General features: G+C 41.9%; 1 protein-coding gene and 1 long non-coding RNA gene across 5 annotated transcripts; one reads left to right on the top strand and one right to left on the bottom strand.

Moving 5' to 3' along the window:
- Positions 1–21,816: 21,816 nt before the first annotated feature.
- Positions 21,817–68,492, bottom strand: LGI1 (leucine rich glioma inactivated 1). 4 transcript variants are annotated; one of them, XM_063102328.1, is made up of 8 exons: positions 68,033–68,492; positions 67,559–67,630; positions 51,723–51,794; positions 51,555–51,626; positions 40,218–40,289; positions 37,568–37,737; positions 37,131–37,295; positions 21,817–22,013 (listed from the first exon to the last, which is right to left on the bottom strand). In XM_063102328.1, the coding sequence occupies exons 1-8, from the start codon at positions 68,245–68,247 to the stop codon at positions 21,889–21,891; spliced, it is 963 nt and encodes a 320-aa protein (XP_062958398.1). In that variant the 5' UTR covers positions 68,248–68,492; the 3' UTR covers positions 21,817–21,888. The 4 variants fall into 4 exon arrangements, with proteins under 4 accessions (XP_062958398.1, XP_062958400.1, XP_062958396.1 ...); XM_063102330.1 differs by lacking the exon at positions 21,817–22,013 and adding an exon at positions 30,916–31,270; XM_063102326.1 differs by lacking the exon at positions 21,817–22,013 and adding an exon at positions 32,999–34,197.
- Positions 63,878–68,519, top strand: LOC134382110 (uncharacterized). Its single transcript, XR_010024048.1, has 3 exons — positions 63,878–63,916; positions 64,690–64,779; positions 68,379–68,519. It is a non-coding gene; the product is annotated as an uncharacterized LOC134382110 (long non-coding RNA).
- The last annotated feature ends 3,570 nt before the right edge of the window (positions 68,520–72,089 follow it).

The raw sequence follows: 72,089 nt of genomic DNA, 5'->3' as shown, positions 1-72,089 counted from the left end.
GATAGAGAGTGACAGGATGTAGAGGGAGTGATTTTGGGTTGGGTGCTTAGGGATGGCCTCTCTGAGTGATGTGGGCTGAGACATGAATGACAACAATAAAAGTAGTCTAGGAAGATGGGCTAGAAGATGAACTGTAGCTCAGCATTTCCTGCCGGGCAAATTGCTATCAATTATACTCCCAGTGGCCAGGCAAGTCCTTCCATGGACAGGGAATCCCTCTTCCTTGAATGTGGTGAATCTCTGTGTCCACAGTAAGAGTCTGAGATCTACAATGAAGCCAGTGTGGGTTCCAGCCATTAAGAATAATGTGATCTTATTTTGTACTTGAGAAATTGCAATACCTGGATATGATGGCTACATTGGTTTGGCAGGAAGCCTCTGGCCCATAGTCGTATATTAACACTGGCTTTTTTTTTTTTTTATCTCCTTCACAGTGTGATATTTTTGTAGATACCAACTTTCAAGCCCCCACAGCCCAGAAAGTAAAATCCTGAGAAATGAATACTTCTCAATGTTTACGGAGCAGAGCTGATGTAAAGTTGGGATCACTGACTAATCATGGCATGATGAATGCCTTTGATTCCTATTGTAGAGCGTGAAATGGACTGTTTAACACTGTCTCAAGGTTACCCAGTCTCCCATTCTCCATCATTCATTCAGCCAACAAATACTAATTGAGCTTGGCCATAGAAATAAAGGCTCTTATTCCCCACATGGCAGAATTTTTGAGAGTGTTCTATCATTAGCACAATTTGAGTAAAGATGGAAACGCTGTTTTCTTGTTACCTAATATGTTTAAGTTTTTCACTTTTTCATATCTTCCAATGCCTCATTTGGTTTTCTTTGAGACAGGCACCCCAGCCTATCTTTCCTCTACATCAATAATTTATTAAAAACACTGTTCCCATAGCAACTTCAAAGGTTAACAGATCATCTAGGACAGAGGGATTTTCAGAAACTATTTGATAGCATCACCATGTCTTCCAGGAAAAAAAAAAAAAAACCTGGCTACATAAAACATTTAAAGACTAAACACTGTGAGAGAATAAACACGTACACATACCTGCACCCACGCACACATAGAATCGGCCAATGGTGTAATGTGGGATTTTGTGCACTGTAGCATCTTATTACAATGTAGGAGTGGGGGAGAATTCCCTGAGAAATGTAGGCACACCACCATACTAGGGGGTGAGGGGCCAGAGGAAAGGAGTGGCTCTGGCAATAGTGAGAACAATACTTTTCTGCTATAAAATTTCAGGGGGGTGTCTTGAATCATGGGGCTGGAGTTCTTCATCTTTGTCAGGTGTTGGAAGAATGTTTAAGATTTTGTCACCATGTTTCTATTTCATAAAAGAAGAATACAGGCTTAGGGAAAAATGATATTTGGAAGAGCGAAGGCCATGGAACAGAAAGCAGAGAGAGGGTGGGGTGGCCATGAAAATGTACCTCTCAGGTTTCCTCCCGTGAAGAACAAAATTGCCTGACTGGCCCCAGCTTCTGTCCCTCTGGATCTAGTGTCACCATTGTGTTGAACCGCGTCCTCTGGTCTGTTCCCTCTGATGACTGACTGTGGCAGAGGGCTAAGGTATGCCCATCCCATCAAGAGGAGTGTGCCTTTGGCATGAGTCCCCACATCACCCTGCCTGCGCTGCAGTCGGGGACTCTTCCACCCCAGCCCTCCTTCCTCTCCAATTTCCTTGTACGGGTGTCAGGCCTGCATCTCAGTTTGTAACTCTTTCAGCCTCCTACTGCCTCCGCTAGTAATTTCTCTTGTGCGTCTTCATTCCTTTTTGGCACCTGCTTCTAGCAGACCCAAACTAAAACAGACAAAAGTCAAGATACATTTTGAACATGTTGGCCAAAGTTATCTTGGTCTTTAAAGGAGTGAAGACTGAAGTAAGTCTAATTAATTAATGCTCAGAACCTTGAGTGGGCAACTCTGTGAGTGCATGTGCTCATGATCAGACATTAACAACCGCTCCATAAATTCAGCAGCTCTTTTGGTCAATCTTCTGATGCGCATATGTTACAGACCCTTTTAGTAATGGAGAAGAGGAAAGACAACATGCCAAACTTGTTGAAAAAGTAGCTCGAGTCTATGATTCTTTCTACTGGTCTCTGTATACTATTATAGATTGTATAATATATAACTATATTATGAAGCTGGATTTTCTTCCCATAAATATCCCAATATGCTTTTATTCCACCTCTCCTCTTTCGTCCCCATTGTCACTTATCTCCCTCATCTTTTCTCACCAGGGTTACTTCAACAGTCTCCCGCTGGTCTTCCTGCCTCCTTTCTCCAACCTCTTGGGAATGAAGTGTTGATTTTTCTAAAACACAGATTTGATCATGTCAATCCTATGCTTAAAACCCTCCAGAGGCTACTCATTTCTTTCAAGATAAAACTGAACTCTTTAGTTTGGCTTATGAGGCAGGCGAGACCCACTGGAGAGTCTCTCCCTCTGCTTCCCAGCTGGAGAACAGGGTTTTTTGGAATCTTAAAAGCATTTTCCTAGTGTAGCCTGACGTACCCTGATTAAGCCTACAGAGAGAAAGACGTTCCTCGGGATTGTGGGTATTACTTTTGGCACATAAAGTAGTGATGGAGTTTGGATGTATTGCCCTCTCCAAAACTCATGTGGAAATTTGATCCCCAATGTGGCAGTGTTGGAAACTGAGTCATGGGGGCGGATCCCTTGTGAATGGATTAATGCTCTCCCTGGGGGAGGGGGGATTGTGAGTGAGTTCTTGCTTATTAGTTCCAGCGAGAGCTCGAGAGAGCTCGTTGCTTAAAAAGACCCTGGCACCTCTTCTCTCTCTCTTGCTTCCTCTCGCCATGTGATCTGCTTGTATCCACCCGCTGCCTGCTGCTTTCCACCATGAGTAGAAGCAGCCTGAGGCCTGTGCCAGATGCAGCTGTCCCAGAATCGTGAGCAAAATAAACTTCTCTTCTTTATAAATTACCCAGTCTCAGGTAATTCTGTTATAGCAACACAAAATGGACTAAAACAAGTAGATTAGAACCAGAGCTACAGAAATCTGACCGTATTTTTGAGTGAGCTGTACCGATTTTACCAGGCGCATCATGGGCTCTTTCAGTTGGTAGATTCAGATCTTTTTTATTACTAGAAATTTTTCTTAGATTATACTTTTTAAAATCAACTTTTTGAAGCTTAATTTACACACACAAAAGTGCACTCATTTTAAATATACAGTTCAATAAACATTGACAAATGCATTCACTCATCATCACCACAATCAAGATATAGATTTAATCTAAAAAATTCCCTCATGCCCCTTTGCAGTCATTCCCTACCTAAGTAATCACCGATAAGCTTCCTGCCACTATAGATTTATCCTTTGTAGAATTTCATACAAATGGAATTATACACTATGTACTCTTTTGTGTCTGGGGTCTCTGACTCAGAGTAACATTTTGAGATCCATCCTTGCTGTTGCATGAGTCAGTTGTTCAGTATTTCTTATTGCTGAGTGAATGCCACAATTTGTTCATTCTTTGACTTTTGATGGCCATTGGGTTGTTTCCAGTTTCTTCCTATCATGAATAAAACTGCTATAAGCATTTGTGTACAAGTCTTTGTGTGGACATATATTTTCATTTTTATTGGGTAAAATGTAAGAGTGTAATTTTAGGATAAGCATGTGATCAACTTTATAAGAAACTGGAAAACTGTGTTCCAAAGTGCTTGTACCATTTCACATTCTCAGCAATGTATGAGAGTTCTGGTTGCTTCACAGCCTTGCCAACACTTTGTATCATCAATTAAAATTTTTTTTTTTGCCACTCTTGTGGATGTGTAGTGTTATTTCATCATGGTTTTACTTTGCATCTCCCTGATGGCTAATACTGTTGGGCACCTTCTCATGTGCATATTGGACATTTGTTATCTTCTGTTGCAAAATGTTCAAACATATTGCCAGTTTTAAAAATTGTGTAGTCTGTCTTCTTATTACTGAGTTATAAGTGTTCTTTGCATATTCTAGATACAAGTTGTCAGTCCTACTGTGAATATTTTGTCCTATTCTGTGGCTTGACTATTCCTTTTTTAAGTGATGTACTCGGAAGAGCAAAAATTTATAATTTTGAAGAAGTCCAATTTATCAATATTATTTTACATTTTGTGCTTTTTGTGCCCAATCTAAGAAATCTTTGTTCTAGGATCATAAATATTTTATGCTATAGTTTCTTCTACAAGTTTTATATCTTTAAATATTATGTTTAGATTTGGGATACATTTTAAATAAATTTTTGTATATGATATAAAATAAGAGTTGAATTCATTTTTTTTATATGAATATTTAGTTGTTCCAGCACCATTTGTTGAAAAGACTATTTTTTCCTCTATTGAATTGCCTTGATACCTTTATAAAAAATTAATTGACCATACATGTTTGGGTCTGTTATAAGACCTTGTACTCTGTCCCCTTAATCTACATATGAATTCTTATGCCAACACCACTCTTTCTTGATTACTGTTCATTTTATAGTAAGTCTTGAAATCAAATAATTTAAGTCCTCCAATTTTGTTCTTTTTTTCAAAATTGTTTTGGCTCTTCTAGGTTCTTTGCATTTTCATATAAATTTTAGAAACAGCTTATCGATTTCCACAGTAAAGTTTGTTGGGATTTTGATTGTGAATGAGTGAAATCTATAGTTCAATTCAAGAACTGACATCTTAACAATATTGAATCTTCTAGTACATGAACATGGTATATCTCTCCCTTTTGGATTACAGGTTTAAATATAAGTTTTGTTTCATTGTTTTATATATCTTCTTCGGGGATTCTACCCATCTGTGTCTTTAATTTTCTTTATCTTTCATTTCACCACTTTCTGAATCTTTTTAGTTCTTTCTTTAGTTCATTTTTATTTTCTTGTTTATGTTCCTGCCTCTCTCTAATGTTCTTTCTTAAAATTTCATTTGAGTCTAATCTCCACTGGATACTTGTGATTTACCATTCATTCCTAAGATGACTTTGTCTTTTTCTTTCCTGAGTTCAACCATCAGTCAATTTGTTTATTTATCTGTTGCCTTGCCCGTTCTTAGTTTTTGAATTTCTCATTCAAGATGGTTTTCATACTTCCAAATGTTTGTTTGAAGATATTAATTCCGTTTGAAATTTTGTGTTTTGTGGTGCTTTGTGGTTGTTTAGGGGAAGAATTCCATCAGTTAAAATGCTTTGATTCTCATTCCCCACCCCCACCCCCTTAGTAGTGTTGTATGGATTTAGGATGCTTCACTTTATTTCATTTCCATGTGATAGATTTAGAATAATTTACCATTCCTAGGTTAATATCACCCTCTTGTGTCAGTGTAGTGAAGTACAGTTTCTTTAAGGGATGACCTTTTTAAAAAAATTTTTTTAAAGCTGCAGAGTAGATAATTTTTTGATGCTCTTTTTATTATTTAGCCTTTGCAGTTTCATAATCTCCTATTATAATTTTGTTCATGTTGTCTTCTATTATTTCCTTACGTATTTTTTTCTGAGTAATAGACTATTTTTGTAGCAGATTTAGGTTTACAGAGAAATTGAACCAAATGTACAGATAGTTCCCATACCCCCTCCCCCCAGTTTCTCCTATTAATAACATGTTACATTAGTGTGGTTTTCATTTGTTACAGTTGTGAACCAATATTGATTTATTATTATTATAACTCAATTTTACACTAGGGTTTTCTCTATTTGTTGTACAGTTCTATGGGTTTTGCCAAATGCATAATGTCATATATTTACCATTACAGTATCATACAGAACAGGTCCACTACCTTAAAAAGCCTCTGTGTTCCATCTATTTATTCCTCCTTCCCTCCCTCCGCCACTAAAACCCTTAGCAACCACTGATTTTTTTCCCATTACCTCAAATATTTATCATTTCTTTGTGTTGGAAACATTCAAAATCCCCTCTTCTAGCTAATTGAAAGTATATAACAAATTGTTAATTATAGTCACCCTACAGTGCTATAGATCACTAGACGTTATTCCTCCTGTCTAGCTGTTATTTCATATCTTTTAATCAACCTCTTACTAGTCTTCTTCTCTACCCATTCCAGACTCTGGTAACTGCCTTTCTACTCTGCTTCTATGTGACCAGCTTCATTAGCTTCCACGTATGAGAACTCTTTCTGTTTCTGGCTTACTTTGCTTCACATAATGTCCATCAAGTTCATCCATGTTGCCACGAATGGCAGAATTTCATTCTTTTTTATGGCTGAATAGTATTCTATTTTGTATACGTATATGACATATTCTTTATCCATTCATCTGCTGATAGGCACTGGGATTGATTCCATATCTTGAGTATTATGAATAGTGCTATAATAAACATGGGGGTGCAGCTATCTCTTTGACATACCTATTTTCTTTCCTTTGGATGAAAACCCAGTAATGGAATTGCTGGAAGACATGGTAGTTCTATTTTTAATTTTGTTTTTTTTTTTTTTTTGTCTTTTTCGTGACCGACACTCAGCCAGTGAGTGCACCGGCCATTCCTATATAGGATCTGAACCCGCGGCACTCTCCCAGCACCGCACTCTCCCGAGTGCGCCATGGGCTCGGCCCCTATTTTTAATTTTTTGATGAACCTCCGTATTGTTTTCCATAATAGTTGTATTAATTTACATGCCCACCAACAGTGTATAAGAATTCCATTCCCCTTTCTCTGCATCCTCACCAGCATTTGTGATTTTCTGTCTTTTGGATAGTAGCCCATCTAACTAGGGTGAGATGATATCTTATTGGGGTTTTGATTTGCATTTCCCTGATGACTAGTGATGTTGAACATTTTTTCATGTACCTGTAGGCCATTTGAATGTCTCCTTATTTCGTTGAAGATTTTAAACAGATTCATTTCAAAGTTCTTTTCAGATTCTTCTGTTACCTCAGGATACAAATCTCTCATTTGTGACTTTTAACTTTTGCTGGAAAGCTCGTGTTGGACGGGAATTTCCTCCCACACTTCCCTAGCCTGTGAGGCAGCGTCTTGGCTGCCCTAGCCTTGGTCTCATGGGTTGATTAGACTCGACCTATGCCACATGTTTGCAGCTCAACTCAGAGCTCCTCCTTTCTGGGGTGACAATTCTTCACAATCCACATGGTGCGGATCTGTGTAGGGACCCACTTGGAACCCCAGAGTTGATATAAAGATTACTTTAAGCTGAAGACACCGAGTTCCAACAGATGCAAAAAGAAGGCTTCTTGGAGCTACCCTTATCTGACTAAAAGCAGTAACTTTTGGCAAGGAGGGTCCTGTACATACCCTCTCCTGGGGAGAGTGATAGCCATGAGGAGTGAGAAAGACCATAGCACCTGCATAAACAAACATGGTCACGAACTTTCTTATCTCCCATTTATTCTCCTAAACACCCGTTAGTCTTTCCTAAAGAAAACTATTTGTTCTTCTCCTAGGAGTCTTTTCTGCCTCTTCCTTTCCCTCACAATGTTAGGTATGTAGCCCCAGGTTCTAACCAGCCCTTTGTGGCAGCACTGAACACTCCTGTGTGTATGCATGTTGCATGCTTAAATAAACTCTTTTCTCTTGCTAATCCATCTCTTGTCAGTTTAAATTTGCAGGCCCCCAGTCACTGAATCTGAGGGTAAAGGAAAAGCTTTCCCTCCCAACATTAGGAATAGGACTCTACTTTGGACTGGCCCTGAACAAGTGGTGTATTTCTCCCACAATTCTAAATGCACAATGGAGTTCTACCATTCACTGTTCTTGGGTAGGAAGCCTTTCTCAGGTTCCTGTTAACTAGGAGGTGCTTTCGGTCCTTCTCCAGGAGGTATTTAACTCCAGCTTTGTTTGCCAGGGTCTAGTCTCGCCATTTGTCTCTATAGTTTTATACTTGCTTATTGTTACATTTTACTCTGTTTTGAGCCACTGAAATTTTCCTCTTGTATTTTGAGATAAAGATATAAATACAGTATATATTTATTATCTAATCTTTCATTCCTATGAATTTGGAGAACAGGAAAGAGGATTATGAATGCATTTACTCTAAGACTTTTTATCCAGAGGTTTTCAGGCCTTTAAAAAAGTAAGAATGACAATATTTATCTGAACTTAAAAATATGCCTTTTGATCCAGTAATTCTGCTTCTGGAAATCCTACTTGAGGAAGTAATCCAAAAAGTGGCGGAAAAAGCTTCATGCACAGCGACGTTCATGGCAATATTGTTTTTTATTATAAAGATCTGGATATATTATAAATATTTCCCATAATAGGGAAATATTTACTGAATATATCTACTCAATGTAATATTATACTGCTACCAAAAATAATAATCTATAAAGAATGTATAATATAAAAAAATGCTTGTTGTAATGCAAGAGAGAAAATTGTTCTTAGCCATTTTTTTCTTGTTTTACATAGCTGTGCTTTAAAAAAAAAAAAAGCATAGAAAGAAAAATGGAAAGACACCACACCAAAATGCTAAAAATGGTTGTCTCTTGGTGATTTTTTTTTCTTTTCAAAATTTTATGTTATTCATATGAGTCATTTTTATAATAAGAAGAGACCTAAATAAAGATATTGACCCAAAGCTGAATGATAGAAGAATGAAATTTTAAGATAGGCAGGCTCTCAGTGATTACAGAGAATGGATTGGCATGCCACAAAATGATTGCGATAGGCCACAGACACCACAGGAAGCTTTTGTGTTATGAGATTATTCATTGTGACTAGATGGATTTTCAGCGTCAGGGCACAAGTAGCACCAGTTTGGAGATACAGAGCAAGGAGGCGGAGCTAGAAGGGACTGGCAGAGGGCAAGAACCTACAGTGTGCTGGCGAATGGCCAGGAGCCAGGATCCGGTGAGGGAAAGGACAGGCTAGGAGACTGCAACGGCAACAGGGGGACAGTTGGCAGGGGGTGTAGGGGAGCTGACACTGAGGAGCTACTGAGTTTGTGCCAGGCACTGTCTTGGACCCTGAAAATACAGGTACAGAAGACTGACACCGTTCTTGCCTTCATGAAGCCTATAGTCCAGGGAAGGGGCTGTGAGCTTCCTTTTTTAAAAAAATTTTTCATTTTTAAAATTTTTACCAGTTTATACAAAAGGATGCAACTTAGGAACAGCCAAAATGGAAGGGATGCAGGGCTGGCCAATTAGCTCAGTTGGTTAGAGCATGGTGCTGATAACACCAAGGCCCAGGTTCAATTCCTGTACCAGCCAGCTGCCAAAAAACAAACAGAGGATGGGTATACAGGGCAAGGTGTGGTGGAGGAGAGGCATGGGGCTCCCACTCCCTCTTGGACGCCCCGCCCTGCCAGCGCCTCCATGTGTTCTCCAACCCTGAAGCTCATGGACTCTCATTGTTCGGAGTTTTCATACAGCTTAACTTCCATCGCTCCTCTCTTCTTGGAGGTCCGTGGGTGGGGCTGAAGGTTTCAACCCTCTAATCATGTGGTCTTTCTTTCTTTCTTTTTTTTAAATTGAATCATAATTGGTTAACATATTTTTGTGGTTCAATATTGATGTCTGTTGATCATCTCATTATTAGCACATATATTATTACAGATCATACTTATTCTTTATGCCCATTATCCAATCTCTCCCTATCCGCCTCTCGCTCCCCTCTCTCCCCTCTGATAACCCTAGGTTTCTTCCCTCCTTCTGAAAGAGTAATGGTTACTCTGTTGATTTGTTGCCTAGATGATCTGTCCAATGCTGAGAGGTGTGTTCAGGGCCCCCACTATTGTCATAGAGCAGATGCTTCTTCTATCACTCTGGAATAGGATCTGTGGAGAAAGAGATCCGTTTTGCTTTGGTTTCTGCTGGTGACTCCTTGTGACAATGCACTCGAGTGGCTGGTGGGCCATCTGCACAGTGGTTGTGGGTCTTGCCGCTTTTGTGTCAGCTGTGGTGATTGTGGTGACGGTGGTGGGCCACCCACATGGAAGTGGTGTTTTTGGCATGTTCCTTGCCTGGTTGCAGGAGAAGGGCCAGACAGTAAACACATTAGGTTTTGTGGGGCTATTTGATATCTGTCACAACTACTCAATTCTGCTGTTGTAGTGCAGCAAAAGCAGCCATCGACAATAGCAAATAAATGGGCGTGGCTGAGTTCTAATGAAACTTTATTTACAAAAACAGATGATGGCTGGATTTGGCCGGTGGGTATAGATTTCCTGCTCCTGATTCAGGTGGAAGACGGTCAGTAAAGTAGTAAACAAGTCAATACAATCATTACAGATTGTGATCATTGTCAGGAAGGAAATAAAAAAGGGGATGATCATTGTCAGGAAGGAAATAAAAAAGGGATATAGTAGTGAATTACTTTATATTTTACTTTTCACTGAAGTGTGACATCCACACGGTATGGTGCACAAATGTCAAGGTATAGAATGTTCTTAGCACCCCAGAACCAAGTCCTGAAGGATTGGAATGATCTGTCCCTCCAAAGAGCTGAGCAGGGGGAAGCATTCAAAGTAAAAGGGAAGATAAACGCAAGGGCCTGGCATTTTCCAGGAACAGAAAGGGGTCCCAAGTGGCTGGAGAGCAGTGAGCAAGGAATAGGGTGGGATATGAGGGTGGAGGAAAATCCTACAGATCTTTGAGACCATCATGAACATTTTGTATCACATTCTAGATGTAATGGGAGAGCAATGGAGGGTTTAAACAGAATGACATAATCTGATTGAAGTTTTAAGATGATCATTGAACCGACATCTTATCTTGTTTCTGGACTTTTCTATGATGATGTGTAGTGAGAGCTGGGGACAGGGGCTTGGGGCTGGGAGCATCCCACCTCGCCTGGAGCTGAGGTGTGATGTATGAGGAAAATCTACCACAGAACACCATTACCGTATACCACGTGCTGACCACAGACATTGATTTATATTTTAAAACAGTTCTTTGAAATATGACTGTAACAGGATTTATCGACACCTATTTCAGAGCACTTAATTAGTGAATGCTTTAAGAGTTGTACATTAATCATAGACACGGACCTAAAAAAAAGTGCAAGCAGGGATTTGAGAGTTGAGGTCAACTGGCAAGTATGCATCTAGTAGCAGCAAGTGAGATAGTGAGGTTGGTGGGGAGGTCCCAGGGTCAGGCTGGAGGAGATGTCAGAGCACACCATTAGCACCCGGGGAAAGACCGCCGCGGTTGTAGGAACCACAGAGGTTTGGTCTGATTGTGTGTGGCTTTGTTCCGATTCAATTTTTTGAAGACATATTGTAGAGAATAGTTAGAGAGTGTCGCTATGATAGTGAAGAGAGAGAGAGGAGCAAGAGGATCTGACTGCAGGTGGATAATTAGAGAAAATAACCACTTGGGGTTCAGGCCCTTCCTTCTTTCCTTCCTTCCTTAAATATACAGGTGGTGAGAGAGCAAGAACAAATTTAATCAGCGTGTGCCACCTTATTAGGGTTGCCATGGAACAAACACATTAAAATATCATTCACTGTTTATCTGACATTCAAATTTCACAGGGGATCCTGTGTCTTTATTTGCTACATCTGGCCGTCCTACGCCTATGGCTTTCGTTGTGCCACTTTAGCATCGAGTGAGATCTCCTAGTTCGTCCCTGCTGATTGGAGACGGCCGCCACCAGGAGGCAGCCGGGTGGCGTGTTCACCCTGGACCACGGTGGGCTCTGGGATTCTAGGTGGCTCTGAGGCTACCTCCCTCTTCCCACCCTCCACTCTAACCACGTCTTTCCACTGCTTACTCCTGATCTTGCTTTATGAAGGCAGATAAACTCTAAAGAAACATTTTAACTCCCTTTCAAATGTAAGGGGAATCCATACTATCATATATGTCCTGCCTGCCTAATTAATTTTAAGTTGATTCTTCTTCCTTTAAAAACCTGAATTTATCCTCAACTACTCACAGCTCCTATCGCCCACCCCTTGACCGGGGTGTTCGCTTCCGTCCCTGCTGCTACCCGGCCTCCATCTGCGCTGGTCTTTGATCCTGCTCTGTCCACCCGCCCCCTTCCTTCCTCAGCTCGTCACTATGGTTACATGGGGACCTGTTTCTGTGGTGGCCTCTTCCACAGCCAGCTTCTGAGGTCATTTCCCCAGCGAATTCCAACTCCTCTCAGTTATCTCTGATATAAAAATTCCTTTTATCTGTTACCAGGAGACCTTTTCCACTTAATTTTCCCTCTTCTTTTTGTTTTCCTTCTTTATGAGGAAAAGCTACTCCTGACCCCATGACTGTGACATTCTTGTTAACCTAAATCCACTTGTAACGCTTCATTAACCAAACCCCTCTTGGCCTTGTGGCTATAACAACACTGAACAACTGTTTTCTTCTTTAAATACCTCCAATTCTGGAAGTTCACCGGGTCCCTGTAGGACAGAAAAATGAACTGAACAAAGAACACCAGTTCTGTCACAGGGGGGAGACGTTAACATAGAAAATGTCAACTGAGTCAGTCCAGGCCGCAGGGAGACGTTTTAGAGGTCAGCCTGGAGCCCTGTAATGGGATGTGAAAGGCAGAGGCTCCTAGAATGAGACACTTTCCCAGAGGGATGGACAGGAGCTGTCTCCAACCGTGTTCAAGCCGCAGAGGTGATCCCAGAGAGTGTTCGGTGCCATACCACAGAAGCGAAGGTGAGAAACAGCAATCTTTTGATTAGTATTTGGATTTTGGTTTGTTTGGTTTCCGGTAACTTGAGATTCTGTGAGTTAGGCAATTTTCCATGCTTCTCATGAGATACAGAGTAGCCTATTCGTATTATGCAAAAGCTCATTCAAAGGAAGAGGCAGACATATTGGTCTCTCCTGTAATTCTATTGAAACTATGATTCATAGGGTCCGTTCTCAAAGAAGACTTGCATCAAATAAACACTGTGCAGAAACATTTTTTTAAAAAGGTCATAGAAGGGCTGTATCCCACAGAAACACTTCTTTAAATCTGTTATCTTCCTCTGTCCACTCCCCTTACACAGCTTCTGGATCTCTCTCTTTCAAAACATATTCCGACACCCTCCTCCAGCCTAACCTGTGAGTTACTTTGTGTCATTCCCTCCCCTTCTTCCAATTCTGCTTCATGGGAGTCCCCCAAACAGGACTCTGCTGGGAGGGCTATGGGAGAGGAAGAAATTGTATAGAAAAAGCCAGAACCTTCTTTAACTCATAGGGCCACTGGGAGGGCAAGGAACACATGACAGCAACGACATTGCCTGGTTAGACCTACATTTTTGGTAACAAAGTGTAAGTTTCCTTTATGCATCTGAGTATCTGCCCAGACCCATTGGGACAATCATCTCAACTAGTGACAACCTGGAGTGGTGCTTGGTACTCGCTTAAGACGCCACGCAAGAGGTCGAATGAGTTGTGGACAGTAAAAGTCAACTGCACTCAGTCTCCTTGCCCTGAACCAAAGAAGAAAGGGAGGCAGTTTATGTTGGTATGAAGCCAGCTCTCTCCTTGCACGTACACCCTTGCCTGGCTCACCAGCACCTGAGTCAGAACCCTCACCTTCCTGATAGCAGATGGAGGACAGAAGGTGTATGGGGAAGATGAGAGCAAAGTGCCTGTATTATCTACTCTTTGTGGAGGAGGCGGTGAACATTAGTGATATAGGCGGTGCAATGGTAAATCTGATGTGGCTCGCAGGAAAGGATGGGTAGTTGTTTCACACTGAATTGAATGAGTTGTCCATATATTGGCTGAGTCATTAGGAATCTATATTCCCGTCTTAAGCTTTGCCCCATCCAAAGCTGAGTTGCATGATCGCCATTCTAACTGTTCCTCTTGGGATAACCAGGATTTGGAGGACAAATCCAACCTTTCAAGAGACTGGCCGGTGGATCCCTTTCAGGGAAGAACATAAGATTTGAGAAACGGAATATGGTTGCTGTCTTCCTGTTGAGGAGGGTTTATAGAGAACACCAAAGCAAAATGCTATTTAAATATTTTCCTCAGTTTCATACTCTTCCTCTGGCTCCGACTGTTTTCCTTATCATCTGATTGAGGCAGGACCTTGGCAAAACTTATTTAGCAAAACTGTCATTCTAGTTCTTGAACTTTGGTAGCCCCTGGACTCTGTTCTCGGAATCTCCAGAAAAGTCTCTCTGACCACTCTCTGAGAAGGAAAGTTCTTTCCTCAGACCTCTTTGCTCACCTTAGCCACATCTTTTCCAGGGACCACCCTTTGTGGTCCCAGTATCCTGGAGCATGAATGTCCACAGCAGCCACCACATGGTCATTGTAGCCACTTGCATGGGCAGGCTGGTTCTGCTGCCCTCTGCTGGCCACAGTGGACGTGTTCAGCTTGTTAACCATTTGGTCATGTCCCCGTCCTTCAAAAGGCTGCAGTTCTTGACCTCCAACCCTCCTTCCTCAGCATTTCTTAACAGGTAACAAACCTTCCTATTAAGAAGTGTGGCATGAAGCCATGTTGCAGCTTCCAGGTAGAGTTTATCTAACATGCCTGGATGAATGATTCTGGCATCTATCATAATGGATAATGGGTTGTTTCTGGGAAGGGCTCTGAGATATGATCAGAAAATGTCTGAGCTCATCAACTATGCCCTGACTTTCATTCGATTTCTTGTCAGACAGTGATATCTCTTGACCTGGCCACCAGGTATTGTGGCAGTTCCTATTTTGGGGCCTCTAAACACAAAGCCCTTGCTATAACGTAATGATTATTAAGATGTTGATTCACCGGCTATAGTATCCTTGAAGTGGTAGCTGAGAATTGCAGAAACCTCAAATGTCAGCATTAGGTTGACCCTTTACACTGAAGGTAAAGGGGAGAAGATTTGGAAAGATGCTGATGGGGTATCCTGGAGATAAGAGACTGAGTTTAGATACCCCAAAGTGCTGGGATTTAGGGGATCAGTAATACGTGCCAAATTTTATTTTATAGTGAATATCTCCTTGGAGTCTTGGACCAGCCTTCTGGCCATTCCCAGCACTCTGACACAGCTTGGTTGGTGTGGTGTCTGGGAAGAGCCACTCACCACTCAGCCTTTCTTCTTCACCGTGGAAGAGCCTCTTAGCAGATGGGTGTGTTGTAAGTGGTCTACACTTTGCCCCCACGTGAGTGTAAATATTATAAACGTAAACATCTGGCTCATATCACGGATAAATGCAGGACATATTGGCTTCAGCTTAGGAGGTGAGACAGTGAAATCCTTATGAAACCAACAGTGATATCTCTAAGATATGTCTTTTAATCTCTATTGTGGGGAAAACTTCCCTTTAAAAAGTTATGCAAGTATTATATGAAAACCATTTTTAAAAACCAAATAAAGGAATTCCAATAAAAATTGTAGTCCTCTGCTCTGCCCCTCCGCAGTCTCATTCCCCATGGGCAACTATTTTCAGCTGTTTTAGCTGTTTCTAATATATGATCTGTATTCTAAACTGAGCAGTATGCATAGGCGAAAATGTCTTGCTTGATCTCTTCTGGATATGCATCTGTCGATTTATTATTAGGGTAGATGAGGATTTAACTTTTTTCTATACAGCCTCTTAAATACACTCCCCCCTCCACCTTCTAATTTCTCCTCTCTTCCCACATGACTAGAGGATGAGGTCATATAATACTGTGAACAGCAGGGGCTCTGGATCCAGACTGCTTAGATTTGAATTTCAGCTGTGGGACCTTGGGCAAAGTGCTTAAGTTCTCTGTGCTTCCATTGCTTTATCTGTAAAGTAGGATGTTGACAATAATAGCACATAGGCTGATGAGATGATCGAATGAAACAAGTTACAGGAGGCAGTTACACTGGCGCATAGCAAGTGTTCCTTAAGTGTTAGCTATTAGTTTAAAACTTTTGGTTAAATCAATGTTCCATGTTTTTATTACCATAAATATATAAATATTGATCCCTGTTGATAATTGCTTACTATTTTCTACTTGTACAAGTACTTTTATTGTCCTGGAGTTAATAATTTCATTGCTTTTCCACTTGCTTAATTTTCTGTGTACCTATTTACTAATTTTCAAATCCTCCAAAATCTCAGTACAAAAACATGTCAAATAATCTGTCAGCTCCATTTTTTTCCCCAGGGAGCTCCCTCTGAGAGCCCTCCATTTGCTGTGCCTTCTCATCCTCTTACTGTCTTTGCCAGCTATGTGTCAATCATCATGGAACTACTATTTCTTTCTTGGTTTACTCCCTCATTTTGGTGGAGTACATCCTGCAGTAACTCCCAGTGAAAGACTCATGCAAGGTAAAATAAAAGACTTTGTGAACCTTAAAATATCTTTCTTCCTACCCAGAAGCAGGGTCAGGGAAAAGGAGTGGGGGTTCCACTAGCTGGCATGAAGACTTTTAGATAACCCACTTGTTTCAAGACCTGTGCTTTATGCTGGTCTCTGCTGCTGTGCACTCATGTCCTCAGGCCTGGATCTCTTTCAGTCAGTTTCTCCAGGGACCAAAGCACTAGTTTCTTGACTAAGATAGTGGTAGAGGGGATTTTACCTGGTTGTGTGAAGTGACTGAGGGGATTAGGGGTCTAACTGCTCATACAGAATTGTTTGACCAATACCTCCATTCTTCTGTAGAACTTGAATCAAAATTCAGAGCCTTTCTGGGGTTCTGCATCAAGGCGTGGTTTACTTTTTATTTTATTTTATCTTGGCAAGAACATTTAGCATGAGATCTATTCTCTTAACAAAATTTTAAATGTGCAATATAGTATTGTAAATTACAGAGACAATGTTGTATAGCAGATCGCTGGAACTTATTCATCTTGCATAATTGAGACTTTATGCCCATTGATTAGCAACTCCCCATTTCTCTCTCCCCCCAGCTCCTGGCAACCAACCACAGTTCTACTCTCTGATTCTATGAGTTTGGCTATTTTAGAAACTTCATGTAAGTGGAATCCTGCAGTATTTGTCTGTGACTGGCTTGTTTCACTTAGCATAATGGCCCCAATTTTCATCCCTGTTGTCACATATGACAGGATTTTCCTTCTTTTAAAAGCTGAATAATATTCCGTTGTATATATGTCCTACGTTTCCTTTATCCATTCTTCTGTTGATGGACATTTGGGTTGTTTCCATATCTTGGTCATTGTGAATAGTGCTGCAATGAACATGAGATTGCAGATATCTCTTTGAGATCCTGATTTTGATTCTTTTGGATAAATACACAGACGTGGGATTGCTGGATCATATGGTAGTTCTATTTTTAATTTTTTGAGGAAGCTCCATACTGTTTTTCACAGCTGTGGCACTATTTTGCATTCCCACCAACAGTGTGCAAGGGTTCCAATTTCTCCACATCCTCGCTGACACTTGCCGTCTTTTATTTATTTATTTTTTTGTAATAACCATCCTAACTGGTGTGAGGTGCTTTCTCATTGTGATTTTGATTTGCACTTCCCTGGTGATTAGTGACATTGAGCTCCTTTTCATATACCTGTTGGTATGTCTTCTTTGGAGAAATGTCTATTCAACTCCTTAGCCCGTTTTAAAATCGGGTTATATATATTTTTTGCTATTGAATTATAGGAGTTCCTTATGTATTTTGGATATTAACTCCTTATCTGATATATGGCTTGCAAATATTTTCTCCCATTCTGTAGGTAGTCTCTTCATGTGTTGGTGTTTCTTTTGCTGTGCATAAGATTTTAGTTTGATGTCGTCCGACATGTCTATTTTTGCTTTTGTTCCCTTTGCTTTTGGCATCATAGCCATGAAATCATTGCCCAGACCAACATCATGAAGTTTTTCCCATGTTTTTTTTTTTCTAAGAGTTTTACAGTTTCAAGGGTGATTTACTTTTAACACGCCTCCTCTGACAGTCCATAGGTGGCGCTGTTCTTCACTCTGTTACATCAGTTACCACTCTTCTTCTATCTCTCCCCTGGGCCCCTTTTTTGGTTTGGATAATTGATAATTTCTTAATCTTAAATAAAGTATTATGCAAATGCAACTTTGACCTTCACCTTCCAATGTGTACATTACACTCCTGAGTCCCTCATATATAAAGTCCCAAAACATCTATAAAACATCACCATTATGATTGAGGTTACTCTTAGGGCTGCAGTTGAAAGCACATCTAGGCAAAGGCCTCTTCTGGTCATATGTCAGAGAGTATTACCATGTTTTGTAATCATTTTAAATGTATTTTTCTTTCACTTATTCATATACTCATATGCAGCGTATGCACTGAGCTCTTACTATATACACCAGTCACTTTGCGAAAAGTGAGAGGTACAGATATGAAGAAAATTCAGTCCCTGCCTGTAACCTGCATATTACATTGTATCACTGTGGTTTTTATTAGGGCTGTTGACAAATGTTTGTTTCTTTCTATCTCCTTCCAGACACATAGTAAGATTACATTTCTCTGTTGCATTGGTTTTAGGCATGGCCATATGACTTGCTTCAGTCAGTAAAATGTGAACAGAGATGACGTGTGTCAAGTTCCAAGCAAATGCTTTCAGAGCTGGTGCATGCTTTGTCATGTATCTTTCCTCCTCTGCTCTAGTTACTTAATAACATTCCATATACTGGCTATTCTATCAATCCATATGCCAATATATGATAATTATGATGATTTGGAACAGTTCTCAGCAGCATAAATAAGTCTTTATTATTTTAAGCCACTAAGGCTTGAGAGCTACCAAAGAGTTTTCAAATAGCCCAGCCTACTCTTACTGATTTAATCAATGTAAATATAGTGGTCAATCCCTAGGCCACAGGCAGATATGGGTTTAAATCCTGGTTCTGCTATCTACTAAATCTACTAGCTATATGACTTTGGATAGACTTCTGAATCTCTCTGAATTCCAGTTCTTTCTTTAGAAAATAAGGATAATATGCATTGTTGTAAGGATTAAATGACTAAATGCATCTAAAATATTAGCACACATCGTGCATATAGTAAATGCTCAATAAATAGTAACTATTATTATTACTTTCAATCATTAAAAACATTCTTACGCAATTAAACATAGGTACTCAGCACATCTAAAGAATGTGTGTAAGCCAGCAGAGATATTGCTCTAGATAGAATACTGTCTTTTAGGAGAAAAGAGTAAGTTCTTCAAGCTTTGTGGTGAAAATAAGCACACAGATGACTATTTTGTGATAGTGGAGGGAAAGGGGTCGTTATATTTGGTTTTTGAAAATAGTATCTCTGCTTGTTCACACTCCATTTGAGTACTAGTCCCTCTTTACTAAACCTTGGTAAATTCTGTGCTAAAAATACTTCATTCCCATTTGGTGCAGTGAAATGTCATATCCATTAAAAACCAACATACCAAATGCTGCTTGCAGATACTCAACCCAGCAAATCCAATTCAACTGGATATTGTGATCTTCCCCAGCTTGTTCATACTGCACATCTCAGCAGATTATTCCGAAGGATTGTCTGAGTCTTAGTTGTTATTTTACAGCTATCTCAGAATTAAGAATATAAAGGAATCATCTACTACAGCAATCTCCAAATTTCTAAGCTGGTAATCCCCCCACCCCCACTACAGCAGAGAGTTACAGAATTTTCAGAGCTGGTAGAGACCTTTAGGATGACTTAGTCTACTTCTAATATATTAAAAAAAATTAAAGCCCAAAGAAACTTAAATGTTTTCCCCAGGGTATTACTTATGACTAGTATGTTTCAGAGCTTTTGGCCACCTTTTTCTAACCATAGGCTTGGTGCTCTTGACATGCTACCAGCCAGTCCAATGTGGTTATTTTTACCAAAGGCTCCAAAATCCCAGCTAGTGGGCTGGAGATGGACTATCAACACCAGAATCACCCAAGTGCTGTTTAAAAATAAAAATTCCTGGGCCGCATTCTTTTTTTTTTTTTTTTTGTCTTTTTTTTCGTGACCGGCACTCAGCCAGTGAGTGCACCGGCCATTCCTATATAGGATCTGAACCCACGGCGGGAGCGTCACTGCGCTCCCAGCGCCGCACTCTCCCGAGTGCGCCACGGGCTCGGCCCATGGGCCGCATTCTTTGAAGATTCAGTTTTGGTGGATCTGAGGTGGGACCTCAGGAATCTGTATATTTAGTTAAGTTTCTAGGTCATTCTGGGGGGGCATCCAGATTGGGGAACCATTATTAACAGAAGGCAGTGTTTATGTTTTACTCTTCTTGCTGAGATTGGCCTACAATAATTTCTGAATAATGACAAGATGCCTGTAGGAAAGCTAAGTCAGGAAAAATCCTGGAAGGCTCTAAAGTCCACTAAGGAGCCTCTAAGATTTTAATTTGCAAAGCCAACCTCAAGGTGATTAGAGCAAGGAGAGAAAGCAGCTGATGCTGCCCTTGCCAGATGGAAATTAACTTGAAATGGAAGCACATCCAGGAAGGGAATGGAAAGCTATCTAGGAACGCCTGGTCTCTCATCTCCTGGGGATGGGTGGCCACTAAATCAGAATTGGCAGCTTGACCTCATTTGGGAAAACATCATTTTGAAACAAAGGATATGAGTTTAAATATTTTAAAACAGAATTATTTGAGAGAACGCAATTTTAAAAAGTACATAGAAAATGTAATAGTGAATCATCATGAATAATAGACAAAGATGGGAGATTATATTTTGTCAAGTTTTGCAAAATAAGAGCTGAAAAGGATCTTTAAAACCTTTTAGTGAACAGATTCTAGACACATCAGAGGGTGTGGCCCTCCCTTGAGACTCTGGCTTTCAAAGTAAAGATTTTCAATAGACACTACATCTCCCACTGATAGCATTTGTTATTTGGCCTGTCCAGCACCTTTTCTTCCTTTTTAACAGCACTTCAGTTTTACTTTAGGGAATCACTCTTACCTCACGCTCAGTCCATGTGGTTCTCACCCATGGGTTCCAGGGGTGGGCACATGACCTAAGCTTGGCCAGTCATCATTCTATCCTTAGCCACAACAATTGCATCAGAGATGGGCACTGGGCCAATGAGCATCAGACCTGAGCTTTTGCTGGAACTACTGGAGGGGTTCCCAGTCTTTCTCCTGGGCATGGCTATGCAAGCAGGACTAATGTTGGAGCTGCTGGTGGGTATCTCTCCACCATGAAAGGAAAAACTGACTTAGGAAAAAGTCAGCATAGAGGAAAATAGAGCCAAGAGTCAGAGAATGACAGATTTACGAAAATATCATCTGAGTACCTCTGGTCCAGGTATCTGAAACTAGATGCACTTTTATGTTTCAATTAGTTTAGTTAGATTTCAGTAACTTGCAACCAAAAGATTGTGATCACTGTAACTCCTCAGGATTAGAATCTTGGGGGGAGAAATGGTCATGTGTATTTGGGAAAATCCTTAGAATTCTGATATACCCACTGAGAGTGAATGGGGTTGGGGTATAGGTCATGGGAGTGATGCTTTTCCTTACCAGAGCACTTCTAGTTGAGAATAACTTAAGCTAGTAAAGGAAACTTGGTCAAAATCAAATGGCTTGAATACAATAAACTTTTCTGAGCTTAATTCTATCTTCTTTTAGGAAAAAAACACAACATACTTTTTTAAAAAGAATGTTTTTTAAACATACTTTCAAGAAAAGGATGTTTTTTAAACATACTTGAAAAATACACATCACTTAATATACTTTTGCTGACAGAGACAATGTAGAACATTGCTTCATTTTGTCATTCAGGGATATCTGACTTTTATTGACACAAAAGCCAGACAGAAATTCGAAGGGCTATTTTTCATGCATTATTCTTTTCACTGATGCAAACATTGACCACATTTCATCAAAAGCAAGTTTTATTAAAACACAGATAATTTCCTGGAGGCCAAAGACCCTCAGTGTTCCTCGATAAGAATGCATGCGTATCACAGACCGTGTGACTTGCCATCTTCCATGCTGGAGCCTGGGAATGCTGCTGGGCTGGGCTGCCCACTTCACTCTGGCCATCTACCTGCCCCTCTCTTGGTGGGGTCACCTGCTTCTGATGACAGAATCACCTAGGCTTTTGTTCCGCCTCTTCTAGAAGTCCACAGCCATCCTCAGCTCCCACAGAGAAGGGTGTGATGGTACATAGGAGTCTTCTAAACCCGATGGATGATGACAGCTCCTGCACCACAGCACTCCGCTTTGCCATTCATACCAACCTACAGAGCAGAAGGGAGGGGTCAGAGGCAGGCTCCTGGGTCAGACTTGCCAGCTGTGTGTACAAGTGACTTACCTCATGAGTAAAATGGTAGTATTAAGAGTAACCACCTTCTGGGATACTTGTGAGGCTTATCTTTCATTATTCACATTTTACAGATGAGATTGATTGACTTGCCTAAGGTCATAGAGCTAGTAAGTAGCCACACTGAGACACAAACCCAGGTGTGCCTGACACATGCTGTTACCACTATGTCCACTGCCCCAGAGAGAGAAATATTGTGGGCACCAACAGGATAGGCCTACAGGCAAAAAGTGGGAAAACATGGTCATGTGTCACTTCTCCTTCAGACCCCTATAGAACTTACTTTTACCTCTTTTAAGTCTTTTTTTTTTTTTTTTTTTTTGCATGCTGGACTTCAGAAATAAGCTTTACTGATTTGTAAATCCTTTAAGAGTGGGAACATTTTTTGCTCTCTTTGCTTTCTTTGTATTATCTACCATAATGCTTTGTACATAGTAGGTGTTCAATTAACATCTTCAATGAAATCAAACTTATTGTGTTCATGTGTCAATGTCTGCCAATAGCCCTGTACTACTGGGGACACTTCAGGGGTGTTTGTCTATGTGGCAGTTTACAGAGTTCTGAATATTTAGTATTTTGTCCTTAGGCACTTCATGGCACAGTGCCACTGATGAATTTGATCCAAATGAATTTTTATTTGCTTCTTAACTGTCTATATGACTGTGGACAAGTTACTTAGCTTATCTAAGATTGCTTTCTCATCCATAAAATCACACTATTTTCATAGAATTACAGAGAATGGAATGATAACGCAGATAAAGCACTTAGTATTGTGGCTGGCTCATAGTAAGTACTCAGTAAATGTCAACTATTATACTTAAATTAAAACATTAAAAGATATGTCCTATATTAAAGATATTTTATTTAGAATTGTTAAGTATGTGTGGGTAGGCAGGATCAAAGGAACAAAGGACAAAGGACAGTTGTCCTGGCACTGCTAAGAGGACTGATTTCTGGGACACAGTTTGTGAGGAGCTGCCCGAAATCGCCATTACAAGATGGCGCTGATTTCCGGTGGAGGGCAGGGCTGCTCGGTAACACGCCTGGGCCGATTAGGCAGCCACCAATAAGGTAGGAGCACGTCCTAGGCGAGGAGCAGTCTCTATATAAAGGGCGCGGGTTCCCTCGCTCGGGGTCTCCATTTTTGGCAAGCTTATGCTCTCCCTCTCAAGATGCATTAAAGCTGATCTGCAGAAGGATCCTTTGTGTGCCGCGTCGTTCTTGCTGGCGAGACGGTAGCGCGGGACATTTGGTGCCGAAACCCGGGAACTTGTGTCATCGTCAGCACCTTCGGAGACCCCCTGGAGACAGGGAGGATTCAGAACTGCAGGAGGGTAAGTTCAGAGAGGTATGCCTGTTCTTGGTCTGGGGTTAATCCGGTTGGTTTAAAAGGTTTTGAAATCGCCCGTTGGTGTGGTCAGACTGACGTAGATAAGCAGCTGCACCAGAGACCTGTGTGAGCCTCTAGTACGTAAGGGAACGGCGCGTCTCACAGCGCCTCCCACGGAGTGGGGCGCGTTATGGGTTCCACTCAGTCCATGGTTACCGCGTTAGAGGCCGTGCTGAGACAACGTGATATAAAGGTAGGGGGCCGTGTGCTCAAAAATTTTGTAAAAGAGGTAGATCGTGTAGCGCCGTGGTTTGCTTGTTCCGGCTCCTTGACTTTGAGCTCTTGGAACAAACTAGGCAGAGACCTTGACCGCAAGTACGCGGAGGGAGACCTCCGTCAGGGCACCAAGACCATTTGGAAGTTTATTAAAAATTGCTTAGAAGATGAGGGCTGTAAACTGGTAGTGATAGTAGGGCAAAATACATTAGAGGAGGTCCAAGACAGCATGTCAGAAACTGAACGGAGTGAGAGGATGGGTACCCGCAGGAGGAGAGACGTCTCCCATAAGAAAAAGGGCCCTCCCGGTAAGTCTACGGACGAGGGAGAGATTCTAAAACAACAAAGTGACACTCCCGGCACATCTGCCGGTAAAGGAGGGATTTCAAAACCCAGACAAAAGTTGGAAGGGAAAGAAGGAGGCCTCTACCCTATGCAAGAGCTGGGGGCCTTAAAACAAGAATTAGAAGATTTAAATCTGGATGAGTCCGACTCCGATCCCCTCAGCCCTAGTGAGGAATCCGATTTGGAGGAGGAAGCTGCCAGGTACGAGGAGGAGAGATATCATCCCGACAGGCGGCGGAGACCACTCGGGGAGTGGAAATGCCGGCCGCCCCCAGTGGCCCCCACACGGCCTGCGCCTTCGGCGCCTCCTCCTTACGTGCAGTCTTCTAATCCCTTCTCATTCCTCTCTGATAAAGTGAGGAAAAAGGTTCAAGCTGCCTTCCCAGTTTTTGAGGTTGAGGGCGGAGGGAGAGTTCATGCCCCCGTCGAGTACACCCAAATTAAGGATCTAGCAGAGGCGGTTAGAAAATATGGTGTAAATGCCAATTTTACTCTAGTAATGCTAGAAAGGTTTGCTGGTGTGGCTATGACACCCACTGACTGGCAAATGTTGGCTAAGGCAGCGCTCCCTACCATGGGTCAATACATGGAATGGAAGGCGCTATGGCATGAGGCTGCACAAGCTCAAGCCAGGGCAAACGCTGCTGCACTGACCCCCGAGCAGCGAGATTGGACCTTTGATATGTTAACAGGCCAGGGCCCATTTGCCGCTGATCAGACGGCTTTCCCATGGGGTGCTTATGTTCAAGTTTCTAACACTGCCATTAAGGCTTGGAAGACACTCCCTAAGAAAGGGGAAACCCCGCCCTGGACGGGCTGCCAGTCCAAGAAGACGGGGTGGGCAGTGAAAAATCAATTTACCTTTTCGCCTTATATAGGAACCCAGTATAATGTTTCTTTTGCAGGATACAATTGGACATATCAAAACCCCACGATGGCGACCAGTTCAAACCCTTTTGATGTTTGGCTGTTGTGTGGGGTAAATGGCAGCTGCACGGACCTTTCACCGTTCGCCTTTTCAAAAGGCGGTGGTTGGGGAAATGCCTCTTTTGAGTGGAATGTGACTGAGTCCTTTGAATCCACTGTGTCCATAAAACAGCTTGGAACAAATTACTCTGTCCCGCCAACACCAGTTTGCCTTTATCCTCCTTTCATGTTTATTTTAACTAATATTAGTGATGAGAGGAGTCAGATTGCTTGTGATAACTATACTTGCTTTTATGCACAGTGCCGGAATGCTACGCTGTTCAATTTGGCCATAGTTGCTCGAATGCCTAGATGGATTCCTGTCCCAGTAGAAGCTCCCAATACTATGGTCTTGTTCAGGCAGAGGAGGGATTTTGGTCTCACTGCGGCAATGGTCGCCGCCGTATCCCTGGCGGCGGGTGCAGCCACAGCTGCTGCCGTCTCCTTGACTACCACGGTACAGACTGCCACCACGTTGAATAATTTGTCCTCCGCGGTAACACAGGCCCTAGAAACACAGACTGCGCTAAACGCTCAGCTGAAGGGAGGATTAATGGTGGTTAACCAGCGGGTGGATCTTGTGCAGGAACAAATAGACGTTTTATGGCAAATTGCTCAATTGGGGTGTCAATGGAAATATTCAGGGTTATGTGTCACCAGTATCCAATATAAAAAGTGTACCAAAGCTGCAAATTTGTCTAAACAATTATCCCAGCATCTTTCAACAGGTTGGACGAGAGAATTTGACAACCTGATAAACCAGCTGCGCATGGCCATTGTGTCCGTGAATTCAACAAGAGTGGATGTCTCCTTCGCAGCCGGACTGTCCTCATGGATTAAAACGGCCGTGTCCCACTTCAAGGAGTGGGCAGGAGTGATTGGGGTTGGCATGTTCTTATGTGGGGGAACTGTGCTCCTACTATGGTTGGTCTGCAGATTAAAAGCCCAGACCCAGAGAGACAGGGTAGTCATCGCCCAGGCATTTCTAGCCCTGGAACAGGGGGCCAACCCTGACGTTTGGCTGTCCATGCTTAAGGATTAGCCTGCTCTGACTCCCCTTCCCCCTTCCTGTTGGCTGGCCTCCCTGAAGCTTGTTCAGAGGAGTTCGCCCTTGCTCAAACAGGTCTATGTGTAACAACAGGCTCCAGTGTGTCCAGAGATGGGCAACTTCCCCCAGACTTGAACCAACCTAAGACATGGTGCCCGGTGGCGATAGGGTCAACCTATGACGGGTAAGGTCAAAGTCTGTGGAGGGACGACCTAGGACAGGAATGCTGGCTAATTTGTCTGCGACCGCCGAGCTTGTACCAGCCGCTTTAAATGATAAAAAAGGGGGAGATGTGAGGAGCTGCCCGAAATCGCCATTACAAGATGGCGCTGATTTCCGGTGGAGGGCAGGGCTGCTCGGTAACACGCCTGGGCCGATTAGGCAGCCACCAATAAGGTAGGAGCACGTCCTAGGCGAGGAGCAGTCTCTATATAAAGGGCGCGGGTTCCCTCGCTCGGGGTCTCCATTTTTGGCAAGCTTATGCTCTCCCTCTCAAGATGCATTAAAGCTGATCTGCAGAAGGATCCTTTGTGTGCCGCGTCGTTCTTGCTGGCGAGACGGTAGCGCGGGACAACAGTTTCTCTGGGAATTATTGTTAAAAGCTCCAGCTAGGGAGGGTGCTCCCCCTGGGGAATGTCTGAGTAGTGCTGACCTTGGATGTGGAGCCCTCTCTGGGGATAAAAATGTCAAAGGTCAGAGACTTTCTGAAAGTGTTGGTATCAAGCTTCTTGCCCTTTTGCTTTCCATGGATTAATTAAATCAGTTCCCATCCTGCAGTTTTGTGGACCAGGTTTTAGGTAGATCTGCAGTCTGTGTTTTTAATAAGGACTTATTTAGGAAATAAATTGTGTCTCTTTCACCTTTCAGTCCACCCCAGTTCCCCCTGGGGAGCCAGCAACCTGTTTGGGCCTATTCTTTTGAGGTAATCCATGGCCAGGATTCTTTATGGGGCTGGGAACTCCCTGCAGGGAATGTGGCTGCCTTTCAGATATGCAAACAGGAACACGCTGAAGCTGCTGGGCTTAAGCTATTTGATTTCCACTGACTTTATGGATCCTCTAAAAAGTAGGGCTGTTCTAGGAGCTTAAGGGTGGGGTGGGATGGAAGAGTCGCAGGTGCCTAAGACATAGTCCTGACCCTCAGGGGTGTGTAACCTGGTGGGAGAGATGGATATATGAATAACTAACCATAAAGCAAGGCAGAATGAAACATGAGCCTTGCTCATGTTAAAAGCAATAGGCTGAGAAAGCCATCCAACTGGTAGGATGAGAAGGACTAAGATTTCAAAAGGTAGAGAAGTGCAGAAAGGGCATTGCAGGTGGTTGTGCTTAGATGAAGAAGGATTGGCAAATTGTGTGGGTAACTGGAACATGGGCTAAGTGAAGGATGCTGGAGTGAGAGAAGTCAGGTCAGATCTGGAACTCCACCGTCAGGACTTTATAAGGCCATTTTAGATCTTCCTAAAATGTGGTGTCCTTTGAGGTCCTTATGCCCTTGGGAGAAATCATATGAAAATGCCTTTACACCCCAGATTATGATTGACATATAAGAGTTGGGTTGAGTAAGCTGAGCTGTAATTAACTAGTTAAGTGTACATATAGGTGTGGTCCTAGGAACAATGCCAGTCCAGGAAGAGTTTGGAATCAGTTTGAGATGGCATAGTACAGAACTTGAGGCATTGCCATTATAACCAAACGTGATCATTTTTTCTACTAGTTCATTTTTATTTTAATTTCCAAAAAATATTGGTTTACAATACAATTGGAAATATATTGGTCCAAAATATTTTGGAAATCTTTTAATTTCTATGGTCCAAAACTTTTGAATACATTGGAGACCTTTTTTTAAAGTTGAGAAGCACTGGTCAGAATGAAATAATATTACTTTTTGAAGAAATTTGAGGTTGGAGATGACAGAGGAAAGAGTCAGTGAACTTGAAGATAGATCAATAGAAATTATACAGCCTGAACTGCAGTTGGAAAAAAGACTGAAATGTTTAGTGCTTGCCATGATAGCTATATTATAATAATTGTGCCTAAGCATTCTGACTTATTTGGAAATAATTTTGTCATGAGTACAGAAATCCACTCAAACTAACCTAAAACAAAATAAAATGTGTGTGTGTGTATTGGGGTTGTTATCAGAAGGTCACAGAAGTACCTCAAAGAATTCAAGGGCAGGGAGCACCACTGGATCTAACGAGGGATGGAGTGGGAAATGGACAACCACTAGGAACGAAGGCAACTTCTCCCCCTTTCTCTCTCTCTTTCTCTCTGTCTGCCTCTCTTTCTCCCGCTCCCTCTCCTCCTCTGTGGCAGATGTGTTGCACGGTCCCCAGCAGGAATTAAATGTGTATTTTCCCAGCTGCTGGGAGTGCTGCTGGAGAATGGCCTCAGCTGTCTGTCCTCTTTGGGGTTGCTTTGGCTAAAAAAAATAGTCTCACCTAAGGCCGCACTTCCTTCCAGGGACAGCCACATTCAATGGCTAGCTAACATAGAGGTTGGGTATGTATAAAGGCCTGGTCCCCTTGCAGCAACTTGGGACAACTGAGAAGAAAGATCTCAGCTCTGGAGCTCCCTACAGGGTTGCCTAAGGCTTTTATTGAAATTGAGTCCTGGCTCAGCTTCTCCCTCTGTCCAGTCCTGCTTCCTTCTCCTCCTTTCCAGGTCCTGACCTCAAGAATACTCCCTCATAAATGTGTGTCCTCTAACTTCTCAAGCTGGCTCTTAGATAACTCAGCCTGGAGCAGCACACCTCCCTGGAGCCCCACACCTCCCTGGAGCCCCACACCTCCCTGGAGCAGCACACCTCCCTGGAGCAGCACACCTCCCTGAAGCCCCACACCTTCCTGGAGCCCCACACCTCCCTGGAGCCCCACACCTCCCTGGAGCAGCACACCTCCCTGGAGCAGCACACCTCCCTGGAGCCCCACACCTCCCTGGAGCCCTACACCTCCCTGGAGCCCCACACCTCCCTGGAGCCCCACACCTTCCTGGAGCCCCACACCTCCCTGGAGCCCCACACCTCCCTGGAGCCCTACACCTCCCGATCTTCCTTCCACTCTCCTGCCCTCCCTGCCTCTCTGTCCTCTTTGCTCTCTTTCCCCCTCCATCCGCCCTTTCTCACTCCCTTGTCTCCTCTCCTCTCTCTGTTCTCTCCCTCCCTGTGTCTTTCTGAGTGTCTATGTCATCCTCTTCTCACTCTTCTGACAGTCTTCTTCTGCTTTTCTGGCACATGGGCCGTCATGGCTGCTCCATAAGGGTGGCCCCTCCTCAGTCACCAGGCCTGTGGCTCATGCAGTTGGTGTCCCAGCCAGATGCCCTTCACTAGGCTGATGCACTCATCCTGCTGTTGCCGTAGGTGTCGGTTAACAGCTCCCATGAGTACCCTTCTCTGGAGGACTGTCCTTAGCCAACTGGAACCTTCCTTCCTGGAGGGGCCTGAGAGGTTATATCTCACTCTGTGGCCAGTTACTGTCAATGAGGGGGTAGAAAAGTCCACCCTCCTTGCCTCAAGGTGGTACAATGAATGCCCTTGAGTTCCCTGTGGGGTCAGGCTGCAGCTAGACTTCTCTGTCTTTGCACAGCGCCTTCCTCCGCCTGCACTGTTCCTCTTACTCCCTTACAGGTGCGCCCTGAGAGCACTCCTTCAATACATCCTTCTGTGTCCAGGGGACCTGATTTAATATCATCACCTCACACATCCGGTGCCCATGGCTAATTTGCCCAGCCTGTGCTGTCCTCATACCGAATACCCAGGAGAGAGAACTAGCTTGGCTCAGGCTGAGCCCAGCCCAGCTTCTGGGCTGAACACTTGGATTGGGAGTTCACTCCAGGTCCAATCATCTGTGGCCGGAGGGGGATGGAGTTATATAGTACAGGGCAGATGACAGGCTGTCAAGCTAGGGCTGGGTCTGGAGCTCACAGACCCCTCAAGCCTGTTGTCCAGACTGGGTCACAAACCCTTCACATGCCAGACTGGGTCACCAGACCCCTCACACGCAGGTCTATGAGCTAGGTAACCAGCAAATAGGTCCTTGGAAGCCATAGGTTGGAGAGCTTGGCCACATGGTGGATGCCCGAGGCAGATGCCTGCCAAGTCGCAACACCCACCAGGTGCACTAACTCCACCACCCCCACACACAATTTGCTTACAAAGCATGTGCTGTACCACCCCCAACCAGACCCAAGGCAAGGGGGCCTGATTAAATTATTCTATTTTCCCAACACAGGTACACAGAGGGGGCAAGTCTCAGGAAGGCTGATCCTTCTCCTCAGTCTTTCTTGAATTTATTTTCTCAGTCTGCCTTCCCACACGTCACCTCTCTCCCCATCTACCATGCCAGGTTTGGACTGGAAAGTGAGTTTCTGAGAGGTAGCACCACGCGATGGAGAGAGGACTGGGCTGAGTATCAGGAAGCCTGGGTGATTGCCCTAACTCGGCCAGCTCACTGAGCGCCTCTGGGTCTCAGGCCTTAAGGTAAGTCAGAGAGTCGGTTTGCTAACTTCAGTGGTCAATGCTCTCTGGAAACAAACAGGGCAGAATCTAGGTCTTTAATCTCTGCATCCCTGAACTCAACACAGTGCCTGGCACAGAGTCAGATTGCCAATAACATATTTTTTTTAAAAAAGAAGCAGCTACTCTTTAAAAGTGAAATAACAGTGAATTCCATTAAGACAAGAAGGTATAGCATGACCCTAAAGTATGTCATATTCTGTGTGCGGAGACTGTCAGCAATAATTATTGCTTGGTGGGTGCTCTTGTGTGCCAGATAGTGTTAAGCACTTTACTGCTGTTGTGTAACAAACCACCCCAAAACTTAGCTGCTTAAAACAACTATTTTATTATGCTCGTAGAGTCTGTGGGTCAGAGATTTGGACAAGACACTGTGGGGATGGCTTGTCTCTGCTCCATGACGTCCGGGTCCTCAGTGGGGAAGATCTGATGTCTGGCAGTGGCTGGACAGCTGGGGGCTGGAATCACCCGGAGATACCTTCCCTCAAAGGCCTGGTGGTTGATGATGCCTGTTGTCTGGGACCTCAGTTGGGGCTGTTGACCAAAGCACCTTCATGTGGTTTCTCTGTGGGGCTGGACTTCATCACAAAATGGTGGCCTCGGGCTAGCAGGACTTCTTAGGTGGCTGCTCAGGGCTCCAAAAGCAAGTGTCCCGGTTTACAAGGCAGAAGCCCCATCGTTTTTATAACCTAGCCTTAGAAATCAAATGGTATTATTTTCACCACATTCTATTACAAGCAAGTCACAAACCCATTCATATTTAAGAACAGGTGAATTAGGTGCCACTTCTTGATGGGGTGGGGACATGGTTCTCACAGAGCATGTGGGATGGGAGATATGGTTTGAAAAATACAACCTGTACTACCTCATTTAATTTTTCTATTGTCCCTGGAAGTAGGTACTATTGTCCCTCTTTACAGATAAAGAAACTGAGGCTCAGAGGTGTTAAGTAAGTTGCCTGTGGATAAAGCCAGTACATGGCAGAGCTGGACTTAAGCCCAGTCTATACAAAAATAGGTGCTCTCCGACAGCATATGATGCTGCTTATAGGAAAAGGAAACTGAAAAAAGTAGAAGACATTCAAAGTCCAGTTCTCCCTGTGTGCAGGATGGGAGTGTGTAAATATTCTTCTCCCCATACCCTGATGTCAGAGTTCATATCTTTCCTATGTGGGAAAAGGAATCTGGTTCCTGTGCATAACTGCCCAGGGATGATGTAACTATTGTGTGTATCTTTGATGCCTCCAGTCTGCCATATGTGTGCTGGGCAGAGGGACTGCTGTCTGCCCGCCCCCGCCCAGTCGCAGGGCAAAAGAGTCTGGGGACAAATGAGCAGGACAAGGCAGCAGATGGAAGCAGTTCATGCCAGGAATATCTTCTCTGCCACAATCCCCTTTTGAAATCACATCTTCAACAGGGACTGTGTCTTCCCAGAAGTCATCCTTGATACTCCGTAATATTTATGATCTGGAATGTTCAGAAGATACTTGGCACCCCCTGCTTGCCCTGTAGGTTTTTGTGTTCTAACCCCTCGATTAGTCTTCTAAGGTCCCAGAGGGCAAGGACCGTGCCCTACTTTTCCCCACTGTCCCTCTCTCCCGGGAACAATACCCCATTCTTAACAGGTACTCGATAAATACCTACTGAATAGGTTTATTATTATAAAGGTTATTATTATTTATTACTAATAAATAATATAAAGTTTATTATCATATTATAACTGGAAGACACATGTGCTTCTTCAAAAGCATTTTTTATAGAGAGCCTACTACATCACAGGCATTGTGCTAGGTGCTAACAACCCGTGTGATCCAGGAGCAGGAATTTAGAAAATCAAATATGAGCCTTCTGGGCACTCTGCAGCATGTCGATAATACCAGAATTGGTTTCTGGAATCGAAGCATCCGTGATCAGATTAAGAGGCCTTCATGGCAGTTACATTAGAGGTAAGTGCTATAAGGCTGCAATCTCTACCAGCTGTCGGATGATTCTAGAGTCAGATATTTAGAAAGTCCTGGAATAGCGGTTTTTAAACTCTATATCTTGATTTTAATTTCTCCAATAAGTTGTCTGAGTGATGCTTTTAGCTGGGGCTATCAGACAGGAAAAGATGGGTCTTCCTGTTCTTTACTTCAAATTAGTCTTCTTGTAATAGGCAAATTTCTCTACTCTTCTTTTAATTTGTCACCATTAAACTTTAAAGTGTCCCTAAAACCCATGACCTTTGGAAACACCTTTGAATGTTCAAAATCAGCTGATACAGTCACTGATAAACCTGTTAATAGATTATGGGTAATAATATCAGGGTTCTATTTTCATTCATTATTCACACCATAAGTCCTCAATCCAAATATAACCCTATTGCATAAAACCATTTCCTTGACATACCATCAAGAATAAAGTAACTCCCATAAATAATTACCTTTGGGTTATGAAAGAAAATGTAAACATTTTATTTGGCAGTTGTTTCTGAACACATGAATAAATAAATGGAAAAGTACATATTAATATTTCTTTTTGGAGTAACAGATACCATTGAACGCTTATTTACACATCTTCACTGCAAAGAACAGTTACGGAATTAAATTTTGTCTTATAAAAGGTAACTTTCCACACCACTGGACTGGACAGTTAAGGATGGAGATACTGGTAGTGCCTGGTTCTAGCAGTCTCGATGTTTGAAAGGCATTCATCTGCAAGTGTGATAAGAAGAGTCATCATGCATTGAGTTCATCCGGGTCATGTACTGTAGAAAGTTTCTGATGGCAGCCACAGAATTTGGTGTCTCATGCGCTTAAGTCAACTATAACGTGTTTGTAAATCTGTGTGTTTCCCTTGAAACTGGAAGCAAAAAGGAAATTACGCTTGTTAATAGACACATGTGTGAATGATCTTGGCGCCTGAACGTTTAATTCCTGAAATTTCACAAATTTGGCTTTCTCTGCATCCCAGTTATACACTTGAGTAAAGGAGTAATCACTTCCAAGAATTGCATATTGGTAATTATTTATCTGAAGAGGCTGGAACACCATAGATCCTCGAGATGGCATCCTCTGGATATCCTGGAATGAGGCGCCTCCCCATTTCATGACTTTGGAATCACCAATGAATCTTGTCAAGCAAATGTACACGTCCCCTTTCACTGAGAAGTGCTTTACTGCATACACATCCTCCATGTTAGGAATGTCAGTTTGGTTAGTGAATAATTGCGTTGCTTTGTTCCACTGATAAATTACAGGACGCTGGGAACTACTGGACAGGATTAAATGAGGCGTTCTGAGAGTCAGAGGTGTTCTGGCTATTTCTAGATATTCTACATCAGTGTCCCTATACCATGCATGTAAGGATTGATGGGAGTAGAATCCATTTCCGTTCCATTTGTAAATGGTAGTAAACCCGGCCTTTGAACTGTCAGCAACAACAAAGTACCAGTTGTTTTCAATCTTGAATGTTTCAATGTCATTGGGTTTTCGGATTTTGAGAATTTCAATATCCTGGATTTTTATGAATTTATTTGTGAAACTGTCCCGCTTATAGATGTGAGAGCCACCAAACAGCTGGGCCACGATAACATAGAGCTGAGTGTCAATGACTATAGGCTTGCACACTACAGTGGACGTGCCTGGGAAAAGACAAATGAGACATTAGTTGTATGGCCATCCTCTTCTGGAGCTTGTAAACATGCAGGCTGGGGCCACACAACTTCCACCAAAATCTGCCTGAAACAAGAGATCTCCTTGTTTTGATTAGGCAAGGCCAAGCTCCAAGGCCCAGTGGCAGTAGTGTCATGAAGTTCTGGTTTTTGTGCCTGATGGGGCCTCCTTACTTACAAGTGAGTCATTTTGTCACCTCTGAATTGCTGTAGATGTTCAGGACACACAGCTACAGCCTGAGTTCTCTCCTCTCACTTCTTGCAGAAAGAAAGGACTACTTTCCTTGACACACTGTGAGTTAATCATAGTAATTCTAGCAACAACTACCATTTATTAAGCACCTACTATGTGCTCTGTCAAATCACCTCATTAAATTTTCCCAACAATCTAAAGAGGCAAATATGATTATCCTCCCTTTTCCAGATGAGCCAACTGAAGCTCAGGGAGGCTAAGTCCTGCTAGCAGAAGGCAGAGTTGGGATTCAAAGCCAGGCCTACCAGTGTCTCAAGCAGAGGGGAGGTTAGCTGTTCCGGGGCTTCCACCTTGGGTGAAGATCCCACAAGGTTCTAGAACCACCCTACGAAGGCTAGAGCTGTGGTCTGGGCAGCCCACCGCTCTACCTGTAATTGGTTTGCTCTAAATGTGAACTGCTTCCTGCTCTAGAATAACTTCAGCTTCCTCCGATGAAGGGAAGAGATGCCACTTAACACTTTTCTGAAGTTTTAGGTCACTGGTGGCAGGAGAGAAGAGACGCAAGAGGAATCTTTGAGAAAACTGGAGGAGGGGTACAGCCATGGCAATGATCCTAAAAGTTATATTGGGAAGTCTTGGAAAATAATATGGGATCTGTCAGTGGCCTAGCTTGTATCCTTGTGGAAAAAATATGACATTTATCAATAGATTCTGATCTCCTACAGGAAGCTTGGCTGTAGGAAATCCAAAGACAGGCAAGGTAAATCTGGGCCCCAGGCCTCTTCTGACTGCAGCTCTAGGGGTTGTGGGGCAAAAAGTTCCACATTAACACTTTCTCCTATTTGGCTTCATCCATAGGCAAAATTATTTTATTTGTGACTCTTTCCAGGACTAAACCGATTGTGTGAACTTAGAAAAATCACTTAACTTCTCTGGGGTTCAGTTTTTCTCTTCTGCATAATGAGGGTTTAGACTAGATCAGGATGACCACTAGATCAAGATATATACCGATACTGATCGATTGATTGATCGGGTCTGCTTCAAGAACTGTGCTGAGAAGGATTCTGTGGCCATGTCTGCACTCTGCAAGGAAAAGCACCACAACAGATCAGCAGTGTCTGTCTGGGATGAGGCAGGGGAGAGTGACCACATATGACATATATTTGTCATCAGCTATGGTTTAAAAGTTTGTCTCTCTCTAAAGCTGACGTTGTAACTTAATCCCCAGTGCAATAGTATTAACAGGTAGGGCCTTTAGGTGGTGATTAGTGCCCTTACAAAAGGGTTTGAGGGAGTCTTTTTGGTCCTTTTTTGCCTTTCTGTCATGTAAAGAAAAGAAGGTGCCATGTTTGAAGCAGAGCATGAGCCCTCACCAAATACTAAATCTGCAGGTGCCTGGATCTTGTACTTCCCAGTCTCCAGAACTGTGAAAAATTAATTTCTGCTGTTTATAGATTACCGAATCTAAGGTATTTTTCTTACAGCAGCAGGAAGGGACTAAGACATCATCTTAGGTAAAATGAGCTCTGGGGTGTCCTCTGAAGGTCTGCAAGTGTGTGATTCATATCTCTTTTAAGTGCTCATCTAAAGATCCATCCAAAGCAATTGTCAGACTGTATACAGGTAAGAAGAACCTGGTTTAGACTGCACGAAACCCTGCTGCAGTCCACTGGAAAACTTAGCGGAGGTGGGTGGGGTGGGGGTGGGGGTGCTTAGGGAGGAAGGGAAGCACAGACTTCTTCCTTGAGGAAGAAAGACGGTCTCGGTTTGGAGGGGATCCCTGTATCTGAGCAACCGCAGTCTCAAGCATGCTCCAGATCTGTCTTGCTCCTTTGAGCAGTGGAGCTGATGGCCACCAGCAAAATCTAATTATAATCCTCCAAGCCTTATCTAATGTGCGACCTTTTATGGGGAGGTTTGAGCGCTCGTAGGAACAGATTTAAAGGTGTGAGAGAAGCTAAACCTGGTGTAAACACATCAGAGAGAGTACCCCATTCTAATTTATGACTCATAATTTTAAAAATTGTTGAAGTGGGGAACAAACTTAAGCAATCACCTGAGTAGAAGTTTTCATGGAAAAAAAAAATTGGATTCCATGGCCAAATTAAGTGTGAAAAATTCCTTACTGCGGGACTTCTCAGAGCCTCTAATGTATATATTATTAATCTCCATGAGGGAGATATTGTCACAGATTTACTGGACCACAAAACCCTTTATGTTTCAAGGTATACATTAACATTTTGTAGAAGAAATGTTTGTATAACAAAGTTTGAGACTTGTTGATCTAAAATAATCCCCCTATTTTATATTTGAGAAAAAAGAGGGTCCGGTGAGGGTGAGTGGCTTGGCCAGCTGGATTGTGGCAGAACCTGGATTAGAACTCATGATGCCTGGTCTAATACTTTTTCTTTGAAGAAAAATAATCCAGCTTTTATTGTGTATTTACTATGCTAGGTCCTATGCTAAGTTTCTTGAACACATGATTACATTATCTTATTAACAACCCTGTAGGCTAGGTATTATTCTCATTTTACACGTGAGAAAATTAAGACTTAGAGAACAATACCAGGTTATTTAGGAAATAGTAGAGTTGGGAATTGAATGGCTCTAAGTCTGCTCAAAGCATTTCCGCATACAACTCATCTCTTCCTATTAACCTTGGCTGAAGGAGTTTAGCTTCCTGCTCAAAATGTCACTAGGCTTTTCATACCTGTAATGTTGTCGTAATTCCGGAAGGTCTTTTCGACATGGTCCCATTCAAGGAAAATGCATTTTCCAGTAAAAGGCTGAGCGATGACCACATACTCATCATTCATATAAGAAAAAGTGTCTATGGACAGTGATTGATAAGGCAGGTCTTGAGACTTTGCAAATTCTGCAAAAATAGAAAATGATGAGTAATTGTGAGCTGATACCTCTTCCCTTGGCTAGATCTCAAATATTCATAAGAAATGTGTTTATGTTAGAAAAATAGTAAAATGGCAACTTTTCTTAATTTAAACACATGAGGTTTTAATGGTTCATAATTTTTAAAAAACTAAATTGTTCAGTTGGTTTCTAAGATATAAAAAATATCAGTTCCTGTACATGCAAAAAATTTAGCCATTATTTTAATTTTATGAGGTGGAATAATTTTGAGTACATTACCTGTAATGATGCAATCAAAATCCTTGGAGGACAGACTATTGATTTTGCGCTTCTTGTATTCTGGGGGGCCTTCGCAGTAGATGTCTTCGACAGTCGCATTGGTGTGGCCGAGCCATTCCACCAGCCACTTCAGTTTACAGTCACAATTAAATGAATTCCCCCTCAGGTCCCTGAAAAACAAACTTAGCTGCTTTTTTTTGGACAAGGGCCCTACCTACACAAGCATGGCTTCTATTTTGGCAATTAATCCCTGGTTTCGCATCATGCCCCACAATCTGCTTTGAACCTGACTGACTGTTCAGTTTGGGCTTGGAGAGTTACCACAGTGCACCCTTGAAGGCCACCCCGGTCGATGGAACCTCATAACTTAAGGTGGCTCAGTCTAGAGCTGTGCTGTCAATAGAAATAACATGTGAGCCACATAAGTAATTTAAAATTTTCTATAGCCACATTAAAAAAAGTAAAAAGAAAGAGACATAATTAATTTTAATAGTGTATTTTATTCACACCAATACATTCTCAAAATATTATTTTGATGTGTAGTTAATATAAATATTATGAGGTATTTTACATTCTTTTTTATACTGTCTTTGAGGCCCAGTTTATTATATTTACAGTATGTCTCAATTCAGATACTAAATTTTCATCAGAAATATATGATCTCTATTTAGATTTCATAAACTTTTAGTTGAAAAATAGATCCATACACCCAAGTTGTTACAAACCTAATTAAAAGTTTTTCAATAATTGAGCTGAGAATCAGTTTTTAAATTTAAATTTAATTTTTTAAAAATTAAAATTTAAAATTCAGTTCCTCAGTTGCACTAGGAACTCATTTCAAGTGCTCAGTGACCACAGTGTCTAATAGCTACCACACTGGACAGCACAGGTCTAGAGGATAGAGTGCAGTGATTATTGTATTGTATTTAATTAAATTGAGTGAGCTATTTGCTTTTTTTCTTCCTCACAGACATAATTAATCCTGATCCTCTTCTGTGGTCTACAAATTCAGGTTTAATAGGAAACGACTTCGACATAGCAGAGTTAATGCAGACATACACTAGCTCATGCCTGTAATAAACTATACAGGACAGATAGTTCAAATTTCCACAGATGACCCCAACTCACCAAGTTCTTGTTTATTTGCATTGCTTCTGTTCAGGAATCCCATCTCCTTTTCTGCTGACACAGACTTCCTAAGATAGGTGCTGCCTTCTCTTCTCATAGCACATAAATAATTTTTAAATGCTTAAGCACTTAAAAATGTTTTTCAGGGGACACCATCAAGAAAACCAAGAAATCCACTAAAAGCCATGTTGGCATAGATCCTTCTAAGAAAATTCTTGATTTCGGCATATCAGAGTAGGCCCTAGAGGACAAATCCGTATGGGATTCCGTAGAGACACCGAGCTGATTTCAACAGTTCTGTTTGTTTGTTTGGTTTTGTTTTTACTAGTGTTGGGGTACAGACTGACACAAGGATGGGCTAAAGGGCCCCCAGTGTGCTCCATGCCACGTCTGCCATGGAGCATCACCTGACTTCCAAGGCGTTCCCAGAACTGACCTCATCTCCCCAGAGCACTCTGATCCAGAACAATGAGTGCCAACCTGGCAGGGCCACTGTAAACCAGAGCGGATAACCGCGGTCTGTCCAGGACGCTCTCGGAAGTGTCCTGATTCAGGAATTGGGCTAACAAGCATGGAGGAAGGGCGGGGGGAATACTGTAAGGAACAAAGAAAGTTTACCATTTGCTTACTGATTTGAAGTTAAATACTGGGCTTATATTTGACAGATTTTGTTTGTGTGTTATTGGAAAAAAGTTGTTTTGAATGTATATTTTATAGCAAAATACCTGACTAACAAAAAATCTTTTGTTTTCTTATGTCCTTTCATTTGTTCCTGTATTCTACCTTACCATATTTAAATATATTTCTAATGTCCTAATGTTCTGGAAGACGATTAAGCTGAACTGCTTTCAAGAGGGTTAGACATATATTACTTGCTTTGCTTACAGCAAAATACACAAATTCCTTGCAAAGATCTTTCACTCTGAGGCTTAAAAGTCAAAGTTTGAAAGCTCTTTTGTTTGAAAAAGGGTCAAAAGTAATTAAGTTCATTCCCTTCCTGGGGCTTAAGCCAAATTCCTGGGGATTAAACCTAGAGTTGTTGTTCAGTCTAATGAGAGAAAAGGCAAACTTTTGTCCCTTCCCCTACTTTCTGCTCCATTTCTCTGTTGACTGACCAGCCCATGGGTGTAACCTTTCATCTTTACTCTGTCAGATTCCCAGACTCCTTTATGTTTTTCCATTGTGGCCCCATTTCCTGGACTTCATGAGAAAAAAGGGATCGTGAAATTTCTATCTGGGCATCCTCTTCCTACCCGCTCCAAATCCCTTATCATCAGTCCCTCCCATACAGGCACACACTTTGTCAAAGGAATGCCTGGGTACTATGTATTCAGAATTTCAATGGTAAATACCATAGAAGACTCAAACGTTAGTTCATGTAAGTTTAAAATCTAGGCCAATTAAAAATTTAAAGTAAAAAATGCAAATTTAATTTTAAAGCCAATCAAAAATTATAATCATCAATACCAGGCTTCCTTGTTAATTAATTAATAATAATCAGTGATTTCTTAGGTCCTCTTACACATTTGTTAAAGAATCCAGGCCTTTGAAAATATCTTTTGGGAGTGTCTGGAGATTGTTGTTTGCGAGGCTCCTGGAAGAAAATTTTAAAAAATAAATAACAAAAAAGTGATGTAGACTGTAATGATCAATTAAATAAATGCATTTAATGAGAAAGCTTAGCGATGAGACCCTTTTGACATTTCCAGTCTACTGAATTACTTGCAGCACTCTTTTTCTCCCAAGATACTACTCAGATTCCTGCTCTTGTATTTTTAATTCCTGACTTCTGTGCTTCAACACCCACTCAGTATTTATGCAACACTTTATGTTAGTAAACAATAACAACAAACCAGCAATAAAACAGTGTCTGGGCATTGATCTTTCTACTTAGAACAGAATATGAGATACTCACTCACAGTCCTTCAGTCTAGGGGATGTCTCTCAAATTGGTGATAGTGTCCCTCCCCGAATGTCCCCTCCCCTCACACGTGGGCTGCCCCTTCTGCTCCCTTCCTCCTCCTCACGTGCTCCAGAGAACAGCTAAAACTCCAACCCATAGTACCAACAGCGCCATCCCTTCACCAGCAGCACATCCTTTCTTCTTTCCAAAGTCTACGGCCTTTTTCTGTTTTTTTCTCTTTTAGCTCCATTCACTCCACCTCAGAAAAAAGCTTTCACACAAACACTCATCCATCCATCCTCTTTCATCATCTCCTTCTCTCATCTTCTTCCGGTTTTTGCCCTTTTATCACAGGAATTATTTTCTCTTTCTCTTTCTATTTGTTCTTCCATGAATCATTAGAATGATTCTAATCCAGGTTAATGAGTAGGAAATGGTCTCGACCGTGTCAAGGAAAGGGAAATGTGTCTATATTACAGAAATGTAAGCATAATAAAGAATGGATGCTGTATAATCAGGGCAGAGCACCAGGTACTGTAATTTTCTATTTGTAACTAGCACCATACATATACATGCTATATACTTTTCTTACGTTTTTCTTTTTTTTCACAATAGACATAAGAAACAAAAACTAAAACAAAGGAGCCTATGCTGTTGGCCTCCAAAGTCTTTGAAAATTCTTTCTGCTTCCCTTTAAAACATTCTCAAAATTTTTCTATGTCATCCACGTTCTCTAATTAAATATGAGATTTCACAAGTGCAAACATTCAAGATTTTTAGAACCTATTTTAAAGTTAGTTATGTTGTTTTTCTGGGTTTTCGAAGTTACTACTAGATTGGAAAACTTTTTTCAATGAGCCTCAGAACATAAGAGTGGGAAGTGAATCAGAAAGTTTCAGCCTCAGTGACTGTCAATTTTGTAATGAATGGCCACAACTTTGGAGTCATTCTGAGCTAGATTGAATCCTGACCCCACCACTCACTGGCTGTGTGACTTTAGTTATGTATCTTTTCCAGAGCTCAGTTTTTTCATTTTAAGTTGAGATAATAATATCTTATCTCATAAGATTGTTGGAAATAGAAAATAAAATAACCAAAGATGGTGTTTGTCATCCTCAATAAAGAGTAGCTGGGAGGTGGGGAGGAGAGGAAGTGCTTCTGCGTGTATATTGTTCAAGAAACACTTAGAAACTGACCATATGAATGTACTGTCATGACTGTTCACATATAGCAACATTAATATAATGCTGCTCACGAAGACTATTCAAGAGAATGTCTCCATAATTCATCTTACTGACTAGTGTTTGAGTGAAGAGATTTCCTGATGTCATGGATCAGTTCACAGTCACTCCCAAATTTTGCATCTCAATTTATTTTCCTGCACAGCGTGTCTTAAACTTATCATGCTAACTTCTCCTAAGTGGATGTCTCTCCCTGAGAAACCAGCATAAACTCCAACTAACTGCAGGGCACAAGTTTAGAGGTTACTGGGTCACAAGACAGTGGGCATGAAATAACTAAACAGTCAAATCCTGAATTACTGTTACCAATGTGGTTACACAGGAAGAGGCACCATGTTTGTGTTACTGTCCAAGGGGGATTCTTTTAAATAATGGGTGAATCTGGAAGTTTCGCTTCCTGCCCAAAGGAGTAGAACTCTAGACCTCATATACCCAAGGTGAAGTCTAACCACAGAAGCAGCTGGTGAAAGTTAGAGACACAGACTTGGAGCTATGGGAATTCTGGGATAGAAAGATGGTATTTTTGCATGTCAAGATGGCAGACTTTTAATTCATCAGACTGGAAAATGATGCTGAGAAAGGCGGGCTGGGCTGAGAGCTGTGGAATGAGGCATTCCGATTCCCAAGGACTGTGACAGGGTGGCTTTCACTCTGGGAACCAGAGGGTGGAGAGGCAGGACAGCAGGAGGGCACCAGAGGGAGAAATGGTGGATGGATTTACGCACCCAAAGCCACCCCTTCTCTGTTCTGCCACCAATTCAATGGAAAACTGACTCACAATGGACCACTTTTAAAGGTGACAGGATGGAGCTTCATGTTCAGGTTTGGAGAGCAGTAAGCATGAGAATGGTGCCAGGACTCTTAAAAGAAGCAGAAGCAAGAGAAAGCAAGACTCAGAAAAGACTGTGAGGCTTCCAGATGCCCAAGACCCAGGAACTGGAGTTGAGACAGCTTCCCTAAGTCTCTGGGAGGCTCCAGTGACACCAGGTTACATTTGGATAAAAAGAAAACATACAGAGGGATTTGGGCAGAGAATGACTTAGGAAAGCAATGCTGACTGAGCCTGGGAATTATTCTGCCAAAAATGTAACAGGTCCTGAGATAAAGCAACCTTCTAGTGCTGGCTGACTGGTATGGGGTGAAGCATGTATCAGACACATGGAAGAGATCAGCAGAACCTGCAGAGGTAAGAAGAGAAATATGAAATGGCCCCACCCAGAAGGAACTATATCTTTATTGTGGCCAGTTAAGAGTTTTTACCAGTTCCCAAGTGAAGAGAAATTGTAAGTTAGCATCTCAGTTGACAAGTGGGGAAATATTTGAGTTAGCGTTGTCTATAGCAGCAAAGAATTGGAAACAACCTGCATGGCCATTAATACGGGATCGCGTAAATAAATGATGGCTCACACTTAACAGGGAATATTCTGTAGGAGATTTTTATAAATGAGGTAGATCTCTATGATTAACATGAAGTGATGCCTAAGTGGAAAAAGAAATGTGGCAAATAGTGTGCAGAGTGTAATCCCCTGGAGGAGAGAGGATATATGTCTCTAAATGCAGAAAGAAAGCTCTATAAGGACACACAAAAACTGTTGATTGAGGTTACATCTTGGTGTAGGGGTCCTGGAACTTTCACTTTTGCTATATAAATGTGTGGATTGTGAGAGTTTTTATCACCAAGCATGTCTTATTATTTCATAATCAGAAGAAACAAAGAATGAAGTTGACTTTTTAAAAGGACGCCATTGCTTTGTGTATATATATATATGGTTCTGTCCAGTGAGGATTCAGTCATTCTAAATCACCCATTTGGCTGCATTTATCAAGTTCCAAAGCAACAGGGCTAGAGTGGGAATAACTGTCGTGGTCACCACTCAAGTGCCTGATAGGTCAGATTGTGCAAACATCTTTCATGATACCTCCTGCAGGATGGAGCTGCCTTGTTTCCTACAAATTTCCCACACAGTTGTGGGCCCTCACCCACTGGGGAAGTTTGAGACTACAGTCAGCCCAGGCTGGGTGCCATGACTGTGGGTTCCCTGTGCCGGCTGAAAGCCAGCCGTGAGGAGGGCCTGGAGTCATGCGCATCTAAGAGCTTAGGTGGGATTCTCTGCAGGGGACAGCTGCTGAGGACATGGGGGCCAGGGTGACCAGGAAGAAAAATGAGGCAACTCCTGTGATGTTCCCTGAAGCCTGCCCAGAATTTGGTTGCTATACAAAAGGGTGAATGAAATGAGATCTGACGCCCACTAGGTTGTTTAAACAGCTAGAGATATTGAGATAGCACTTTATGGGTTAAGGTTAGGGTCAATGTTAGGATTATTTGATTCTTCAGATTCCACCTCTGCATTGACTTTTGCCACCAAAAGCAAAATACCTGGATTAAATTTTCTCAGTTTCCTCCCCCCCTCCACCTCACTCCCAGCTCCACAGAGCAGCAATTTAACATTATTATTTTCCTGCATAGAAGCCCTGGTTGGAAGAGTGCTACATAAATTTGTAAAACTGGTCTTAGCCCTATTCCCTGCATCCCTTAGTGCGGTGTAGTGGTTTAGGTGCTGGCTTCATCTCAAGTAGACTAGGGATCAAAGCTGAACTTCATGATTCTCAGGAGTGTGCATTAGCCAACTTAATTTAACAGCTCTAGGATTCTGTTTTGACATCTGCAAAACTAAGTAAAGAATACCGATTTCATTTGTTGTGAGAATTAACACGCATTGCTAATATTAATATTAGTATTAATATTTTTGTACACACATTTGCAATGGATTCTAGAAAAAACTCTGTATATGCAGGTGTATTTTTAAGCCTTATGTGTGTCAAGACCACAAAAGTGATATTTTTCTTTGCTGTTGTTATCAAAAATAGTGATATTTAATATCTAAATTAAATAGTTTGAAATGCTCAATTCAGGAGGCTGAGATCATCTATTCTCCCTGCTTCTCTTAATAGAGAGAATTCTATGCCTTGGTATTCTTAAATGTGCCATCTTTTACGTTTGCTGATGCACACACACACACACACACACATGAGGGTACTTCAAAAAGTTCATAGAAAAATAGAATTAAAAGGTAATATGACTCTTTCCATGGACACATATATGCACACACTACATGCATACCTATATATACACATAGGTAATAATTATTTCTTCACTTCAAGAAAATTTGCAAAGTGCAAAAATTATTTAAGGAGAAAAATAACAATCATTCTGGCAGAAGAAATCACTGTTTAAGATTTAGTCATATTTTCTTCCAGTCATTAATACAGAGCCCATGTGACTGGTCCTGGTCTCATGTGATGGCATGAGAGGGTGTAACTCTGAGTTTGTGTGGAGGATCTCCTTCTTCTTCAAAGGTCTGTTTGAGATATGCTGGCAAGGGCCAGGGTCAAATCAATGCTGGATTTTAGAGATAAGTACAAGTGCTATTAAGGATAAGAGGAGGAAAAGCTGGAAGGAAAGGGAGAGAGAGGCAGGAGTCAGAGGCAGCCCCCAGAACTGTCAGGAAAAAGACTTTTTTCATGGTCTGATTTAAGGAGGATCAGGCTTCTAATTGGCCCAAGCCTGTCAGACTTGCTTTCAGGGCTCCCTGAACTCAGCTGCAGAGCACAGTAGAAATGGCACGGGCTGGGATATCTGGATTTGAGCTTTGGCTCTTTCCTTTTCTATAAAGTGAGTGATCGCTCGGTCAGAAGGATCTCCAAGTTCTGTTCTTGCTCTTACATCACATCTTTATACTTTCACTGTGAAAGGCTTGTGGCTTCATCTTTAATAATAATCAGACAACACTAGGAGAGGTTATTTGAGGGGTGGGGAGCGCACTGGAATACCTGACTGGGATGGGGCGGAGCTGATTGAGAGAGGTGTGAAGACAGGGCAATGAGGGATTTGAGAAAACAGGTCATCGATGTTAATTTTTTTCTAGGACGATTCTGCAGTGAGCAGTGGGAAGGTGGTTTATTCCCCACTATATCCCCAGTGCTAGCACAGTGCCCAGCACAAAGTAAGGCCTCAGTAGATACTTTTAGATGAATGAATGAATGAGGCAGGCTGGAGTGGATGACTAGACAAAGAGCGAAGGATGCGTCTCTCAGGCCCCTTGTGCCAAGACACTGAGTTAGGGAGGAAGTGCAAGACCCTGTGAATGACCATCGCCTCCCCCTGCCCTCACCAGGTGCCCTCCCATCCCTCAGCCTCAAACCCTATGGTAAGAACCCCAAAGCAAAATGGAGACTCTTTAAAGTGTGCCTTCAACTAAGCACCATTATCTAGGTCCTGATTCAGTCTACCTAAGAAACAGTCTTCAAAGCACCCAGGATATTGCCCAGCTGTACATCTAACTACCTTGAAAGTAGCTGAATAGGGTCAAGCATTCTCAAAGGCAGACACAATTCCTTCCTGACAGAAATGATGACTATTCCCTACAGGTTGGTGTCTCATGGTTTACCTGAGAACACCTCTGAGTATGATTCTGGAACCCACCAGAAAGGCTCCTCTCTACGGCAGACTGACCGGCTCAGACAGCATGTTTGTTTCAGTGCCGCAGGACTCTGCTGCGAAGAAAGCATCCCCCACAGCCATCTGGAGAGCTCTCCCTGCAATGCAGGTTCTCAGCTTGGGTTTGTGTCTCACTGAACTGTGGTGCTGTGAATGCAGTTATTTTAGTTTTGTGTGAAATATTTAAAGGAAAGAAGTACACTGCAGCATCTGGAATCCTGATCCAGGACTAATAGGGGTTAGGCAGTGAGTTATAGTTTATTCCTGCACAGTGGTGCTGACTACATTCCAGGCTCTGTTCTAAGCACTCTGCATATATTTTGACTCATTTAATCTGAAAAATAATCTTAGGAGCTAGGTATTCCTAAATACTTTGTTATCTCCTGCCCCCATTTTTAAATTATCATCATCACCCCCATTTTACCCATGAGTAATCTGATGCTAAATGACCTTCCCAAGGTCCTATAGCTGTTAAGGGGCAAAGCCAGCTTTTGAACCCAGGCAGTCTGGTGGCAGAGATCACCCTCTTTGTTGCTTCATTGCACTACTTCTTTACATATATGTCATATGTCTAAAATGAAGACATCCTGCCTGAGTGATTGGGGACACATGGGCATCCTGACTTTGGGGACTGTTACATACATTCTTTGTACCCCCACAGTGCTGAGCACCTAAATACTCCACAACACATACAGATTGATGACAATTTCCCCCCAAATATTTTTACACATGCATGCAAACAATCGTGGCTCCACTGGGCTTTAACCACAGTGACATTATCAGGGAATTACTACTAAAAAACTCATGAGTATAACTATAAATCAATAAAAAATGTTTGGAGATTTTGTGGTTATTGGCCATTAACTAATTTTTTATTCATTTTTTCCTGATTACAAAAATAATACATGCTCATCAGAAAAATCGAAACCTTGCTGAAACATATAAACTATTCAAACATTAAAGTTAAACACATATAACATTAGGACGGTGATTCAAAGTAAAGTAATTGAGAGAGGGTCCCAGGATTTGACAGGCTTTGTAGGGACTTAAGTATAAGGGACTTTCTCTCCATTTTCTGAGAGCTAATTTGCAGGTGAGGAGGCTCTTGCCTGATAGACAGGTCTATATAGTCACTTTTAAGTTGTCTGTATGTTTCTTCAGAAGATAAGTCTACTGAAATACCTGTATAGGAAGGTGAGATAAGTTCAATGTTTGGGAACAAACTAAATTTACATAAATGCTCCAGCAGGCCCCTTGGAGCAGCTTTAATGTTAGGCCAGAGTGGGAACCAACTGGATCCAAGAGTATATGTCCAATCCCAGCTATCTGCATCAGGAGACTAAGAGCAAGGGTAGGGCTCCTGTCTTCAGGATTTTCTCTTTCTTCCCTAGTCATGTTTGCTCCTCAAATCATGTCCCATGGAAGGATCCAGACAGTTCAATACAAGCTTTCTGGTCTGCTGTAATTGACATGGTGAAGACAGACCTAGACTTCTTGTCAAAGTACTAGATGTCTTCTGGCTTTATCACTTACTAACTGGAGAGCAGCTTAAACTCAGGGTGTGTCCCCATGTTCTCATCATCGATGAGAGCAGTGCTACTGCCCTGTCTCTTTCATAAGTGTGTCAGGAGATTATAATGAGGTCAAGAATATGAAATAGCTTTGTAAACTCTTCCTGCATGTGTGCAGGTTAGAGGGCAAGGTGATAATTCCTCACTGCTTGCGTGTTTGCTTTTGATTTGGAAAAACTGACTTGAGGTGGAGAAAAGTGCACATTGAAGCCTAAAATCATAAAAAGGAAACTAATGGCTCAAACAAATGCCAGATTTATTTATAAGTGGTGAATAATGGAAAATGAACTTGATGTACTAAGCAGGCAGAGGAATATTTGGGTTTCAAAGCTTCCCTACCCCATCTCTCCTTGAAAGGAACAAAGGAAAGAAGAAAGGAAATAAAGAAGGAAGGAAGGAAGGAAGGAAGGAAGGAAGGAAGGAAGGAAGGAAGGAAGGAAGGAAAGAAGGAAGGAAGGAAGGAAATATACCTTGAAGAACAGCATAATTAGAAAGGAGAACATAACTTGTGGACAAAGACACTCAGGGAGAAAATATTTGTCTAATTTCTCTGGCTAGACTGAGATCTTCTTGGGTAGGACTAGATCTTATTCATCTTTGCGGGTCCTACTCCTTGTAAAGTATGTGTCATGTCCTAGAAACTATTTAGGATGAGTCACATGGCACTGCCATTTTTGTAGATCAAAAAAAGAGTCTAATATTGGCAATGCCATACAAGTCAACCTAATAAATGTTAGATACAGATGCAAGAGACCTACGGGTCATATTCGTTCAGTCAACCTTAACCTTCGGTCTCTTATAACACCTCCTTCCACCTCCAGCACCAGCCCACAGAGGTGGGACTTCTCTTACACTCTCTGTAAGATTCATGCCTCTCTTTGAAGGCTGCCCCCTCAGAATTCCCTTGAGCCTGAACATCTTTAGATATTAAGCACATGCTGTACCAGTCTCCTCTTCTTATAGTCTCCATACTTCTAAAGAGAGGGCTTCATTATGGCCCAAATTTAAATTTCCATTTCATTTGATAGACATAATAGACTCCAGTCAAACAAAATGGGTGTTCTTCACTGGGGCGTTGTACAGATTTTTTTTCTTTTCCCTTTTCCTCTTCCCTTCCCTCTCTTTTTTCCCCTCCCCTCCTATCCCTTCTCTCATTTCTTCCTCCTTTCCCTCTTTCTTTCTCCCTTCCTTCCTTCTTTCCTTCCTGGTGAGACAGGGAGACATTTTCTCCGTTCTGTGCAGGGAGCCTGAGTGAAGCCCCAGGCCTTTAGGCTGGAGAGGAGATACACCCCATGAATTGGGCATGGCAAAGCTTATAGCGCGGGTTCCTGGAGAGGACCCCTGGGTCTTACACCCTTCCTGCACCCCTCATGATGCTGAACGTTGGACAGGGGCCATGTTGAATGAGATATATGTGAATCAGTGGATCTCAAGTTAAGGTCATGAACTTCCATTTCTTCTTCCATATATTTGATACTTTTCTTTGGTTTTGTCTGAACAATGAAGTTTGGCAGTGTTGGGCTCTGTGATAAAGTTGTATAACATTCATTCTGTACACAGCCATTTTTGCACCATATCATTGACATGAAGAACAGCATTGCAAATGCTGTTTTTATTGTAATGACTACTGAAGGCTTGAAGGGTATGATTTTATAAAATAAATCCAGTCATCAGCTCCCCCTTGCTGCAAACCAAACAGCAGGAGAGAACAGGTCCTGGTAGAGGTGGCACAATGACCATGTGCACACACTAGAAAGTCAGCTCAAAGGGCAGGCATTTCTGCCTGCTTCGTTCCCTGTCAGGGCCAAGAACAGAGCTGGGAATGACATGCTGTAAGGGAACAGGTTAAAGTCAATAGATTAACTATGACACTTAAATCTCTTGCACCTTTATCTAACACTAATGAAATACATATTAGGCACTTAAGAAATGGTCATTGAATGGATGAATACCCAGAGCAATTCAACTATTGAGTTGATGTTCTCCAAATTCCATAACTAATCAGTTCACTAGTCATACATCCCCTCTAAGACTCTGTTTCCTCATTTCTAACATGAGGATTACTGTACCTATTTGGCAGGACTATTGAGAGAATGGAATGAAAATTGATGTAAAGCACAGTGACCAACATAACAGTAGGCACTTAATAAATGTCATTGCCTTTTCCCCTCATGCCCTTCTAGTTTCCTCAAAAATAAACTGTGTGTGTGTGTGTGTGTGTGTGTGTGTGTGTGTGTGTGTGTGTGTGTGAATGTGTCTGCAGGGATGGGGAGGCTAGAAGAAACAAGTTGCTCAGTTCGTTTTGTTCAGGGTTTCTCCACCCCCGACTATCCCATTTTAGGCTGGACAACTATTTGCTGTGGGGGGCTGTCTTCTACCCTGCCTTCTACCAACTAGATGCCAGTTACATCCTCTTACTGAGACAACCAAACATGTCTGTAGATGTTGCCAAATGTTCCCTGGGAGACAAAATTGCCCCCTTTAAAAAACAACTGCTGTAGTTCTAATCACCCATTGAATAATTAAAATATTTTATTTATAAAGAAGTTGTTCAGGTGCTGTGTAGACATTACCTGTGGCTATCTTATGTTTAAGTGTATATAAAGTGAAGGTTTGTACAGAAAAAGAAAACAGCAAAAATCAAATTGAAGTATATAATCAGCCTGTAATTATTCATGAAGTGAATAATGATGTAGACAATAAAAAAATTATTTCCATCACACAATTTCCCTGCATTAGATTGTTTTTCTAATCATGGTTGGTTTAGGTTAAATATAGTAATAGTATAGTAATAGTTAGTAATGACTGGGAGAGATGATGAGTGTACATGGCGAGAAGACATTTGAGTTTCTTAAATCTTCATGGATACCCATAGAGTGGGTGCTTTAACCACTGGTGTTCGAACTGTGTATCAGTGGCTTTTCAGTTAAAGTTTATTCCCAATTTAAATTGCTTGTCTTTTCAGTAAATTTCCATAACTAACCTTTCATTTTGTTTCTTCCTGTCCACCCTTTCAGATAACGCCTCTGGCATGGAAGTCACAGTGTGCCTAAGGTTTTTTTTCAGGATTGTTGAGGTTAGCTTGGCCCAAAACAAACTGGGCTAGGCTGACAGAGCCTGCAGACCTCTCTACTGAGCCTGCACGAATATCTGACCTTTGAAGTCAGAGGGCGAGGGCTCCACCTCCAGATCATGTTCACACACACGTCTTCTGAATATGCAGATGGCCTGTGCTGGCACAATCACTGAAGGACTCCTTCAAAGCCTTTCACCAATCACAATTCTCCACGCCTTGCACTGCCCCTAACTGCTTCCCCGTAAATGTACCATCCTTCTTATTGCAGATAAGACAGATCTGAGATGCGAATCTCTCATCTTCTCACAATAGCTGCCTTGTGATTAAACCTTTCTCCACTGCAAAGACACGTTCTTGGGTGATTGGTTTTCCGTGGTGCATGGGCAAACTGACCCCACTCGGTCTGGTAACAACTGCTTTGTTCATTAGCAACCCTAAAAAGTAATGGCAGGCTAACTGGTGAGCCCAGTTGGTTAGAGTGAGGTGTTACAACACCAAAGTCAAGGGTTGAGATCCCCGTACCAGCCAGCGCCAAAAAAAGAAAAAAGTAATGTCAACATTCATACTTACAGGTGAATTAAAGACTTTAGTCCCCGGAAAGTATGTCTTGAAATGGACTTGATGTTGTTGTTTTCAATGAATCTGCAACAGGTTATAATATTTTTGTCAGACAGCTGTAGGAATTTGAGCATTTGTTCTGAATCATCGTGTGAAAAAAAAAAGGTTTTTTTTACTTACAAATACTCTAGATGTGGAAGACCAATAAAAGCATCATCACTGATCATGTCAAAGGAGTTTGATGTGAATAACCTGCCCAGAAAAATACACAATGGAAACGGTTAAACTAGCAGATTGTCAATCTTTGCAGCTTTTATCATGCAGAGGAACAAGTAGGAGTTGTATACAGAAAATGTCTGGATGTCTGTCTTTTACAATGTTATTTATGCACATAATCTTTGTAGCTTTTTTTACTCCTAATGATCTCCTCATCGAATGCGCATGGAAGGGGGCTTTGTACCCCACTCCTCACAATGATGGCTGTCACGTGCCCCGGGTAACATTTTGAGATACAATAGGGCAGGTATGACAGCCGAAGCAGCCCAATCAACATTTTGCACGTTTTCATGGCAAAGACACTAACCATCTTTTCTACTTGCTCTGGAAACCTCTGTCGCGTTCTGACTGTCCAAAACAATGGTGCTTTGGTGTCTGAGGCCTGGGAAACCAAGAGAGTTTTAGCTCCGTGTCCGGTTGTGCTGTGATATCTCATAGCTGCCAGGCCATTGACACAGGCTCAGGAATGTCAACTAACTTCCTTCTTCGAAAATAGGACAGACCGAAGACGGGAAACATTGAGGCTTAGACCCATTTTATTGATAAATAGTTGAAAAAACACTTTCACTTGGACAAATTTATTTACAATTTAAAAATCCGCAGGGATTTGGTTTTGAAATTATTGATGAAAAAGAACATCATCCCTGTTCTTCCTCACACTCTGTTGAACTCCTTGGAGAACTTGCCAGTTTTCAAAATGAGAGGCTTAAAAAAGGTACTTTTAGGCCAAAGAATACAACAGTGTATTGTATAATATTATAATAATATAACAGCAGCAGTAATAATTCTGTTAGTAAACCTTGTGACTTTTACTTTTGAAGCCCAGGGATTAAAAATAACTGCCACTAATGAGCTCAGTGACTTTACTCTGAGCCTGTTAACTAGGAGATCTCACTTTCTGAACATTTATGAGCAGTTTATCTGACATCTGAGATTGCTTCAGAATAATCAGGGAAGGGAGACATCAAGGAATTAGAAATGAATTCGGCATCGATTGATAATTTTTGACACTGAAAGATGGGTAAATAGGAGTGAGTTTTACTATTTTCTCTACTTTTATATATGCTTGAAATTTTCCATTAAAATGGGTGGTGGGAGGGGGATAAACCAAACAACAAAATGAGATCCTCGCTTGCATTTCTTCCTGAACTAACAATCCTGGGGTGGTGTTGGATTCTCTTCCAATCCCTTCTCCCTCCAACGTCATAGTTTTATAATTAATTTATTCCCTAGGCTCTCACAAGCCAACACTAATAAACAGTGATACATATTAGAGCTCCATTGTTGTAAAATCCAATTCAAAGATTTATGATTTCCGTCACAATTCTAGCAATTGTCTCTTCTGGGAAACAACAAGATGCTCAGCCTTCCTCCAAGGTAAACTAACATCCAAAAGCTTCCTAAGGTTCCAGACTTTTGTTTCATTTTGTATAGGCAGCATTGGGGTTGGGGGAATGGAATACGGCAGAAATAGGTACAGAGAAATACCTCCCATGCTCACTGGTTGGTTTGCAAACTGTCCCACAGCTGGACCAGCGACTTCATAATTACACGCGCCAAGTCACCAGAAGCAATAGCTTCCATTGCTAGTTTCCCTTATGTTAAATCAGATGCAGAACAGAGCGGGAAATGGCTATTAGTGGGCAGAACTTGCCCACACATGTCACGGAAACAAAAGAGAGCATTTCCACTAGAATTTTTGTCTGAGTGTACATTGCTTATCCCTGGCACCTGTAATAGTGAACACTGAATAAATATTTGTTGAACAAAGAGGAATTCACTTTACATTAAATTCTGATCACTACTAGATTACTAGAGTGAACGTTCCTTACAGCAGGGATTTACCCTTATTTGTTTTTGTGTCCCCAGTCAGGGGCACAGGTCCTGGCTGAATAATGTTTGTTGAACTGGACTTCAAGGACTAAAATCTCTGGCTAAAACTACAACTACAGGCAAAAATCTGGGTGAGTATTTGAGGAAAAGAAGCCAGAACACAAGGAAGTACATTCTATATGATGGCACTTACATAAAGTACAAAACCCAGCAAAACTAACATGATGGTAGGAGTCAAGATACTGATTACTCTTGGTCATGCGTAGTAACTAAAAGGGAGCAGAGGCAGTGTCTTCGGGGTAATGATAAAGCTTGGTTTAGTGACCTGCCTGCTAGTTACAGGGGTGTTCACTTTGTAAAAAATCAAGATGTACACTTATGATATGTGTGCTTTCCCTTATGCATATTATACTTCAATTAAAAAGTTTTTATAAAAGCCAGAAAAAATCCCTCTGACTAAGATAATAATAAATACCATAGTCCTTCAATTCTAGATTCACTTGTAGTTTATATGGACGTATAAAACTATATATACCTTCTAAATATGGTTGGATGGGCTATCCATTTTATTATCCTATGTATACTTAAAAGGCTCCTGTATCATGTCCTATAAAAAGGGTAAAATTTCAATCTTTCATTTTTAAAATATATTTGATTTAAATATTATGATTTGTTATTGAACCAGGTATGTGACAGTAGCTCACAGTCCCTGTTAAGGGAAACTGCACCCACCCTACCGCATGTTTACAGACAGCAGACCTGGGGCTGACCAGGGTGGCTGTATTTTATATTGCACAACCACCAGCCCTTTCTATAGATTATTAGGGCAAGAAAGATTCAGCTCCTGCCCCAGAGTAGCCAACCTCTAGGTTGGGCAGCATCCCACGGCTCAAGTAGCCTGGGTCAAAAAGGTGAGTTGAGCTAAGATTAGATCCTTCCTAGGGATTTGGCAAACTGAGAAATGGAGCCAGCCAGCAGAAGAACCGAAGGAAAAAGGATGCCTCAAAGTTGAGTTGGATCCATGGTGGGCAAAAGGGTGTGCAAGGAACACTTTGGAGAAAGCAGAATGTGGAGCAGACCCCACAAAGGGAAGTGTGTTTGAAGGTGGGCACGGGAGGGACGCCTAGATCTGCGTTAGATCCTAAGCCAGGGATTCTCAATCTCGGTTGCACTTGGAATCACCTAGGGAGCTTTAAAAACACTGATATCTTGCTCCCACACTCAGGGATTCTGGTTAAATTTTACACCTGGAGTGTGGCCTGGGATAGTTAAAAGCTCCCCAGGTGACTCATAAGCATCCAGGGATGCACATGCTAAGCTTTCCAGGTCTAAACAGCACCCCCTCTCTACCTGTGGTGACTGAGAGGCCTCTGCTCCTTGCAGGAAGTCTGATCGGAGCAGCTGCTGCGGGACATGGAGGTGCTATGGATTTTCCTGTCCCACAATTACGTGTAGCAAGAGACTGCAATAATATGAGTCAGATGTGACAACAATCCTCACGACAGCAGCATCATGGAAGGGTTTGTGGGGACCGATGTTCTGCCTGAATGACCTTGTCAAGCAGCCATCCTGTGGGCTTGTGCAGAGGCGGTATAGAATTTGCCCTCTGCCCTGGTCCTGTGGGAACACTGGAGGTCTCTGCCGCTTCCTCTTTTCCCAGGGAGGGAAGGGGCCAGGCATTTTCCCCTAGAATTTGGTGGAGGTAGACACAGGGATATGCCTTAACCTATCTGTATCGTCTCCTAAGGGCTGCACACTTATGGATTCAGCAGAAAAAGAGACTGTGGGAGGAGCGGGGAGGATTTTTCTCTTCTGTAACCAAGGGAGTGTATGCTTCCTTACCAGGAGGGAGATTTAGAAAGGCTGTACAGTAGGATTATTGAACTATCGATGGTTTTTAAGTCTCTAGTTCTTTATTGCTAACTTGTAGTAAATTACACGTCCAATTCAGAGAATGAAAATGCCTATCTGCCCACGTCCTCCAACATTTAGTATCATTATTTTTGTTTCTTTTTGTATGAACTCATGTCTTTTAACTGTTTTCCCTGCTTTTTAAGCACTTTTTATTTAATATGAATATTCTTTTCCTATCTTATTTCATGTTGAGTTTTCCCCTACTAATTATGATTTGACTTTTCATTCATAATTTTTAACATATAGATGCTTTACATTTTTATTTAACAAAATATATCAACTTCCATTGTGTATGGGTTCTCTGCTTTTATTCTTAAAATCTTCTTTTCTACCTTGACATAAATGAAATATTACATAATCTTCCCTTTTTATTTTTTTTTTTTACTTATTTCTTTACATTTAGCTCTTTAATCCATTTGGGACATTTATGTATGATGTGAGGTGAGACACTACCTCAATTTTTTCTAAATATTTACCAAAATTTACCCGAAGTTTTGTGGAATAATTAATGCCTCCCTGATTTGTGAGTGCTGCTTCCTTCAAATGTCTGCTATTTTATTGCTTTTTTTCCAAGGATCAAATCTTACATTTATTTATTATTCCCTCTGCTTCCTAATTCATTTTATCTTTTCATCATTATTGTCTTTTTTCCTCCTGGTTTCCTTAGGATATTCACTGAGTTTAGTGCTCAATAATATATTTTTAATATTTCTGATTAAAAATAAAAATATTTAGAAATATAAGTCTACTTCTGTGTAAAGCATCCAGTAAGTTTTGATATGTAATAATCTTTTTAAATTGCCTATTTGATTTCAACAGTTATTTAGAATAACATTCTTAAAGTTCCCTGTTGATGATAGGTTTTTTGGAAAAAGCTTTCATAATTTTATTATTAATTGTGCATTGGGATCGATCAGAAGATGTGACCTGTGAAATGTCTGCTAACCCCAAGCTCCAGCTGCCTCCATCCAGCTGCCTGTAGGGGTGGGTCACATCCCTTCATAAGCAACAACACTTTAGCAAAAAGGCCATAAGGCTGTTAAGGAATTTCTGGTTGGGCTCAAAGCTAGGACCAGCAGAATTTACTTCAAAAGGAGCAGAAAAGTAGGTGACAGGGTTAGCATGGAGTTCATGGTTTGGAGGGAGCCTGGGGCCAGCGACAGAGAAGTAAATGAAGGAGAGGGGATCTAAGAATGAGGGTCTAACTGCAGGGGCTCAAGGCAAAAGCTGCTCAAAGTCCAGCTGAGAGGCTAGAGACAGAGTCCATCAGAGTGAGAGGACTGTGTAGGCACACGTGTGGGTGCCAAGTCTGATGGGCCGCTGAAGAGCTTTCGTGCCCTGGCTTCTCACCTCTTCTAGGGGCCAGGGAAGGAGCACACTGAAGAGGGAATCAGGGAGCCTGAGTCTTAATTCCTACTCAGCCTTGTCTTCCATTTGGCCTTGAGCACACCACTTCTCCTCTCTATGTTGTAAAACGAGCGGGCTAGCCTAGATAGTTTCTTTTAGCTCTAAAGATGTATGAGTCTGTATTTGCAGCATTGCAGGCTTCATTCATGGAAGAGTAGGCATGGAGGGGTTGGGGTGCAGGGAGGCTAATCTGCAGATGGCTGAACGGTGGGGGGAGGGTGACCCCTGCTGAGAAAACGTCCCATGTCTCAAGCCAGACTGCTCATCTGGTCCCAGATCACAGCCCCTGACTGTAATGACACTTCCTCAGACTCTTTCCAGTCCCCTGTAATGTCTTGACTGCCATGAGAATTGTCATTGGCCCATGAGTGCTCTGCATCCTATATTCCAGCCCAGAGCAGGTTCTCCTGGCTGTGGAGGGGAGATGACTTAGGAGGTTCTCCCATATTATCCCCCTCTGTGAAAACTACTCTGGATGAAGAAGAGAGGAGTGAGCAGCCAGTACCTTGTTGTCACTTGGAGACTGCATTGACTGGATATAGAAGAGAGAACTGGACTTCAAAGCTTGTAACTGCCACTTATTATTGTACATTAATGCCTTAAGTAGGTGAATAATGTTCCATCATCTGTTAAAATGGGAATTATAATAGCAAAAAGACTTTTGGATGATTCCAACAATTACATGAGGTAATGTATATGAGCGTGTTTCCCATGCTTTTGCCAAAGAATATCTAAGCAAAGAACATAGACGTGAAATGTCAGAGTTGAAAGAGCCCTGACATATCGAGCAAAGTTCCTTAGTTTTACTGCTAAGGAAACTTAGGTCCAGTGGGCTTGTCACTTGCCCAACAAGACTTTGATAGGCACTGTCCAGAGTATTAAGCAGCCATGGGAAGTGTGTAGGAACATGAGTGTGCACATTCCCAAGTATTTATGGGTCTGTGTGTTTGTACATGCATGTGTATATTTGTTTGTAAATGAGTGCACAAGATGCACAGTTACAACTGTTGGAAGCTATGAGGGCTCAGGTGGAGGGCTTGCCAGCTTGTTTAGAGCTGGCTTTGCTTAAATGATTCAGACCTTCTGGTTATTACTAATATTCTCTTTTATCCAAAAGTATAGGGCTGGTTGAATGATAATTAATAATAGGCTGATGATTCACATTAGTTAAATGCACACATTCTAAGTGCATATGCCATGTGAATAATTTACCTTTGAATATTTTAAAATATGCTCTTAAGATAGGAAAGCATCAAATGGGAAGCATTGCACGAGTACATTATTTGACAGTTCTTTTTGACTCTCATTTTTGAAAAACGTTTTCAATGTAATTCAGCTATCCTTAAGTAGACTACCACCTCTTCAATGTGGATGGATTGGGAATAACCTAATTTTGACTCCACATTAATCTGAGTGGGGGGTACTCCAGAGACATATATAGTCTAACTTCTCTTTTTAGATGAGGAAACTGTGGCCTACAGAGGTTAAGTGATGACCAAGGTCACATTTTTTGTCAGTGGCAGGGCCAGGATTAGGCTGTAGGTTTTAGATTTGTGGGGACACCCTTGGCAAGCACACTAGCAAAGATTTGAGCGTGGGCCTACTCCTTGGTCTTATGGTCCATTACCCCTCTTCCCAGGACAGTCAAAACTGCCTTTTCTAGGAGCTGGCACAACTAGTCATACCCACACTTCCCATGTTTTTATAAAATCCCCCTCTATCTCCCTGATTGTGAAACAACAAGAGGAAGCAGCTAGAATTTCATCTAAAGACTGTTCTGTGCCAGGGCTCATCTTAGCAGGTTGGCATCTCATTTTAATCCTCAGATGAATGCTGTAATACAGGTTTTATGTTCCCTGCTTAGAACATAAAGAAAACAAGTGTGACAGGTAAAGTAAGTCAAAGCTTGTAAGTGGCAGAGCTGGGACTCCAGGCTCAGGCAGGTTCTTTTCATTGGGACTGGTTACTGGCCAGAAGTGAAGCCAGCTTCTCCTTTCTTGTTCCATCAGCTCTGCCCAGTACCTGCTGCAAACCTACAACAGCCTTGTGCAGTATTTCCCAGAGGATATTCTCAAGAATGCAAGAACTTCAAGGGGCTAAGAGACTTCCACGAACAAAAAAATGGCAGATAAGTTTAAGAAAAGTGGCTTAAAGAAGTTAATCAGGGTTCTTAACTATGAGAGTCTTTTCTATCCTTAAGTAGATTTTGACTCTTCAAAAGGGAATTAAATATGCAGCTTCCCAATCTTGTCGATAAGGGGATACTTTTATCATTGAGCTTTACCCAAAATGAATATTCCATGAAACAAACCCAGGGAAATGGGTTTAGCTACTCAGGAAACAGCTGTGAGGGAACCCGCTCCAAATAAAAACAGCAAGAGTGTAAGCTCAGGAGCCTTTTTCCTGTTCAGTTGGCTGTGAGTGATCGTCTCTTTCCTCCCCAAAAGGAACATCTACTAGGAGATCTCTAAAGAAGAGGTTTTCCAAGCTGCTTGACCAGGTGGATAGGTGGTGGTGAGCCCTGACTCTCAGATATCACATCAATAAATCCATGCTAATGAAATTGGCTCAAGTCACTCCTTCTATGGAGACTAACGGTTTAAAGTATGAGAATGGGATTCTTTCTACCTGTCTGTGCTGTGCTATCCAGCCTCTCTAGAACAAGGTGAGCTATAAATAATTAAGCTAATAAATAAAATAAATATCACATGCATATATTCCCAACGTATGTTTCATAGAACCAATATTCTATGGGATGTTAGAAAAGTGAAACAACTTTAAATAATTTCAGAGATTTTAAATGCCAAGGTGCAGCATGAATAGCCAAGCAAGGAGAGAATGTGCAGTTTCCCAAATTTATTTGAGCACAGACTCTTTTCTTTCAGGACAACTGTGCCACAGGACACAAGTTTAGAAAACACTGGTATAAGGTGTAACTTTAAAGTAAATAAGGCCTTTTTCCTTTGCTCTTTTCTTTCTCTCTCTCTCTCTCTCTCTCTCTCTTCAGCAGAGAAATTGGAGCTTACACATACAAATGAGAGTTGAAACCTAGGGAAACTAGATGTTCTTGCCAGCAATGCTGCCCCTCTTTCAAAGGGCTTTTGAAACTCTTTTTCAGTCATTGTCTCCAGAAATCAGGACACATTCCCCTGAATACTTTTGTTAATGGCAAAGGCTGACCCTTTGAGAGGGAATTTGATTTTAGGAACAAAACTATGCAAAGTCAAGCCCGATAATTCATGTTTAGGAGGAAGTAAACAGAAGTGGTTGAAAGTGAGGATGTGGGTTAAAGCCCAGCTCTGCTACTTATTAGGGGTGTGACTTTGAGGAGGTTGCCTAAGTCTTTTAGGACTCAGTGCTTCATCTGTGAAATGGAGATAATCATACCCACCTCAAAGGGTTATTAAGGATAAAATAAATAATGAGATATATAAGGTGCTTAGCACCAGACGATACAAAAATGACTGATGCCCTTAACAAAACCATGCTTGATTTTATTGCATGGCTTGTAAACTGGCAGTGAGAACAATTCTCAAACAAGGATTCAGAAATTCATAGCCATGGAAGCACAGTTGGGAAGAATTATGATGAATTCATCCATGATGAATTCTTTGTAGGTCAAGAGTTATTTGTACATATAAATTTTAGTCTGTATTTTTTAAAGATTCAGCACTTTTAAATCATATTTTACACAGCCAAACACCTGCCATCCTGCTATGTAAATGGACCCAACAATTCCTTTCCAGTCCTTGCCCCGTGAGAGAAATACTGAAACACTGTTATACCATCAGCCACTATGTGGAGGGCCTGGTAAGATCCCTTTGGACCTGTTTGGGAGACTGAGAATTACATTATTATTTTAACGATAACTTTATAACAGCCAATTCCATATTATGAGCCTCTGTCAATTAACAATTTAATTTACTGGTTTGTTAGAACTGATAAAATAATTTTTGTTCATTTCTTTAACAAGATCATTTTCTATATTGTATTAAATTAACACTCTGTTTGTAGAATACAATACAATACAATAGAACTTTAAGATAGGAAGAGATCTTAGTTGTAATTGAATATGAAGGCCTCAAAATGCCAAGTTAAGCTTTGTTTGGTCTTTATCCTATTTAAAAATCTGTCTCCAAATTTCTGCTTCCCTTTAAAAAATAGGAAGATATGGCCCCCTGTCCATGTACCACATTCCCATCAGCAATACTCAGTTGGAGGCGAGGATGTCATTTTTAGGCAAGCTATCTAATCTGGTTTACCTCAGTCACCACCACTCCATATTGTTTTATACCCAACTGCTTCCTTCATTTATCTTACCACCCTAAACCCCATTAGCATTTCAGTTTGAGAAGCATAATTTAATCTATCTCTGGTATTTTATGTGTATAATTTTGTGACCTATCTTAAGTCCCACAGCCCAATAGTGGCCAAACTGGAATTCAAACTTATGTCTCCTGACCTCTAGTTCAAGCCTCTATCCATCCTACCACAGAGCCACTCATCTGAATACGGGCCAATGTTAATTATTTTAAACCAAATCTGACATGTTTTACAAAATGTGGTGCCAGTTATTTTACTCATGAGGGAGAAGTGAGAGTGTTATGACTGTTTTTGAAAGGTAAATAGTTCATATTTCCTGTGAGAAGTATTTGAAGGAAAGATTTCTTAACAGGTTCTGATAGAGACCTGTATGTAGAACCATTAAATTTTAAAGCCAGGATTGCAGTCAAACCCAGATCACACAACCAGACACTACTATGATGTTACAGTAGTTTAAATTAAAGTGATTTTCAGATACTGTAATAAAGCTAATGTTTATTGAATTACAGGAACTGTGCCAAGCACTTTTCATGCACTGTTTCATTTAATCCTTACTGTAATCCTGTGCAATAGGTACCATGGTTATTCCCCATTTTGTAGATACAGATATCTAGGCTTGATTAAGCTTGCCCCAAATCACCAACTAGTTAGCAGCAGAGTGGAGGTTTGAACCTGGGTTTATCTGACCACAGAGCCTGTGTTCTTTGCCACTTGTCATGTCAGCTCACCAGGGTCAGCCATTCTGATATCATGGCTGATGTTGTAAAGCCCCTGCAGATGTTTTGTAGCCCATGTTAGTTAAAGGATCAACAACTGGCATTACCAATCAACTGAACACCATTTTGAAGAAAACAAGAAAGCTTATCAAGATACCTTACAATACATTCAGATACAGGCAAAATACAATTTACCTTTTTAGGAATCACTGCTAACTTGGAGCTGCCATATCAGGGTAGGGAGTGACAGCTTGTCATTTTTGTGTGTGTCCCTTACAAAACCCTACATTGTACCTGCTACTTGGTGGAACCCCAAAACGTGTTTGCTAAAATGGGAGGCTTTTGCTTTCATTTGTCACTACTTGCAACTATACAATAAATAAACACCTGTTTTAGCTAAGCAGATATAAATAAGTCAAAAAGGAAATTTTCTTTGTGTTAATTTTTTAAAATCTTAATAGTGCTTAAACAACATTTCCCTTTGGATGTCCTATCAGACTGGATAAAGGGGAATTTTACCTCTCTTAGGAGAGAGACTAGTCAGCCTCCACAGTCCAGTGAGGAACCTGGAGCCTAAATGTGAAGCAGGAAGAGATTCAAGCAGTGGGTACAGAAAGGCTGAGATGCTTTGCCTTAGATGTTCTGGCTCCCCGAAATCTCTGTTGACAGAAGTTTGAAGTCATAACTTCATGAGCAAATATCTCTTTGCACTTTTTTTGGTTTGGCTCACTTTTAGATTGGGTATACCCAACGTAAGAAAGGGTGTGAACATGACCGGGACTATCTATGGATTGTAAAACAGGAATCTTTAGCATGAAATCTATGGAAGTATGGATTGAATTCAACAAATACATCAAAAGCGATATGTAGGCCTAAAACATCTAGGCTCTTCCCTAGGCACAAGGCAGATACAACCATAAACAGTTCTAATAAATGGCAGCGGTACTGGGGACATCAGTAAAGTCTATAGAATCTGAGGTCATGGCATTGAGATACTTCAGCCTGATATGAATGGAGCATGTTTGCGTGTGTGTGTGTGTGTGTGTGCGTGTATGTGTGTGCGTGCGTGTGCATGCATGTGTGTGTATGTGCGCGTGCATGTGTCTGCGTGCATGTGTGTGTGTGTGTGTGCGCGTGCATGTGTCTGCGTGCATGCGTGTGTGTGTGTGTGTGTGTGTGTGTGTGTGTGTGTGTGTGTGTGTGTGTGTGTGTGTTGGGTCAATGTTGTCAGTGTTAACCCTGGACAAATAGGAAAGAACCAACTCAGGCGTTTAGACTTTCTCTGTTTCTAGGGAACCATTACAGGCTTCCAGGCAGAAGGTGACATGGCGAGAGCTGCGTTTCCGAGGGTAACGCTAAGGGACATGGCTAGGATGGGAACCGAAAGCAGACAGAGGAAGCGGCCTGGGAAACCGTGAACGCAGCTTCGATTAGCCTCGATTAGGGGGTGGCACTGGGGGCAGAAGAGGCAGTGGATTCTCACGCTGTTTGAGAGGGGACTTGTCCAGTTGGAAGTGGACAGTGAGGGAGAAGGGGAGAGTAACTCTTCCGTTTCTTGCCTGAATAACTGAGAGGAGGAAATAGGCTTACAAAGAAAACATTTGCCTTACCGGGCTAGTTGACACAGTTACAAGAATTAATTAACTAAAAAGTTAAAAATCAGATCTGTGTATCATTGGGAAAACTGTAGACAAAACAATCTAGACAACAAATTTTTACTTTCCAGTGCATCGTGTGGGCCTCCGCTAGCCACAAACCAAAACATGCTCATCTGCAACCAGCTAATCAGTCCTCTGAAGCGCTCTCGGCTGACAGGTCCGGCTTGAGTGCTCATTGACGATTGCTAATTTTTTCCTACACTTGTAATGTAAGAAGGGACAGAAAACGATGGCAGTTGTTTTAAAGGTAAGATAGGCCACGGGTATTTTTTCCAGGGCAAATAATATTTTGAAGGACTAACTAATAAAGCCACAGTAAGGATGGACTTAGTCTCTTGTTCATGCTATTTGCTTTTCCACTTGCTTTTAGTATTAAATTTCTAATGCATTATGTACTTGTGTGTCAACTGTGTATTAATTTTTAAAATAATGCTATTTTCACCCCAGAAGGATCAATTCTGTGTTTCAAACAAAATCAAATCTTATTGGAATAAGTAGAGTTTTTTTCTGGTCAAATTGAATTCTTACATATATATATATTTTTGAGCATGATACTAAAACTAACCCTGGAATTTATTCCTTGTAAATAGAACTCTCTTAGGAGTTAGAGGGGTTTAGCTCATTAAGATATGTTATAAACAAATGGTAATGTGGCCGCATCTTCTCCTCTTAAATTTGAATTTTACTTCTGTCATGAGTCTATATCACTGGGGATTTCAGTCTGTAATAGAGAAGAAACAGGGTTGTAATGTGTGAAAACACATTTTTCTAAATCTCATTCACTAAAAGAACCACTTTCTATCACTAAAAGCAAGTTAGAATGCATAATCGTTCTCACTGGTTATATTTCAAAACTGGCCCTATGGAAACATGAATAAAATTGTATTTACTTGAGAAAGGTTTTGTGTGTGTGTGCGTGTGTGTTATTGTTTAAAACCGTGAGATTAAAAAAAAATGTTTTGTATACCTAATCTGATGAATTTTTATTGGATAACTTTATTCTTTGTCTTTTCTCTACAGATTCTGGGTTTTTGTTTTCCTTGTTTTCCAACACAAACTGCCAGCCATGGTCTACCAGGATCTTTTCCGAAATACTACCTGTAACTTGAGGTATCGCATCTGTTTTCCTCAGTACCTCAGGCTGACATTTCAGAAAGTATTTCTCATCATGCAGAAGGTCTGAAAAAGCATCTGGGGCCATAATGAAATTATCGGATTGTTAGGGTGGATGTTGGGAATGGTGCATTTCTTTTCCCTTTCCAACAATGGTGTAAGAGACCAACTGGTTTTGTATATCAATCAAGCAGATTTGATTCTGAAGTTTATCTTTTTACAGGAGATGATGGGTCAGTTTGATAATCTGTGGTCACAAGTGTCTCAAGAATTAATTGCTAGTCCCTAGCAATGGTTGGTGTGATCTAGGCCTGATCTATGGTGACCAAGTGCAGGCCCCTTGGTCTTCACATTCCAATGGGAGGTTGGCAACCCTTGCGGGGTTTTCAGGGCACTGGATGGCCCTATCCCACAGAACTCTTTCTGACTGTGATGCGTGCATTCCCACAATTGTTTTGATTGTGGCCCCATTCGTACTTATTCTTTATTTCCTCCCCAGGGGAAATGAGCTTATTTAGACCTTTCCTGAGGACAGGAGGATGCAGAGAATATTGGGCAGCAAGGATGGAGAACGAAGTCTTCCAGAACAGGGTCCTGGAGACTAGGGACAAACTTCGACCCCTAATAATTTTGCATCAGATCAGCCCTGGCCCAAATCTACCAGGTTGAGGTTAGCCAATGTGAGTTAACTGAGGACGTACAGGGCAAGAATTACTTGTCCTTTTGTTATTTCTGAAACCTGAACTGCTTTTAGAAAATAAGGACTGGAATGTTCCATAGGAACTCAGAGCATGGGACACAGGGGCATGGCACACACTCGGTTGGGCTATTTAAAAACTAGTCCCTTGGCTTCCCTCTGTGATTCTAAATACGTGTAGTCACATTACCCTGCAGCAGCCGGTACCTATTTCTATAACACTGTCCAGCATCTCTGCTTGCTGTGGCTGGGTCCACCCAACGAAAACAAAGTGGAGATGTTGTAGCTGGTGAGGCCGATCAATCTAGGCTTGCTTTGTCAAAGTTAGTGTGCATCTAGTGTCAGAATATAAGGAGTTGTGTGACTGAGACTTCTTGAATTTTAAGGACTGATCTATTTTACTCTCCTAGGGGGAGGGAGGTGGCTTAGCACATCAAAAGGATGCTTTCTAAATGAGCCACTTATTTATGAAACAAATGAGCAACATAAACACAATTTGTCACTTTCTCACATACAGCAAATTCTTATCCTACGTAAAGATCACAGAATTAGGGGCTTTGCTCCTTTCTGTGCTAAAGAGACTATCTTTCTTGGATTTGTTTGATGTGATAACACTTCCCCTCATCATGCCACTAGCCATCAATCAAATAGATAAACTCCTTAGAAATAGTCTACTCAGCTATTAGTCACTTGAAGACATTAGCCAGTGGAAGGATATTAGCCAACTTCATTACATAATGTCAAAATACCCGATCAACTTTGTGAATTCAATGAAATAGTCAAACCAGTTTTGAGATTTCATACAGACAAAACAATAGATTGAGTGACATTTAGCTTTGCATAAAAGTTTAAAACCCTACCATTCATAAAAACGTGTAAGCACTTGCCATATCTTACGCCAAGTGCTTTAAATCTTAAGTCTTATTTATCTCTGATAACAACCCTTTGAAGTGTGTGTTATCATCTCCATTTTACAGAGAAGGAGACTGAGGCTCAGTGAGACTTAGTAATTTGCACAAGAATACATGTCTAGGTTCTATGAGTTGTGAGGTGAGATTCAAACATAGGCCTCTCCAATTTCAATTCCATGCTGTTTGCCTATGTGTATATAACCTGAAACAGCCAAAATGGCCAAGCAAGGCAAGAAAAACCAAAACAAAACACGCAAAAAACTTGGGTCCTGAGTCATGCAGTTCAGATACCTAAAACTCAGCAGACTGACAATTGGCTAATTCTCCCTGCAACGTCTAGCTACAACCCAACTCTTTTGCCTGATACCTGAGTACCGGGAGATCTCTTGACCCCTATGTGATGCTGCTCGAAGAATTAGAACTCCAATTGCCAAACATTACATATCAGAACAAATTATGCATGTTACATTATGCCTGTGAAGAGATCTAATTTCTTAACCAAATATTGTTTTTAAAAATATTTTCAGGCATAGACTGAATATGTGGTTCCCTTGTGACCAACTCAAAACACATAGCAAAGAGTAATTCTTTGCACTATCCTACATTAATATTTTCTTTCCCTCCTTGTAAGGGGACTAGTTATAAATTGTATGAGATTAGAAAACAGTCTCTTGAGAATTGATATGTTAAGGAATTACCTAGAAAGAACCACGTTTTTTTTTTTTTTTTTTTCCCACATGGTAAATCATACCGAGTAGCAGCCTGCCCCGGATTCCCAGGATACAACATCTTGAGCACATATGTTATGCTGGGTTCTGTATCGACTAATTCAAAAACTCCAAGGCAAAATAACCAAAGTTCTCAAGTTAAAAATGAAAGTAAAATAGTGGAGAAGATTTGGGATCATTGTTGCAACATTACAACAACTTCATAAATAGCCATTAAAGTAGACAGCATTAGAGGTTAACAAATTTACCACTGCAAGAATCAACCTGCACTGCTGGTGTGAAGTCTCAAACAAACCTGTGCACCTCTCGCTTTACTGATATTCTCTTTCCTTTCAGAAATATATTCACATTTGACAAAATTAATATTGAGATAATTTTACTACAGGGCTTATCCAAATATATGCCATATTAAAAATAGTCATGATATAAATATTTCTCACAAGAGCTGCAGCGATGGTGTGAATAAAAAACTCCCTTCTGAGATTTCAGTAAAACCAGATCTCACAAAGGATCTGAAAGAAAACAAAAAACAAAAAACAAACAAACAGACACACAAAGAGACACACACACACACAGAACAAACCTTATGTTAATCCGGTTTAGCATAACAGTTCCTATTTTGACACTATTTTATAAAGTACGATACAGCTCCTTCCCAGATGGAGTAAGAGAGATGAATCTGCTACAGGTTTCTCATAATAATGTTCAGGGTTGGGGGGTATCCAAGCATGTTCAGAAGCAGCTAATAAAAATCAAAAATTCTAAATGCAGCAAAATGTTAGCACTGTCACATGGCCAAGCATGCAAGAGGAATCTCTCTCTCCATGCCCTTCTACCAGTACATACAAAGCCCCAAATACACGGCTGGAATTTTAAAATTGTAAATTAGATATCAAAATGCTTACGGGCCTTACAATGAGATAACATCAGGAGGAACGGTGCGTGGAATGGTTCTGGCATTCTCACATAAAGCATTATCTTTGGTACAAGTACACACGGCAGGGCATTTTGGCTTCGCTGGTCTCTTCCCCTCAGTCAGCAAAAGCGCAGATAAGAGACATAGGAAATAAGCAATTCTTTTCAGGGGGATGCAGGCATTTCCCATCCTTTTGCTTCTCTCTGTTTCCATGCAGTCGAAAAAATATCCCCAAACATGAACAGGGCTTCTGGAATTCAGATGGTGATGGTCTTGCTCTAAGAACAGGTCACACAAGAGTCCACCCTTTTCTTCTGCCTCTGTATCTCCGCTTTTCAAAACAGGGACCTGCAGCTGATTCGTGAGCTGCTCCTTGCTCCAGCAATGCACTGCTCGGGGGAAGAGACCTGTGAGGTGCTGTGAGCTGGGAGGGATCCAACTGCTGGAGGAGAGAGCCGACTTGCATCACCACGAAAACACTGAGCACAGACCAGCCTTCGAAGGCAAAGTCAAGTGATGTAACAGAAAATAAACAGCTTTCTGCTTTCACTGGGAGGCCCTTTAATTGTTACCAAAAATAGACGGCATTATGTCTTATTAGTGGGTGGGTGGGCGAGTGGGTGGGAGCAGTCATTTTGCATAGGATGTCGGCAATCTAAGAAACCTCTGGGAATTTGCTTTTCATGTAACAAACAACCTAGTAAGGAAAACTAGCTTGGGAGCCAGCCCCGGCTGGAAAAATGAAGTTAAAGGAAACTCTCTGGGCAGCATTCTGCTAAAACCTTGCTATCTCTTGCTGAGTCCACCTGGCTGATGCCATCGTTGAAAGACAAATAAGAACACATGGAGAATGTGACTTTCAGGGGATGAACGTGAGTAAATACTTTTCTGACATTTATCAACTGTCATGAATTATTGATTTTCATAATCCCCTCCCCCCACATGTAATCTATTCCCTTCTTCCACAATGAGGGAGAGAAAGAGAAGCGTAGGCCCCCTCCCCACTTCTCGCACTCTCCCTTCTCTGGCAGTGGCCCCAGAAGCCTGGAAGGAACTCCCTGCCAGCAGGAGACAGACTCTGGCTTCCCCCGGGCTGTGAAAAAGGCCTGGCTCTGCCCAGGATGCTGCGAGATGGCGCGGAAACGCTGGACTGAGAATCGGAGACCTGGCTTGAGATCCCAATTCTGCCATGAACTAGTTGATTTTACAGACAGGGGAATAGCTGGATCTACAGACGTTCTGTAATTATTACAAAATTAACCGAATACGGTAGGCTATGTTACTAGTGTAACTGATGGGAAAGGAGATGCACCATTGGAAAAGAAAATGCATTTAAAGCAGCAGAAATTAAGAGGCCCTGGCCCTGGGGAGGGATGGTCTAGTCCAAGAGAGTGGGAAGACCCTCAGGATGGAGGAAGAGGAGGAAAACAGACCCCTGATCTTCTTACCATGTTGAAGGCGATCATCCTTCAAGTGGCACAGCCAGCCTGAGCTGTCAGTCCATGTCCCTGCTCCTCCAGGTTCCTGGATGGAAAGTACTAAGAGGACTGTTTGAGCAAATGCGTGATTATGACATAACCTCATCCTACATCGGTGCATGACGCAGTGCCCTTCTACCCTGTCCTGCGTGCAGCTGGCCCCACGCTAACTGCCATCACTCCTTTAATTCCCTGTGAGCTCTGCAAGGGGAGGGGTCATGTTCATTCTCCCATTTGATTGTAAGCTCCATGAAGGTAGAGACCTTGCTGTGGACCTGGTGCCTGTACAGGGCTGCACACGCAGTGGGCAACCAGTCAGACTATGTGAGCACAACAGAGCGCCCAGTCTGTTCATAACCACGTCCTCATCCAAACGCACCTCAAATTGCTCCTGAGGGATCTGACCTAGTCAAGAAAGTCTGGGACAATTCCCTGAAGAAGTCGTGATTGAGCTGAGTTCCAAGGCAAGGAGAAGTAAGAGAGGGGTTTGTGAGAGCGTTCCATGTGGAGGCAACAGCATGTGCTAAGGCCTGCTCACAATCTGGACTGCAAGACACCTCTGCAGAGTTTTAGGCAGAGGAAGGATAGTACCTGGTTTGTGTTTCAAAAGCACCGGTAGATTATTATCACTAAGCCAGTTTTTGAGAGTTTGTAAATATGTTGTATTTTACAGAAAGGAAAAAAACCCCACCAGTCCAAGAGAAGTAATGATTTAAAAACGAATTCTACTAATGCTTCACTGTCAAGGAATCTATGCAGGAGAAAGCATACGATAGTGTTTTTAGAAGCTGTGACCCACAGGCAAGCCTCACTTTAAACAGTAAAAGTGTCACTTAAAAGTTGGCTGCAAGTCAGATTTTCGTAATTGAATACTGCTTCAAGTGCACAGCGGAAACTTGCTCCATAAAATGATGATGTGGTGAAAATTTTATGGAGTGTCATTTTTATTCAAACAGTCACCCCTAAATTATCTGACTTGTAAATGATGTATTTTGTAACTACAAAATAAAGACCCTGAGAACTTTCAGGGACCCCAGAGATCTTGGATCAAATCCCTGCATATTACAGATTGGAAAACTGAGGCCGGGAGAGGTCACACAGATGGTTAGTGGCAGAACCGCCACCCAGCATAGGGTGACACTATGGCAGATACTTGGTGAAAGTGACTGATGAAGTCAAACAGCATAATTCAGTCCCTGTGTTTCACTCTCAAATGTACCAAATTGTCAAGACTGTTGGGTCAGCCTTGGCTTTGTGCTATGTAGACACAGCCAAAAGGTGAGCAGTCGTTCACTGTTGTGGGGTAAAGCTGGGAGGGCAAATGAATGAGGGAAAGAAATCGTATCCATACTGTTCACTTTGCAGCTGTATTTATCTGGCAGTTCGGTTTGTCAGTTCAAGTGGAAAAAAGACCGTTGGTGACGGAGGGGAGCTCTAGGGACAAGTTACAATGGGCATTCTGAAAAGACAGTAACTTTTTCTTTTTCTATGGCATTTAAAGCCCAGACTTGAATTCTTTATTCAATTAAAACACCCACTAAGATCAGGCAAAATTTTAACCATGTAGTGCAGGATGCTGATGGCCTTTTTAGGAGGAGAAACTGCTTCCTGGCTCCGGAATTGGGTGTGAGGAGGGGACTGCAGAGGTGAGGGCAGGTTGCTACATTGCAGTCTTGAGAGGCCTGGGGAGAGGACATTTCCCATGCTACTCCTCCAGGAAGCCTGGGGGGGAGCGCAGGGAGGCTGTGGGAAGAGGGAGAGCAGAGCTTAGGGGTTTCCACCAACTTGGAGGCATTTAGATAGGGTTTGGCAGCCCACCTGTGGATTACAGCCGGGGCCCTTGGGAGAGGAGCCTAGAAAGATGAAAGCAGAGCTGGAAGGAGGCCCAGGGAAGCTGGGAGGCCCGGCTGAGGAGGCTCAGCACCCAGGCTGAGCTACAGGGGAGAGCTGAGCAGGGTCCGAGCTGGCTGTACACTTGGCCAGCAGTGTAACCATGGGCCGATTTAACCTTCCTAAGCCACAGTGTTCTCTTCCATAAAATGAAGAGGATAATAGTGCATATGACATGGATTTGTTGAGAGAATTAAATAAGACAGTGTATTTAAGGTGCTTCGTGTGGGGTCTGATCCATGGGAAAGGTCCATCATCATCATCACCATCATCAGCATTATGGTTGCAACAGCACTTGAGTTCTGAGCCTGCGACTCCTAGTACCTGGAAAGCGAATCTCTCAAATAAAAATGAGGTTAGCAGAAGTCTATATTGACTCTGGGAAACAGGCACTTCTGGGAAGGATGACAGACTGTGGCCTTGTCAAGAGTCTAGCCATATGAGGGAAACAAAGTGCCTCCTGGTAAAGAAAGAGCTCACCAGTTTGGGTGAGAGTAGGACCACCCATGCCTGGCCCAAGGACGAGGTCCAGAGCTGTTGGAAAGGAAGATGGTAGTGAACGTAGGGTAAGGATTTTTACAGCTCACTACCCTTGAACATGTGTAAATTAGAGAGGGTAAGTGTAATGTACTTTGGGATCCCTGCAACAGAGAGGGTTCTCTCTAGTTTGGTGGGCACCATTGCATT

The sequence above is a fragment of the Cynocephalus volans genome, chromosome 7 (assembly GCF_027409185.1).
Source record: "Cynocephalus volans isolate mCynVol1 chromosome 7, mCynVol1.pri, whole genome shotgun sequence".
Taxonomy (NCBI): domain Eukaryota; kingdom Metazoa; phylum Chordata; class Mammalia; order Dermoptera; family Cynocephalidae; genus Cynocephalus; species Cynocephalus volans.
Note: the sequence above shows the minus strand (reverse complement) of the source record. Positions and strands in the feature narration are given on the sequence as shown.

Coding starts and splice junctions, on each gene's coding strand:
- LGI1 (XM_063102326.1), bottom strand. CDS start 68,247: ATGGAAACAGAGAGAAGCAAAAGGATGGGAAATGCCTGCATCCCCCTG. Junction 51,627..51,722: donor CTTCCACATCTAGAGTATTT/GTAAGTAAAAAA, acceptor AACCTGTTGCAG/ATTCATTGAAAACAACAACA. Junction 40,290..51,554: donor CTAAAGTCTTTAATTCACCT/GTAAGTATGAAT, acceptor ATTTTCTTCCAG/GAGCCTCGCAAACAACAATC.